Source organism: Macaca mulatta, chromosome 20 (genome assembly GCF_049350105.2).
Source record: "Macaca mulatta isolate MMU2019108-1 chromosome 20, T2T-MMU8v2.0, whole genome shotgun sequence".
NCBI classification, from domain to species: Eukaryota; Metazoa; Chordata; class Mammalia; order Primates; family Cercopithecidae; genus Macaca; species Macaca mulatta.
Genome location: NC_133425.1, coordinates 53745727 through 53815263, shown reverse-complemented (window position 1 = coordinate 53815263; position 69537 = coordinate 53745727). Strand labels below are relative to the sequence as shown.

The 69537-nt window shown below is 43.5% G+C and overlaps 2 protein-coding genes across 5 annotated transcripts in view; both read left to right on the top strand.

Moving 5' to 3' along the window:
* The first annotated feature begins 10027 nt into the window (after positions 1–10027).
* CSNK2A2 (casein kinase 2 alpha 2) lies at positions 10028–51351 on the top strand. Of its 2 annotated transcripts, XM_015126280.3 has the most exons (12): positions 10028–10502; positions 11284–11395; positions 22151–22252; positions 24711–24761; positions 34817–34876; positions 40318–40401; positions 41214–41324; positions 41703–41804; positions 42321–42421; positions 43621–43769; positions 45186–45279; positions 50905–51351. In XM_015126280.3, the coding sequence occupies exons 1-11, from the start codon at positions 10399–10401 to the stop codon at positions 45260–45262; spliced, it is 1053 nt and encodes a 350-aa protein (XP_014981766.1). In that variant the 5' UTR covers positions 10028–10398; the 3' UTR covers positions 45263–45279; positions 50905–51351. The 2 variants fall into 2 exon arrangements, with proteins under 2 accessions (XP_014981766.1, XP_077842471.1); XM_077986345.1 differs by lacking the exon at positions 40318–40401 and having other exon boundaries at positions 10322–10502.
* Positions 51352–66718: 15367 nt separating this feature from the next.
* The window catches only part of CFAP20 (cilia and flagella associated protein 20), a 16180-nt gene continuing 13361 nt past the window's right edge, over positions 66719–69537 (top strand). For 2 of the 3 annotated variants that reach the window (XR_003725285.2, XM_077983758.1), the window contains exon 1: positions 66818–67135. Coding sequence is in view for 2 of the 3 variants with exons in the window: in XM_077983758.1 (XP_077839884.1) it covers positions 67052–67135 (84 nt within the window). In the remaining variant the exon portion in view is untranslated. 3 annotated transcript variants of the gene reach the window in all.

Genomic DNA, 69537 nt, shown 5'->3' with positions numbered 1-69537 from the left:
GCAACTTGAGAGGCTGAGGCAGGAGAATTGCTTGAACCGGGACCCGGGAGGCGGAGGTTGCAGTACCGAGATCGTGCCACTGGACTCCAGCCTGGGCGACAGTGCGAGACGCTGTCTCAAAAACAAAAACAAAAGACATAAAAAGAGTCACTTTACAGTGAAGAAATCTGGTATCCACTACCCTGATAATCAACTGATTGAAGTTAATATCTTCAGTAATGGGACAAAGAAAACTGTATGCCACCTGGTAGGAAGCAATGAGAAGAACACAGCTTTATTTCTGTGATATTTCTGCCAAAGATGCATAATCTGAATCTAATCTTGAAGAAACATCAGATAACCCCATTGGGAATATGTCACAAAATAACTCACCAATAATCTTCAAAAAGACACTAAAAAACTGTCATAAATGGAAAGAGATAGAAAAAAATGACCACTAAATGCTGCACATGGTTACTGAGGGGATCTTTTTGCTCTAAAGCAGTGGTCTCCAACCTTTTTGGCACCAGGGACTGGTTTTTAGAAGACAATTTGGGGGTGGGGGGTGATTTCGGGATGAAACTGTTCCACCTCAGATCATCAGGCATTAGCTAGATTCCCTTAAGCAGGCTGGGCATGGTAACTCACGCCTGTAATCTCAGCACTTTGGGAGGCTAAGGTGGGTGGATCACCTGAGGTCGGGAGTTCAAGACCAGCCTAGTCAACATGGTGAAACCCTGTCTCTACTAATAATACAAAAATTAGCTGAGCATGGTGGTGCATACCTGTCATCCCAGCTACTTGGGAGGCTGAGGCAGAAGAATCACTTGAACCTGGGGGGCGGAGGTTGCAGTAAGCTGAGATTGCGCCATTGTACTCCAGCCTGGACAACAGAGTGAGACTCCACCTCAAAAAAAAAAAAAAATTCCCATAAGGAGCGTGCAACCTAGATCTCTTGCATGTGCAGTTCAAAGTAGGGTTCGAGTTCCTATGAGAATCTAATTCCACCATGATCTGACCGGAGGCTGAACTTAGGTCGTAATGTTTGCTCACCTACCGCTCACCTCCTGCTGTGCAGCCTGGCTCCTAACAGGCCATTGACTGGTACCGGTCCACAGCCCTGGGATTAGAGACCCCTCCTCTGAAGGACATTATTTGGGCAAATGACAAAGTTAGGATAGACCCTAAGGATTAGATGGTCATAATGTGTAGGTGTTGACAGAATGACACAATTCTGCTAATCAGGACAAGCTCCCACTTCACTGAAAGATGAATCTCTCAATGACACTGATGTCCAGTGTGCTTGCAACCAGTGCCGTCTTTTCCTAATTGTCTTTCTCCACTGTCATCTGTGTCTCTTCCACTTTCTCAATGCAGGGACTGATCATACCTTAGGCATGTAGAGTTTTGATCTTCTTGGGATTGATTGTGTTTTCGTATCATCCATGGGAACTTCTGCTATACTCTATGCTCTCGTGGGCATCAGAGCTGACAAAGGGCCCGTCACTAATGTAGCAGGACGAGCCGCAGACAAAACCCCTCAGACACTGGGTTAAAGAAGAAAGTGACTTTTTTCGGCCAAGAGTTTCCTCTCTGGCTTGGGAACAGGCAGGACTAGGATCCAGGGTTTCCATGTCATCCTCTAGTCAAACAGGAAGACTTCTGCAAGCATCCAGAATGGTGTGCTTCCTAAACAAAAAGTAGAGCTTGCATGTGCAATATCATTTAATTTCATTTGGTTTTTCTTCAGGATAGAGAAGCTAGTGTCTGTGGGGGGATGTTAAATGTCACCAAATCCCAGTCTCAGAGTCTTCTGAACAGAAGGCCTAAGGGGAGGAAGAGTAGGGGCTGGAACACAGGAGGAAAAGTCCAAACTCAGGAGGATTCCTCCACATTTTTTTTTTTTTGCCTGCAACAATCAGAGCAGCTAGGTTTTCTGGGAAGCAAATTTTCCTGCTTCAAAATAATAGCAACTGTCACGTGACTAGCACATGTCTGATTTCCACTGGTGACAAACTCACAGGTACTGCTAATACTGCCATGTTTTATTTTGTATTGTATTTTTTTTTTTTTTACTATATCCGTAATGGGAGAGAGGAAATGCTAAATTTTATTTAGAGGTTGGTGAATAATGATGTAATTTTTTGTGTCTGAATTTATGAACCTACTGAATTCTCACTACTGACCTAGGTTGAGGACCTCTGGGTTTGTGTGTGCCAAGTCTAAAAGCCTAGAGATCACTGTGGGAAAGGTCCCTGGGGGAAAATCAAGGGAGCAGCTGGCTTAACTCAGGACAAAGGCTGGGGACACCCAGACAAGAGTGTAAATGGGAGTGGCCAACCGGAGAGGAAGCCAGTTGCACTTGGTTGGGGGTGGGGAGTGGTGGGGGGGATGTGGGAGCTGTTGGTGATTCTGGGAAATTTGGTTGGGCTAAGAGATACTGTGGGCTGGGTGCAGTGGCTCATACCTATAATACCAGCACTTTGGGAGGCCAAAGCAGGAGGATCACTTGAGCCCAGGAGTTTGAGACCAGCCTGGGCAACATGGCAAAACTCTGTCTCTACAAAAATTGGCTGGGCATGATGATATGCACCTGTAGTCTCAGCCAGTGGGGAGGCTGAGGTGGGAGGATCACTTGAGTCTCAGAGCCATGATGGAGCCACTGCACTCCAGCCTGAGTGACAGAGAAAGACCCTGTCTCATAAAAATAGATAGATAAATACATAAATAAAATAAAGAGATACTATGGAAGAGCAGTTTGGCAGGAAAACGATGAGTGTTCTTGAAGTTTGATGGCTTTGCCAGGGTCTATGGGAGACTGTCACTGCAGCATCAGTCCACTCCCCTCCAAATGCCCAGTCCAACCAGGTGGAAGTGGGTGTGTCCACCAGGAAAGTACTGTTTGCCCTTCAAAGTAGCCCCTCCACTTTTGCATCTCTTGAAACTCCAGGATTAAGGCTGCATTCACCAGACTTCTTAGTCCTGTCCCTGTTTAAGATTTAAATCCCTTTGCAATAGCTGTTAGTTAAAATTTAGTCTGAAGAGATTAATCCATCCTTCCCTGAGAATATTAGAAGAGTTTCAGTTCACTGAGCTTCTGGGAATAGGTGGGTGTTTGGGGGGATGGGGGGATGGGCAGGAGTGTTGAAATGTGCCCTTCTCTCCAGCCGGGCAAGACTGAATAAGAGGGGTCCCCCACAGGAGCACCAGCAGAAAATTCCCATTCCTCTGGCTCTCTTGCCCAGGACAGGCTCTGGCACATTCCTGCCATCCCCCTCAGGGGCACTTTCTGGTTGGAGGACAGAGTGGGTCACACGGTAAGGATGACTAGGGCAAAAAAGAATCAGAAAGTGATATTCCTAAGGAATTTATGTGCATATGTACTCAGGTGGATGCAGCCAATTTGGCCTTAATGTATATATTTTATTCACCTGTCTGGGGCCTCAAAGAAACCCAAAGGTAAGAGTCCAGCACTCTGTTAAATTAAACTAAATTTGGCCTGCAGACATCTCCGTACTTGAGTCTAAAAATGAACTGCAACCTACCTTGTAGGCAAACCGACTGAAATCCTAACTTAGGAGTCTACTATTGTAACAAACAGCTGAGTCTCAGCCAATCACAGCAGCTAAGCTTCAGTCAATCATAGGCACCCCACTGATCAGACCACGTTCCAATAAGGCAAGAGCTGAGCTGTAACCAACCCAACTGCCTGTGTACCTCATTGTTGTCCATAAATGTTGCCTGACCATGGTCAGGCCAGAGTTATCCATACCTATTCGGTTCTAAGGGCTCCCTGGTTCTAGAATTGTTCTTTCCTCAGTTAAACTCTGCTAAATTTAATTTGTCTAAAGTTTTTGTCTTAGCAATTCCCCATAAACTCCTTGGATTACAGAGATAACTCAAGACCCTACGTCCCTACCCTCTATCCTTTCCTAGCTGGTGTAAAGCCCCCATTAACCCACAAGTTCTTGAGGGGAGGGTTAGGATTGTCAACAGCCTGAAAACTTTGGTTTGTTTGCCCCCGATTATGAAAGTTAAATCTATGCTTCCAAGACCCCAAAGCATGTAATGCATTTCCTTCCAGTTCTTTTTGTATGTGTTTGTTACATACCTGAACATTTATCTACTAAATGTAGGTATAGGCTGGGCGCGGTGGCTCATGCCTGTAATTCCAGCACTTTGGGAGGCTAAGGCTGGCAGATCACCTGAGGTCAGGAACTCAAGACCAGCCTGGCCAATGTGGTGAAACCCTGTCTCTACTAAAAATACAAAAATTAGCCGCGCATGGTGGCAGGCTCCTGTAGTCCCAGCTACTCAGGAGACTGAGGCAGGAGACTTGCTCGAACCCAGGAGGCGGAGGTTGCAGTGAGCCAAGATTGTGCCATTGCACTCTAGCCTGGGCAACAGAATGAGACTCCGTCTCAAAAAACAAACAAACAAAACAAACAAACAAGCAAAAAAACTGTAAGTATACACTGGTGTCCTGCTTTGAAACAAAGCAAAGCAATACAAAGTAATAAGTTGTATCATCTATTCTTATTGCATAGAAAAAGGCCTGGAAGGATACACACCAAACTGTGGAAATGTGGAAGGCAAAGAAGGACAAGTTTCACTTTTTACCTGACTCTTGAATTTCTTGAAAAATATTAATGTTAAAGAAAAAATTATTCATGGCACTTTTGTTGAAGAGGGTAAGACAGACTTTATCCAAATGAAGGTCATGGCGACAGGTATAGGGACCACTGCAAGGGGTTTTGCAGTGAGTGACAGAGACCATACTCACCTGCTACTCCAACAAGAACATGTGGGCATTTATAACTAAGGAATAGAGTGGGGGTCAGTGTACAGACTGTATATGCATATATATACACAGTGTACAGACTGCATATATATGTAAATATGTATATATATAATATATATTATATATACATATAATTTTATTTTTTTTTGAAACGGAATCTCACTCTGTCGCCCAGGCTGGAGTACAATGGCACAATCTTGGCTCATTACAACCTCCACCTCCCGGGTTCAAGCAGTCCTCCTTCCTCAGTCTCCCAGGTAGCTGGGGGAATACAGGTGCATGCCACCACAGTCAGCAAATTTTTGGATTTTTAGTAGAGACAGGGTTTCACCATGTTGTCCAGGCTGGTCTTGAACTCCTGACCTCAGGTGATCCACCCACCTCAGCTTCCCAAAGTGCTGGGATTACAGGCGTGAACCACCACACCCGGCCACAAATTTTTTAAAACTTATTTATTTATTTATTTATTTATTTTCAGAGACAGGGTCTCGCTCTGTCATTCAAGCTGGAGTGCAATGGCATGACCATAGCTCACTGAAGCCTCAAACTTGTGGGCTCAAATGATCCACCCATTTCAGCCTCCTGAGTAGCTAAGACTATAGGCTTGCACCAACATGTCCAGCTAATTTTAAAAATTTTATTGTAGAGACGGGGTCTCTCAATGTTGCCCAGGCTGGTTTCAAACTCCTGGCCTCAAGAGATCCTCCCACCTTGGCCTCCCAAAGTGCTGGGATTACAGGCATGAACCACCATGCCCAGCTCTCCTATTTAAAAATCTTGTATCATAAAATTTTTTCATTGCTAAAAATTCCTCATAATCACACTTTTTAGTAATGCCTAATATTTCACTGTAGGGAATGTACCACAATTTAGCTGGTCCCCCAGCTTGTGATATTTACGTCATTTTACATTTTCATGATTAAAGATAATGATTATCATGAGGAAAGTCTGTGGGCCTTTGCAGGACATACTGAATCAGAGTTAAGGAAAGTGACTTGGTGGTCAGAAAGATCAGAGTTCAAATTCAGGCTCTGTCTCAGTTTATCATTGTCATTGGAATCTTGGTTTCCTCCTCTGCACAAAGGGGACCCTTACAAGAGCTCTAAACTCATAGATTTCTAAAAACAACTATGTTGAGATAAAATTCACATAACATAAATCCATCCATTTGAAGCCTAAATTCAATGGTTTTTAGCCATGTACGGTTTTGGCAAGATTCAATGATGTGGAATCATCATGTGTGTGATGAACACACCAACTGTCATTACAATTAATAATTCTTTGTTCATAATTTTCATTTTTTTTTTAAGGCTAGGTTCTTGAGAAGCATCAGTGCAGAATAAAAGCCTATAAACTTCTCAAATGTTTTGAAAGTAGGCTTGTGAAGATAGAAGGTGGCCTTCAGAGGGATTTTCAAATGTGCATTTGTTTTTTGGATTTTTGGTGTTTGGATAGAATGTGGGAGCACTGGAGCTGGTATGAAAGTGTTGGGTTATTTGCTTCAAAATATCCTCTTTCATTCCCTTTTATTGCACCACTGAATTATACTCACCCTCAAACTGCACACACAGAGTAATGAGGTGAAGTCACTTCTCATTCACGGACCCTCCCTGCCTGGCGCCTCCCCCACAGAGTCACCAGCCTATCCCTCTTCACATCCAAGTGAGACTCCTTCAGTGAGGGCTGCAGGAGTACCATTTCCAATTGCCCATCTTAACTCAAGCCAAGCCAGTTTCATGGCGGGTGGGCAGAAATGAGAGGCAGGGGTCTCTGCCAATTCCATGGGGTGCCCACCCAACCTCTCAACAAACCACAGAAACATTCCATTTGCCCGTGGGTGGACTGACTGCAGGTTTCAGGGCTGAGTTAGTATATGGTGTCAGCCAAATCCAGGAGTGTGTTGCACCAGAGTGGTGTGTGGGTGAATCCTCAGGCAGGTGTGGGAGCAGGTTACGTGAGATGGGTGTGGGCTACGTGGTAAGGGATGAGAGGATGGTGCACAGAGGGTGGGTGGGGTCAGAGGTGGGTAAGGGTGGAGGTGAGGAATGGGGCCCCAGCAGAGGTTGGACATAGTAGTCAAACCAGTGGTTTGGAATCATTTTTGGGTCATGGCCTCCTTTGAGAATCTGATGTACGCTAAGGAAAGAATGGACACACACACAGCACAGACACATGCGCGCGCGCGCACACACACACACACACACTAACCCACAAATTCTGCACATTGTGTCAGGGGTTCCCAGAACTCAAGAAATTTGACTTGGAATTAAGAATCTCTGGTCTGGACTAGTTCATAGGGACTTGTCAGAAACAAATCCTAAAGCTGCATTAAGAGCTTGAGGATATTTATGTCTTCTCGAGTGAAAGAGATTTAGAAAGGTTTGCAGGTTCAGGATTTAAATTCCAAAGTCCACTTTTTCCATTAATGTTTTTTTTTTCTAGTTTTTATTTTGAAAAATTTCAAATTCTACCAAAAAGTTGCAAGCTCATGTACTCTTGAACTACATTCACTAATTATCAAAAATTTCCCCCAATTCCTCCCCACTCTATGCATGCTTATGCTGTCAGAAACCCGCGTTTTTCTGGAGAACCATTTGAGACTAAATTGCAAATACTGGTTCTTCATCTCTACACACTTGGCATGCAACTCCTAAAATTATGGGATTCTCCTGCATAACTAAATACAATGATCATACTCACAAAATTTAACATTGATACAATATAACATTGTGTAATATACATTAACATTGTGTAATATACATCCTATATTCAAATTTCCCCTGGAGTACCCTTCTATTAGGTTGGTGCAAAAGTAATTGAGGTTTTCGCCATTACTTTCAATTGAATTTCAATAAGTTTTGCACCAACCCAATATGAGCTGTATTCTTTCTCCCTCCCTTCCTCCTTTCCTTTCTACTTAAAAAAAAAAAATCCAGACTCTAATTCAGAATCACACACTTCATCTAGTTATGTCTCTCGGTCTTCAGTAATCAAGAACACTCATCCAAGGTTTCGTTTGGTTTTCTTTCTCCTGACATTGACATTTTTGAAGAATCCAGCTTAGCTCTTTGGCAGAATGTCGCCCAGCTTGGATTTGGCTGATGGCGCCCTTATTATTAGATTCAGGTTAAATGTTTTGGCAGGAGTACCTCATGGGGGAGGTGTCCCTTCTCGTTGCATCACATCAGAGGATTAGTTGGTTCCCTACTGATGAGAAGTTTGGACCACGGATAAGGTGGTGACCTCGTTTCCCCTTGGTAATCCCTAAGTCATTTGTGGGGTAACACTGTATTCACTGAAGGTCTCTGACTGTGGCAAATGCTAGGCGAGCTAGTGGTGAGCACCCACACTCTGTCCTTGTTCTTGTGCTGTTTTTACAAGGGAGGAGACAGACAATAAGGAAACAAATAATGACAAGATATGCAGTTTTATGAAGGATGTGGATAGGGTGCTGAGATAGAGAAGTATCAACTGTAGAGAAAGTCATCTTTAAGGTGAGACTTGAGCTGGGGGCATGCCTGTAGTCCCAACTCCTCAGGAGGCTGAGGTGGGAGGATCGTGTAAGCCCAGGAGTTCTGGGCTGTAGTGCATAATGCCGATCAGGTGTCCACACTAAGTTTGGCATCAACTATCATGACCTCCTGGGGCTGGGGGACCACCAGGTTGCCAGGTGGCAAACAGCAGGTCAAAACTCCCGTGCGGATCAGTAGTGGGATCATTCCTGTGAATAGGCCACTGCACTCCAGCCTGGGCAATATAGTGATACTCTATTTCTAAAAAAAATACTACTAATAAAGAAAAAGGCGAAACTTGAATAGGGAAAAGGAGTCACCCTTGGGAAGGTGGGGTGGAGGGGTTGGTGGTGGCTCCTAGTTAAGCTTGGAGGATGGAAGGAACCAAAAGATGGATGCGTGGTGGTCTCAGGGAGGGAGGCATGATCAGAGAAAGGCCCTGGGTCTGGGAATAATCATATTGTACACATAGTATCTTAATATTGAACACCATCCTACATGTTTCACATGCTTTACCTTGTTTAATTCTCCTTGCAGCCCTGTGAAGTGAGTGCTATTACTGGTTTTGTGCTGTAGAATCTGTGACACAGAGAGGTTGAGTAATTGTCCTAAGGTCACACAGCTTCTAAGTAGCAGTGCTGGATAGATCTGACTCTACAGTCTGTGCTCTTAGCTGTGTCAAGGAGGAAGGCCCAGGATTTCATCTAGAAAACAGACTGTGAAAAGGGATTGGAATGAGAGCAACCTGCACTGGGTGCAGAGGTCCTGTCGATAAAGGATGCAGGATGGGAAAGGAAGACAAAGGAAGGGCCTAGAAGGTCCAAGGAGAAGGGTGTTCAGGGCTGCAAGCAACACTGGAAGCCAGGCCAGTTCAGTTGACCACCTACCCTGGTGCATCCCCAATCCCTGCTGTCCCTTCAGGTCGGATTTGCAATTCTGCTCTCCCTCCTCCTAAACACAAACAGGAGATTTACACACTCAAAGTCTCTCCCCACAAATAACTAACTAATCACAAAGGGAAAAATTGTAACTTTGCAGTGGCACAACCTGGCCGACGCCAGCTTAACCAAGTGACCAAAGTGGATATTCAGGGAAGGCTCTGGAAGGGCATTTGGGGGAAGCGTGGAAAGGTTTTGTGAGGACTCTGAATGACGGGGGTGGGAAGCTTTGGGGACTGAGGAGTCTACCCTAACAGGGCAGGGTCCAGAGGGGGAAGGAGGGGTATGTCTCCGGGAAAAGGAGAAGTATTGAGGTGGGAGAGGTTCTGAGGTTTGAGCGAGGCCCTGGGGAGGGACTTGACAGTTTGGGTGACAGGAGGGTCAGAATAGGGTCAGTATGGGAGGTGTCGGGTGGGTAAAAGCTGGGTGAGTGCAGGGCTAGGGGTAGGGTCTCCAAGGACAGTGAAAGGGTCGGGACTCGCGGGCGAGGGCTCTAGGGCAACGGCCAGTGGAAGGGGGGCTCCTGTGGCGTGAAGTCAGGCCAGCCCGAGGGTGAGGCGATTTGGACCGTCCGACCTGGGGCGACGGGAGGGCGAGGGTGCGGGACGGTGCGGGAGGGCGCGAGGTAGGCGGCGGGGCGTGCCGGGGCGGGGCCGGGGCGGGGCCGGCACCGCCCGGCGGGTCCCCCCGCGCTCCAGGGGGCGCTGTGAGCCTGGGCGGTCCCAGGCCGGGCGGCGGCCGCTCCCAGCGAGCGCGGCCCCTTTTCCGGGTTTCCTCCGCCTCCTCCTTCTCTCCTCCTTCTTCTCCGCTGCCGCGGCCGCTGCCCCTTTCCCGGCCGGTGGCTGCCACTGCCGGTGCCGCCGCCGCCACTGCCGCCGCCTCCTGGGGGCCGCGAGCCGAGCGGAGACCGCCGCGGATCGCGAGCGCCGCCCGCCCCGCCGCCCCGCCGGCCGCTCCAGGGCCGGGCCGGCTCGGCCGGCGCCCCCCGCGCCCCCAGCCCGCCCGCCCCCGCGGGCCCGGCCTGGCGCGGCCGCCCGCCGCCGCGTTCCTCCTCCTCCTCCTCCAGCGCCCGGCGGCCCGCTGCCCCCTCCGCCCGCCGCCCCGCGCCCTCCGCCGCGTCGCCGCCGCCACCCTCTGCGCCCCGCGCCGCCCCCCGGTCCCGCCCGCCATGCCCGGCCCGGCCGCGGGCAGCAGGGCCCGGGTCTACGCCGAGGTGAACAGCCTGAGGAGCCGCGAGTACTGGGACTACGAGGCTCACGTCCCGAGCTGGGGGTAAAGCCGCCGCCGCCCCCCGCCGGGCCCGCTGACCCCTGCCCCCGCCCGGCCACCCCCTGCGAACCGCACTCGGGCCCGGTGGTGTCTCCCGCCGACCCCTCCGCGGGCCCGCAGGGAGGCAGAGGTCCAGCTCTCGCACATGTCCTCGTCTTCCTCTTCCCTCCCCTTGTCCCTTTCTCCCCGCTTTGCGCACCTCTTTCCCCCAAGGAATGCTTTTTTACTCGGGGAGAAGTGTGGGGTCCAGGGATCGACGCCCGGTAAAAGTGAGGGAGTAGCCCTTCCTCACGCTTCTGGGTTTCCACTGGGGTGGGAAGTCAACAGCTGTCCTTTGGAGCTATTAAAATTCCCTGCCTTTTCGGTTTTCTGAGATGAGGTGGTGGGAGGAAATTTCTTAAAGACGTCCAGTTTTTTAAAACAGGCACTGTCTACCCTCAGGGTGTGAAACGGGAAGCAGGTGCTGGGGAGCCGCGGGGCACAGGGGGCACCCTCTAGGCCTTCAGGACGGGTGCTTTGCTCAGCCCTCTGGATTGGCTCAGAGCGTTGCCTTCCTGCCCCATCTTTCCAAGTTAGGAGAGACCAATTAGGTTAGGAGCTCTGCAGAGTGAAGGGAGCCAAGATTACGTCGTGGCTTTCATTTAGGGAATGAGTTGTGACGTGATGTATAGACACTTCCAAGTGTTTGCCTGTTGGAAGCGGCTGAATGACGTATACAGTGAGCATAGGCTTGCTTAGATTAACCCCCAGTCCTGGCATTTATGTGTGTGTCTTCCTTTTACAGTAATCAAGATGATTACCAACTGGTTCGAAAACTTGGTCGGGGAAAATATAGTGAAGTATTTGAGGCCATTAACATCACCAACAATGAGAGAGTGGTTGTAAAAATCCTCAAGGTGAGTGTCCTATGAGTGGTATGTAACATTTTTCCCCCCACAGGGCAGAAGGTTGTAAGCTACCCCAGTCACGTTCTAGAATGGGCAATGCAAGCTTGAATTTAATTTAATTTATTTATTTAGAGTCAGAGTCTCACTCTGTCACCCAGGCTGTAGTGCAGATCATAGTTCACTGCAGCCTTCAACTCCTGAGCTCAAATGATCCTCCCATCTCACCCAAGTAGCTGAGACTACAGGTGCATGCCACCACGCCCAGTTATTTTTAAAATTTTTTTGTAGAGTCAGGGTCTGGTCAAGTTGCCCAGGCTGGTCTTAAACTCCTGAGCTCAAGCAGTCCTCCAAAAGGACTCCTTGCAGGCCTCCTAAAATTGCTGGGTTTACAGGCATAAGCCGCTGTGCCCAGCCCACGCTCAGATTTTATTTATCTGATGTCCCTTCATTACTTCTTTTTCCACCCCATTTTGCTGTGAACTTTCAAGAAAATGTGCAGACTGGTCACAGATCTTAGTTCAAATCTAAGTTCAGGAAGGTGTTTGTTCTAAAAAGTAAATTGCCTAAAGCAAAAATTCCTAAAGGGCTCCATTTGTTAGAAAATAAATAGGTATTCAAAAGACAGGAAAGCCATTCTCAATTTAAGGGCTCCCTGAGCACTGTGTTTGTTAGTCTTGGTGCATGCTCTCCGTTGTTCCAGAAAGAAAGTTGGAAAAAATTGGAGCGACTTCAGAAATGTATGTCAAACCCAAGTGGAAGGAAATTCCTTAGCAGATAATCACTTGCTTTTTTTTTTCCTTTGGCAGTAAAGTTTCAGGTGGGATGGATATAGTGCGCCAGTAGTGCTGAGAAGCCTTGTTGGGAAGCCAGAGAGCCATTGTTGCTTATCAGCTAGTAAAAATGTAGAAGAATTCACGTATTATTACTAAAGCAATAATTGGAACAAAACGATTTTAATATATGGTTTAGCAATCAGTTTGATAATGATATGTCTTTTGTTATCTCTTCCATGAAGATGATTTTAATGAGCATGAAGGGTCGGCTAAATTTTCCTTCTGGTAACAGATTAATTGTATAGCTTTAATAATGTTTTATAGGCTATAGTAAAAAGTAGTTCTTAGAATCTGTGATGGGTCTTCGTTATTGCCAGATCATTTCATGTGGTTACATGTCATTTAGTGAGAGATTGAGAAGACGGAAGAGTGACGTAAGCACTTTGCATACATGTGATTTCCAGTGTGGCCCTTTTGCAGAGGTTCTGTGGACTAAGAATGTGGAATTGAAAAGCTGTTTCTGTGTGTTAGAGCAGCTGTGTAGGTAATCACTGTTTAATGTGAGGGGTCAGGCTTATGCTTCCTGGTAATCTTTCAGAAAAAATGATTAACTCCATCACTCAAAACATCCTAGCCTAGTGATGAAGAAGCAGAATTGCAGTAAAGAGAAATAGACAGTTACTTGTGTTCTCAGACACACTGGGGATGAGAAGTGAGGAATTGATGTTGAAGATACTGAGTGTGACTCCTCTCTTCCCTAAATATGTATTGCATTTATGAAGTCACAAGGTTTTTTTTTTTTTTTAAGTCACAGGGAAATTACCTTAAAAAGCCATACATTAGCTTTATATATATAAGCATAAGTTTTTAATAAGCTGCTTCAAATCTAAGAAATAAGCGAGGCGTAAATTGAAATTAGGAATATCCACATTCCACTGCTGTATATTCAGAAGAATGAATTGCTGACTCTAAAGCAATTCCGGAAAAATGTCTGAACTTTTGTGCTATGGCAGCATTTTTAGAATAAGTGTACGATTTTCTGTGGTGCTTTTTTTTTTGAAAGGAATAGCATTCAGGTGTATGTATAAATCCCAGCATGTTCATTTAGGAGAGCATCACATTGCTGCTTCATCATCTGAAGAGCTTCATAGGCTCTAGCTTTCTCCTACTCTAAAGATTCTCAGCAGATGTTAGGAAACCCAGTATGTAAGCTGCTGCAGGTTATCTTTACAAATGGGAGACCTAGGCACAAAGAAACTTACCTAATGTCATTATGTTGAATGACCATTAGCCAGAACTCCTGTTTCCTATTTCTTCATATTTCTTACTGTTCATTTTAGCATTGGATTGTAGGATCTGAACGTTGAGCACAGAAACAGGTACCAGTGTCCTGGAATCACACTTGGGAGGCCCCTAGTTAATGAAATGTTTCTTGTTTCTTCTTGACATTGTTTGTTTTCACAGTGCAGCCTAAACCACTAGTGAAACTACACTCAATTATTTATGTTTTTTAAAGCCCGGTGGCATTTCTATCCAGATTTTGTTCCTGTCTGAAGGATGGGGTAATACATCACTAATGGCATTATTGTGATTTTGTTGTTTTGTGAATTGAAAGTATTACTTTTTAAAAAGAACAGGATCTTTAGCCAAAGTTGTGTTTCTTTATTCAAATAAGTTGAAGTTATGACTAATAGCTACTATTGTGGTGCTTGGTCATAGGAAATTAGGTCCTTAACGGAGTACCAGTTGCTCTTAACTTGAAAGAATTTAGAACAGCCTTCCTTTTTGTATAAGCCTGCTGTATTTTAGCTGCAGGATTGTATTATGCACATAGTGACCAAGATAGAGGGTGCCTTTCTTGAGGACAAGCGGTCTTACTTTTGTAGTTTCATATCAGTTCTTTCCTATGTGTGAGAATGGGTAAATGATGAGTGACTACAGAGGAATTTTATATCATTTAATTTGCGTTAGTAGATTTCCAGGTATTGATCAAAAATGAGGTACTAAGAAGTTTTAGGAATTTAGAAACTGGTGAGCAAAATTTTACTGTCTATCCCCAAGTGGTATTCTATGGCTAAAATCTTAAAACTTTCCAATCAATGGAGAGGTTGTATCTTTTTTTGACAAATTGTTTTGAGGAGAAGAGAGAAAAAGGAGGAGGAAAATGGTAAGGGTTTATATGGCTGGGCAGAAAGCTACATTAGTGTCAAAAGTTTCATCTTTTGATTTTGAAAAATCAATTCTTCATTTCCTTTGTAGTACCTCTTAGAAAAGTGTACACAGAAGTAAAAGTGGCCACTTTTGACAACTTTTAGAATTTTATGAACACTGCCTGTGTGTGTAGATTTCAGTACTTCCTGGGGTCCTTGGGATCTTTCAAATTAAACTATTTCTTGAATAAAAGTTAAGAGCAACACTGTTTTTAAAAACAGATAGCAGGCCGGGCGCGGTGGCTCAAGCCTGTAATCCCAGCACTTTGGGAGGCCGAGACGGGCGGATCACGAGGTCAGGAGTTCGAGACCATCCTGGCTAACACGGTGAAACCCCGTCTCTACTAAAAAATACAAAAAACTAGCCGGGCGAGGTGGTGGGCGCCTGTAGTCCCAGCTACTCGGGAGGCTGAGGCAGGAGAATGGCGTAAAAACCCGGGAGGCGGAGCTTGCAATGAGCTGAGATCCGGCCACTGCACTCCAGCCTGGGCGACACAGCGAGACTCCGTCTCAAAAAAAAAAAAAAAAAAAAAAAAAAAAACAGATAGCATTTCGAACCAGTGCTAAAATGACTTGGAAATTCCCATATAAGGCTTCCTCTTAGTAGTCTTATTTTATAAACAGATTGACTATCCATTTCCCCCCAGATATTAATTCTTTAGCTTTAAACAAAGGATGGTGGTATTAAATTTTGCTCCTTAAGCATGTTTAGCATATTTGCAGATATTTTTTAAGTTTTGTGTTGTAAGTAGGTAGTGTTAAAAGGATGGGCGTTGGTTATACATCTTTGTTAATAGCTTCATCGTGAGCTGGTGATCTTTATGTTATGTCAGAATGGTGCTTTCTTCTTTATTTCTAGCTTCTCCTGTGGTAGGTTTTTTACCCTTTTGAATTTAGGCATGTGTATGAAGACATCTTCCTGAAACAACACATTAGTGGTATTTATCTAAATTTTTGGTACATTCTAATTTTCACTAATGTCTCATGGTATAAAAGTAGTGAAAACAGTATTACTGAAGTATTGCTAACATTCAAAATAATGTTAAAAATTGTATGTGAACTAGGCTATTTCCAACATTGTGGTGGGGAGTCACAGATTAAGAGTATAGTTAACCGGTGTCAAACAGAATCACAGAATGCGGGTGCTTAGAAACCGTTAGAACCCAGGCCCTTTTTACAAATCAACCAAGACCCAGAGAAAGGATTTATATGCTCAGCGTCATGTAGTCACAGGGTGGAAGCACTCGGTGTAGGACCCGTATACCTGTCCTGAAGTCTCGGCAGGTGCGAGGAGCATAATTAGGACATTTGCTGGATGTTTGACTTTGTGATGTACTGATCTGTACTGGAAGAATTGAGGAACACTCACCAAGAGTCAAATGAAGTTAATTCGTTTCTAATGATTTTTGGAGTAATTTTTCTCAAAGGAAGTATTTGACTTTGGTAAGTTGCTAGTTGAAGTATGGAATCCAAGAGTCCTAGAGGGCTGTAGGGACCCAGGCAGGGGTTCTCTATGATTAGTATCCACAGCAGCATGTTTAATGCTTAAATGAAATGCTGCTTTATTCTCTCGGAGCATCAATAAGTAGTATTTTTATGCTTTTTTTAACCCATAGAGTTCCTCCAAGTCTCAGCATGATCACTTGGCAGATTTGGGGATTATTAGTTTTGTCCCTTTAATACAAGAGTTTATTTGAGAACAAACCACATGTGAAAAGAATATCTTGATATAGTGTGCCCATTTTCATGTATAAAGCAGGGCTCCAGATAGTTTCTAGAGTTTAATTTCAGGATCTGCCATCTCATAATCAGGGTGGTATAGTGTAAGAAGTGCTATAAATGAGAGGGCAGAAGGCTTGAGTTCAAAAACTAGTGTGTTCATTGATACCACTTGACTGTTTTCTCATCTATGAAATAAGCATACATTTCCTGCTTAAGTCACAGGGTTGTCAGGAAAGTCAGATAAACTGTAGACAGATGGGTACAGAGATTGATTATCATGTGTTAGTAATCTACAAAATGCTTCTTTCCTGAGTGAGTATGGCCTAGAAGTGGTCTGCCTCGTGTCAGGTGTTAGTTCCAACTGTAGACGCTCTATAACATCGAACAGTTACTTAAGTTCTCTGTGCCTCAATGTCCTTCCTCAAGTAAAAAATGTTACTAGTGCTCATCTAAGAGGATTAAATGTGCTTAAAACGGTGCCTGGCCTGAGAGATAAATAAAGTGTAGTAATAACAATATTACATTTGGGCAATGCGAATGATTTTTAGAGGCAGAACCAGTAGTAGAAAGGGTTGCAGTGTTCTCTTGATGAGATTCAAAGGGTCTGCTCTATGCCTTGCCTTTAAAAAAAAAAATGCTGGGCGCGGTGACTCACGCCTGTAATCCAGCACTTTGGGAGGCCAAGGCAGGCGGATCACGAGGTCAGGAGATTGAGACCATCCTGGCTAACATGGTGAGACCCCGTCTCTACTAAAAATACAAAAAATTAGCCGGGCGTGTTGGCAGGCGCCTGTAGTCCCAGCTACTCGGGAGGCTGAGGCAGGAGAATGGCATGAACTCGGGAGGCAGAGCTTGCAGTGAGCCAAGATTGCGCCACTGCACTCCAGCCTGGGCGACAGTGCGAGACTCCATCTCAAAAAAATAAATAAATACATAAATAAATAGTGTTAAAATACATGTAACATAGGCTAGGCGCGGTGCCTCACGCCTGTAATCCCAGCACTTTGGGAGGCCGAGGCAGGCGGATCACCTGAGGTCAGGAGTTCAAGACCAGCCTGGCCAACCTGGTGAAACTCTGCCTCTACTAAAAATACAAAAAATTAGCTGGGCATGGTGGCAGGCGCCTGTAATCCCAGCTACTCAGGAGGCTGAGGCAGGAGAATCGCTTTAACCCGGGAGGCAGAGGTTGCAGTAAGCCAAGATTGCACCATTGCACTCCAGCCTGGGCAATAAGAGCGAAACTCGTCTAAAAAATAATAAAATAAAATAACATAATATTTACCATCTTAACCATTCTTAAGTGTACAGTTCAATGGGTAATGTGCAGCCATCACTACCATCCATCTCTATAACTTGTTTAGTCTTGTAAAATGGAAACTCTGTATCCATTAAACAATAACTAGCCATTTTTCCCTCCCCCATTTCCTGGCAACAACCATTTTACTGTTTCTATGAATTTGACTACTCCAAGTACCTCATATAAGTGGAATTGTACAGTATTTATCCTTTTGTGACTGGATTATTTTGCACAGCATTATGTCCTCCAGGTTTATCACTGTTGCATGCGTCAGAATTTCCTTCCATTTTAAGGCTACGTCATTTTCCATTGTATGTATATAGCACATTTTCTTAGCCGTTCACCATCAGTGGATGGGTTGCTTCCATGTTTTAGCTATTGTGAATAATGCTGCTTTGAACATGAGTGTACAGATACCTCCTGAAGACCCTGCTTCACTTCTTTTGGGTATAGACCCAGAAGTGGAATTGCTGGATCACAAGGTAATTAATTCTATATTTAATGTTTTGAGGAACTTTCCAGAGTGGCTGTACCATTTTACATTCTGACTGCAGTGTACAAGTTTGACTGTTTCTCCATATCCTTGCCAACACTTCTTTTCTGGTTTTTTTGATAGCAGCCATCCCGACTTGTGTGAGGTGGTATCTGATTATCATTTTGATTTTATGCCTTGCCTTTTTTAATAATTTTTTTAACTCCTGAGAATAAACAAATACCCTCAAGGAGTAGATCATGTAATTGGGATGATGAAACTTGAAAGATGAGAGGAAAAGTTTTCTGTGATGAGATAACATTGCTCAGATAATGTTTTTATTTAGGTCAGGTGCAGTGGGTTTTAGGGATGCCACCAGGGTAGTTGAACTTTCTTTTTACTCTGTCCTTCTACATTCCTGGCAACCATTGTTCATTGCAGGTGATGAAATTCATATCATAGTGGAGCAGTTGTTAGTTTGGTAGTAGAGTAAAAGTAACCCCAAATTTGAGAGTTAGGAGCTGTTGATAAATTCCTGCCTGTCTTGAATTTGTTAGTTCAGTTGTTCTTTTTTTCACCAATTTGTCTACTAGACTTCGAGTTAAAAAAAAATTTGTTTTATTAGTTTGGACAATAGCTAAACTGATTGAGTTTGAATCTTTTAAACAGATAGTCTCTGAACTGGAATAAATGAACCCCAGATGGAGACTTTCTCTAGCACGCAGAGTGAAATTGTGAGATCGTTGTAGAAATACATGTATTTTCTACATTTTGTGTAACTGGTGGTAAATGGCTACAGGCTCTGGACAGGAGAATCAAAGCATCCTTATTTCTGTAAAACTCGGTTTATTTTCCTTAGGACACCAACAATCCTCCCTCATAAATCCTAACTTTTTATCTCTGATTCACATTAAAAGGATCACTTTCAGCTTCTCAGAGCTCATTGATTTAGTTTTTCAAGCGTCTTTCCAGTCCAGAGGAATAAACTGAGGCTGAAGGGATCTACCTGTAGCTGAGTTTTTGATGGTTTGGAGGGAAGTGTCCTGGACTGTGGGTCGGTCACCTTTCTTTTTTATCATCTCTTGGTCTTTTGTCAGCTTGTGAGGACTCTAGCTGCCTTTGTGACTTGGGACTCCTTTGTGCCACCTTCAGAGTTGCCCTGCTATTCCCAGTCTCTAGTTTGGGAAGTTTAAGTTAGATACCTGGTGGGCAACAAAATATGCTTCAGTTGCTATGCAAGATACCTTTAGATGTATTGATAGATAGGTTCATCTTAACTGGGCTGTCCAGGCCTGACCCGTTGCTTAATAACGGGAGAGCAATGCAAGACTTTACATGGGGCAGTGTCATAAAGGCAACTAATGGGTTGTCCCTGTAAGCGGTTAGGAGTACTGTTAGGAGTAGAAGAGGTTTTTGGTGGATATAGGCTTCTGGTTGCGGGTTTTTTTCTCTCTGTTACCACTCTCACAGATCTATAGCTGCTTTCCAGTATTGGATGACAAATCTAGAATTTTCTTACATTGAAAGGCATTGACTAAACTGGTAGCATTGGCTGAATTTTTAAGTATAAGATAACCAGCTTTGGCCGGGCGCAGTCGCTCACACCTGTAATCCCAGCACTTTGGGAGGCTAAGGCAGGTGGATCACCTGAGGTCAGGAGTTCGAGATCAGCCTGGCCAACATGGTGAAACCCTATCTCTACTAAAAATACAAAAAAATTAGCTGGGCGTGGTGGCGTGCACTTGTAGTACTTGGAAGGCTGAGGCAGGAGAATTGTTTGAACTTGGGAGGCGGAGGTTGCAGTGAGCTGAGATTGTGCCACTGCGCTCCAGCCTGGGCCACGGAGTGAGACCCCGTCTCAAAAAAAAGTCAGTTTTTATTTTTCTTTTAACTTCTTAACATAATTTCGGACTTAAAAAAAGTTGCAGGAATTCCCGTATCTGTTTCACCCAGACTCCTCAAATGTTAACATTTGCTTTATCCTTCTCTTTCTCATATATACACACATATGTACATACATACATACATATATGTACATATATACACCTGTATAATAACATTTATGTTATGTATATTTTCCTGAAGTGCTTGAGAGTAAATCGTAGTCATCCCTAAATACTTCAGTATGCATTTCCTAAAAATAAAGAGTTTCTTACATAACCCTACAATGCCATATTAAAAAATTAGAAGGTAGGCTGGGCGCGGTGGCTCAAGCCTGTAATCCCAGCACTTTGAGAGGCCGAGACGGGCGGATCACAAGGTCAGGAGATCGAGACCATCCTGGCTAACATGGTGAAACCCCGTCTCTACTAAAAAATACAAAAAATTAGCCGGGCGAGCTGGCGGGTGCCTGTAGTCCCAGCTACTCGGGAGGCTGAGGCAGGAGAATGGCGTGAACCCGGGAGGCGGAGCTTGCAGTGAGCTGAGATCCGGCCACTGCACTCCAGCCTGGGCGACAGAGCGAGACTCCGTCCCAAAGAAAAAAAAAAGAACGTAACCATTGATGCAATGCTATTAGCTAATCTACAGCTCTCATTCACATTTGCCAGTTACCTTTATAACGTTCTTTATAGCAAAGGAAAATCCCAGATTATATGATTATATTCAGTTGTAGTCATGTGTTATATTCAGTTGTCAAATTTTAAAAGTCTGGAACAATTGCGCAGTTTGTTTCATGACATTGACATATTTGAATCTTTCAGGCTGGTTATTTTGTAGTGTGTCCTTCCCTGGCTATTTTTTAATCGGATTGTACAGTGCTTTTTTTCCCCAAAGTTTCGAGCTCCCTTGTTAATGAAAAAGGGACTAAGGAGTAAGGTTTCTAAGTGGAGTCAGGGAACATGCACAGCAGCCTCATCTGCTCTCCTGGGAACCCTGGCACAGCGGGCGGAGAGCGGGTATCATCATGGCAGCTAGCTCACAAGGACACAGCAAGAGCCCAGCCTCTCAGTTAAGCCCCTTGTTACAGGTGATGCAAGTGCTCTGAGTTTCATAGTCCTTTCCTTCTCTGTTTTGTTATGTGTTCAAAGCTGTATCTTAGTGACCAACAAAAGATGAAGGTTTTTTTGGCATGTGTGTATGTTATATTTTCCCCCTCCCCTCTCCTTCCCCACCCCACACACAGGCAAAAGAAGTCTTGCTTTATTATTTCTTGGCAAATCCATTGGCCTCTCTTTGCGTCTGCTATTATAACAGTGTCTCAATGATAAAATACTCTTTTTCCTTAGTTACGTTTCTCCCTTTGGCCACACTTGGGAAACAAAAGCACTGTGGCAAGAGTATAGCATGCAGTCAGACTGCCCAGCTTCCAGCTTTGATTCCTGCCCCACTCTGCCATGAGCTGTGTGATCTTGGGCAGATAGCTCAACTCTGCTACTTAGGGACTTTGTGAGGATTCATAATGACTTATTAAATAATAAATTACTAAAAATATGAAAATAACACTATCATTTATTAGGTGCTTACTGTGTTCCAGTCACCATTCTGAGTGCCTTATAAAGCATACTTGATTATGATAGACTTACTTTTTCAGAACCGCTTCTCTTCTTCCTCGAACTCTTTAGCTCATTTAAGACAAGGAGTAATATGTGTAATGAGAGTAATTATTTTTAAAACTTTTAATCTTTCCAGCAGACTGAAAAGTTAGATAGAAGTGTTCAGTCACTGTTGTATCAGATTGATTTCTCCTTTCCTGATTCGACATCTCTTTCTTCAGGAATGGGATCTGTTGGGAAACATTAACTGGCTCTGTGCTGATTTCAGATTCTAGATATTAAGGAAATGGGAGTGGTGACAGGAAATGAGAGCCAGCAGCTGGGAAGCAAGTTTGTAACCTGATGTCAGTGAACTGGTCTTTCACTCCTGAAAGACAAAATTACATGTAACTCATTGGAAGAGCAGGTGTCTCACCATTTTGTTTCGGTTTTTCCATTTGTGAGTGCATGATATACAGCTGTTCAGAGCTATATTTTCCACTTGGCAGCTATCTAGTAAGCAGAAGTTTTATTTTTGAAGTGTGATACGGGTATTCAAAATTTTTAAGTGCCCTCAATATAACTACTTAAAGATCTTGAGACATAAGCTGTATGGGTCTGTAAATTAACCTAATGTTAAAGGTTCTTACAGGCAAGCCCGTTCTATGTCAGTTTTTTCTCTTCGAATTTAGGCACGCTCTTTAACACAACAGAGTGTACAAGATAGCATACTGTCCATCTTATTGGCTAACGTTTTAAAGTTTTATTTACTAACTTCAAAAGGAGTCTCACTTCTGATTACTCTTGTGTATTTAAGCCAGTGAAGAAAAAGAAGATAAAACGAGAGGTTAAGATTCTGGAGAACCTTCGTGGTGGAACAAATATCATTAAGCTGATTGACACTGTAAAGGACCCTGTGGTAGGTGCCAAATGGTTGGGGGAGTATACTAGTAGACCGGGGTGTGGATATGGGGGTTGTTTAACACGCAGAACCTCATGTAATGATACAGTGGGGATGGTGGTGTTTGTCTTAACTACTGACTGGTTTGAAAACCAGAAAAAAATCATGGTGGCCCAGTGATAAAACAGCTACAACCACTGCGATGGAACCTGAAAGTGTACAGAGAAAAATCCCTTTTCTGGGTTTGTACTTCAGTGTTTTGATTCAGCCCACAAATGTTTGTTGAATGTCTCCTTTAAGGCCCAGCCTCTCTCCAGTTTTGAAAGTGCATTACTGCCAATTTGTGTTACTCTACCTCACTTAAGTAAGCATGACATTTGAAAATCTGGGTTTACACAAGGAGAGTGAACATCTCCATGTGGACACCTGGCATAAAGGCCTGAGCAGGTCCCAGCTCCACTGACCCTTTGAAGAAGTCATCGTCTTTCCCTTAATTCAGCATGTGTCATTAGGGCTCACGTCGCATATGTAGATAGACTAAAATATTTTTGTTAATGCTTAGTTTTTAGTCATTTTAAATGTACTGTTTAATTTTGTTTTCTCTCCCTAGGGAGTAACTTAACCTTAGGTGTTTCTGATTAGCTAAGGTTGGAGGCACCTCACCTCCCCACTTTCGTACCCCTTCTTGTCCCATTGCTGTTCTCCACCTGCTCTACCTCAGATATTTCCCTGTTCTCTTCCCATGATAGTTTTGTTTATTAAAGAAATAGGTTTTTTTTCCTGGCTGCTAAAGACATCCTCGTAATAATATAGTAGCTAACATGCATTGAGTGCTTACTATGTGCTGGGCATATTCCAAGTGCCCAACTGTGTCATGTCACTCAGTCCTCACAATAGTCCATTGGGGTGGGTACCATTTATTCACATTGTACAGATGAGAAAATGCAGAGGTTAGAAGATTCACTCAAGATTACACAGTATTGTTGAAGCATAAGGAAAATTTTTCCTTCTGGACCCTGAGAAGACTGAGAAGGGAAGGGATTGTTGTATGCCAGATTGTAACTAATTGGCCTTTAAGATATATCCTGTCCTTTTAGCACAGATTGATTTTATAATGACTAGTTCTGGACTGCCTCCTGTTTGAAAATGGGCTGCATTGGAAATGAGTACCCATTGAAAAATGAGCACCCTGTAAAAATAGGAATTTCAGAATAATTTTTAAAGTGTGAGTTAGTATGTGGTATACCAGGAGCATCTTTGTTTTGCTTTTTCTTTTTCAAGTTAGCGGAACTTAGTGCTACATCTTATTATTTTTGTAATTTGTTAAAGTATGTGTATGTTTTACGTGATAATGTAAGACAAGTAAATTGAAGTTGACAAAAATCAACAGGGACCCCTTGTCTGTTAGAAGGTCAGGCTTACTTCACAGCCTGTAGAGAGATGTGGTAATATTGATGAAACCCTTACAGTTTCGGGCTGGTGAAGAATTTTTAATCATGGCTGCTACTGGGGCTGCTGTTTGGACTCTGAGTTGTCCTCGCAGAGATCTGCATGCTGCCCTGTGGCCTGTTTCCTAGGTAACTTTCACATGGTTCTTGAGCAAAAGATTGCTAGATGATTTTTTTTTCTATAACTCCTTAAGTCCCTACTTTCTCCCAATTTTGAAAGCTTCTTAACTGCCAATTAGCGTTATTTTACTTCAATTAAGGAATCCTGTTATTTGAAAATCTAGATTTATACAAGCTAATATTTAACATTTTTGTACTCATTGGATTAAAGATTATAGTACTTTAAAAATATTCGATTATATATGAGTTTTTAGGAACAGGTCTGCTTGATAAGATGAGACCATCTGTAATGGTCTCTAGCCAAGGCAATAATATTATGGTGTAGCTTACTGATAATATCATGGATGGTTATATTTTCCTTTTGGTCCCGCAAAAGACCTATGATACATTCCCACAACCTGTGATAATTCTGTCAAGTGCAATTCTGGCTTGCTCAACTAAGATGAAAATGTGTCACTTTTTTTGTATATAGTTGGCAAACTGGAACACTCCAGGGTATAAATCCTCACATAACCATTGAAGATTGGTTAAGGCCATTGGTAGGTTATTCAGAGAATACATTCCTCTTAAAACTTTTTATTACGAAATTTTCAACTGTTTTCAAAAGTAAATGCATAATGTAATGAACCTTCCTTCACACATGACCCAACTTTAGCAGTTAATCAGCTGTGGCCAACCTTATTTCATCTATACTCCCACCACTTCCCACCTCCCACTATCCCCAGTTATTTTGAAGCAAATTCCAGACATCATAAAATTTCAAGAGAATACTTTTCTTGACAGGCTGTCCCTGATGAGTGAATCCCTTTGTTATCTGAGTAGGATTTGGGGATGGGCCATTTTGGCAGAAGCAGATTACATTGATTATTGTTTGGGTACTTAAAAAGCATTAATATTCTCTTTTACAGTCAAAGACACCAGCTTTGGTATTTGAATATATCAATAATACAGATTTTAAGGTGCGTATACTTTTCTTTCTGGCATGGGGTTAACGGGGTGAGGGGGAGGTGGTGATAAATATTGTGTACTCCAGAACCCAAGGGGCAGGGCTGTCATTGATGAGAGGAGGAGATAACAAATTGGGTTCCTTAAAGCATGAGCGCAGGATGCAGAAAGTGGCTAGGGTTCTTGCATTAGGTGAAATTACTCATCACCCTTTGCCTTGCTTACTCCAGGAGTAGCTGCTTAGCTGGGTCTAAGCTCGTGCCTCATCTGTAACACTCTTGTTTTAGACAGCATAGCTTTAGTTGTATGTTAACTTTGACTTTTGTACAAAATCTTACTTTGCCGAGAGGAAGGGATAGACTGATACAAGGCTCTTGTGAAAAGAAGCAATGCATTGTATTCAGTGCTGTCAGATAGCGAGTGTGTGTGTGCACGTGACGTACAAATAAATGATTCAGGAAAACCAGACTCAGTGCTTTAGAAGAGCCCTATCTGGGTTTTTTACATTTTCTTATAATGTAAATTATTTTAGACATTGAAGTGTTCTTTTAAAATCATGGTTTTAAACTGGTTTTTCACAAATTTTATAATTTCAAGATTTTGGGGGTTAGGCATACTAGACATGGTGGAAACCCCTTTTTAGCACGTAATTTAAAAACCAATATACAAACAAAATAGTAGCGTTGATTTTCAGGAGCATTTGGAGGACTTGTAGTTGATTGTAACTCTGTCAGTGAGTAAGAGACTTGTGATTTTGTTGTGACAGGAGCTAGAGACAAAACTAAATCATCAGTTGAAAGATGTTGGTATCAGGAGGGATGGTTCTGGGTGAGAGTAAGAGAACCTTATTCTCACACCTAAATTTTTTTTTTTTTTTTTTTGAGACGGAGTTTCACTCTTGTTGCCCAGGCTGGTGCGATCTCGGCTCACTGCAACCTCTGCCTCCCGCGTTCAAGCGATTCTCCTGCCTCAGCCTCCCGAGTAGCTAAGACTGCAAGCATGCACTGCCACCCCCAGCAATTTTTTTTTTTTTTTTTTATTATTAGTAGAGACGGGGTTTCACCGTGTTGGCCAGGCTAGTCTCGAACTCCTGACCTCAGGTGATCCACCCACCTCTGCCTCCCAAAGGGCTGGGATTATAGGTGTGAGCCACTGTCCCGCCCAGCCTAATTTTTCTTAATCACTCTAAAATGACTAAAACAAGGTTAGTGAAAAGTAAGCAAAAGAAGATATTTTGACTTATAAAACAAGGAAGTTTTATGTGTAGTATATAGCACTTCCCACATGTGACAGATTTTCTTGTTAATATGATTCCTTACAGGTGAAATTAGCAGTGAACTCTAAAGAACGGGGTGTAAATTTTTTCATTCAGCAGCATAACAGCGCTTAGCTGGTATGGTACTATGCCGATATGTGTAGCTGATCCTATGAATCACCCACATTTATCCTGGTATATGTGAATGGGAATGTGTGTGCATGTCTTAGAAAACCAGATAGTCTTTAGTGAAACCAAGTATTTTCCTAATGTAAAAATTGAAAGGCTTATGTGAATGGAACTTCATAGTGTAATTCCCAAAGTTTTAAATGCCTGTGCCTCGTTAATGAGTTTTTACCAATTGTCTAGCTACACGTGTAAAATTTCACCTCAGCGTTTTGTGGTTTTTTTGTTGTTGTTTTTTTTTGAGACGGAGCCTTGCTCTGTCACCCAGACTAGAGTGCAGTAGTGCAATCTTGGCTCACTGCAACCTCAGTCTCCCAAGTTCAATCAATTCTCCTGCCTCAGCCTCCTGAGTAGTTGGGACTACAGGCGTGCACCACCACGCCCAGCTAATTTTTTTTTTTTTTTTTTTTTCGTATTTTTAGTAGAGACGGGGTTTCGCCATGTTAGCCAGGATGGTCTCAATCTCCTTACCTCGTGATCCACCCACCTCAGCCTCCCAAAGTGCTGGGATTACAGGCGTGAGCCACCGCGCCCAGCCCATTTTCTGTTTCTTGAAGTGGCATCTGCTCTGTTGATTTAACAACTGCTGAAGATCAGTTAGTGGGAATTCTAATTTCTTAGAGAAATTCTCTCTCGGGTCTTAACCCTCAAAGGGGATGTTTCATACATTCTCTTGTAGCTTTCTTTAAAGAGATTATGGGAAATTAATGTTTTTTTGAGGCTTGCATGTCTGAAATCATTTTTATTTTGTCCTGCCAATTAATGTATTTGCTAGAGTATAGAATTGTAGGTTCTAATTCATAATGTCCTCGATTTGGAAGAGATTGTTCCAGTATTACCACTGAAGCCATTCTGGTTTCATCTTATGTGATGGTTTTGTTTTTGTTGTTTTTCTCTGGAAGCTTTTAGGATTTTCTCATTTCCAGTCTTCTGAAATTTCACGATGACGTGCCTTCATATGGGTCCTTTTTATCTTTTGTTCTGCATACTTGCTGGGCTTTTTCCCCTGTGTTTTGGAAAAAATATTTTTAATGTTCTTTGATTTTTCTCCCCTTTCTTCTTTGTTCTCACTTTCCAGAACTCATTCAAATGTTAGACTTCACATCTTACAGCTCCATTTTGGTCTCGGAACTTTTTAAAATAGTATCCTGTTCTTTTATGTTTTATGTAATACCTTCTATTTTCTCACTAAGAATATTGTATTTTTTCCCTTCATACTTTTTCTCTATTTTTCTTTGTGTGTGAGTTTTTGTTATTTGTCTCTGAAATATCATGGTTTTTGAATGTCTGCTCATTGCTCTAAAGAACCATCAGCCCCTGTCTCAAGGATGCAGGCTTGGCTGCTGGTATCTTAGCCTCAAGTTGAGGAGAACCATGGGGAGTGTTGTGCAGACTTCACCTAAATCTCCAGTTTTCAATGTGGTATCTTAAACTCATTTTCCCATTTCCAGTGCACTCTGTTTGCTCTCTTAGACCAACATCGGAGGTCGCCTGTCCTGAGCCTCTCTGAGGTTGTTCAGTTTGAAGCTGTTTGCCTCTGGCTCCCCTTTCGCTGTTGGCAGAGACATGTTTTCCAGCTTCACAATGTTGTTTCTCCTATCCCTTAGTTCTTACGATTTAATCTCCCTGCCCCTTTTACGGTTATTTTAGAGGAGTTTCAGGTAGAGCAGAGGTGTTTGATCTGCCTTGTTTAAGTGGAGGTCCCCTTTGAATGTTCAAGCCATGACATTTTAGTCAAGAGATCATTAAATATCAGATGGCAGATGTGTATTTTTGAAGAGCAAATCATGGCAGGAAAATTTTATTCTTTTCCAGATAGGCAGGCCACAAATAGAAAATCATTTAGTTCATTGTCGTGATGTCCTTTACTCTTTTTATTTTGTCCTGTGTCCGTCTTATTAGGAAAGTTTGTCTTTTTTATCTTTTTAATTTTAGTGTAAAGTATATTAACAACTGGTTTTAAGGGTATCACCCAGAGAGTTTTTGTCCCTGGTTAATACGAGGGTGAATTAACAGTGATGCAGCCCGCAGCCCATTCTTTTCAGTATTTTATATTGGTGCAATGGATTATAAATTTTGATCTATAATTTTATTTTGTCATAGGGTCCTTCTCTAAATTTGGTATCAAGGTTATACTATACAAGATAGATTGGGTAGCTTTTCCTCTTCCTATTCTCTGAAAGTTTATATGAGATAGGTATTATATGAGTAGATGTCTTTCAGGGGTGGGAGGAAGACTTTGAACCATACTTTCCTTTTTAAAACAGGTTAAAGTTTATCCCGGTTTTCTGTCTCTTCTTGAGTCTATTTGGATAATATATATTTTATTTACTTTCAATTTGATTGACACAAAGAATTCTCTTAGGACTTAAAAACTATTGTTGACTGGTCACAAAAACAAAACAAACAAAAAAAAACCTCTGGCGTATCTGTAGTTATCCTTTCCTTCACATTTTTAAGTAGTATTCGTGCCTTTACTCCTTTTGTTTTTAAATCAGTCTTGCTAGAGATCTCTTATTAATCCTTTAAAAGAACCAGCTTTTTGGTTTTATTGCTCAGTTATTGTTTTTGTTTTTCTCTTTCTGCTTCTATCTTACATTTCTTCTTCCTTCAACTTTGTTGGGCTTTCAGTGGTTTTCTTCTTCATTTCTTGAGTTGAATTAAACTCATTGGATTCTGTTTTTCCTTTTCTTTTTTGTTTTTTTTGAGACGGAATCTCACACTGTTGCCCAGGCTGGAGTGCAGTAGCATAGTCTTGGCTCACTGCAGTCTCCACCTCCCAGGTTCAAGCGATTCTCCTGCCTGAGCCTCCTGAGTAGCTGAGATTACAGGTGTGTGCCACCACGGCCAGCTAATTTTTCTGTTTTTAGTACAGACGGGTTTTACCATGTTGGTCAGGCTGGCCTTGAGCTGCTGACCTCGTGATCCACTTGCCTTGGCCTCCCAAAATGCTGGGTTTACAGGTGTGGGCCACCGTGCCAAGCCTTGATTTTGTTTTTCTTCACAATACATGTGCTTAAGTTTGTACAACCCTAAGCATCATTTTACCTGCATCCCGTGCTTATGGAACTCGCTTCTGGATAGTTTTTAAACTAGAAGTGCAAACTGGAACATTGTGAATTTGCATTTTTCTCCCCAGACTTTTTACTTGGAAAATTGGAAAGAATAGCATAATCAGTATATATCCTTCACCTAGATTTACCAGTTGTTACTGTTTTGCCACATTTGCAGTTATTTCTCTCCCTGTCCCCTAACCCTGGCTTTTTTTTCCTTTTTTTTTTGAGACAGAGTCTCGATCTCTCACCCAGGCTGGAGTGCAAAGTCTCGATCTCTTACCCATGCTGGAGTGCAGTGACCTGATCTTGGCTCACTGTAACCTCCGCCTCCTGGGTTCAAGCGATTCTCCTGCCTCAGCCTCTTGAGTAGCTGGGACTACAGGCATGCCCCACCACACCCAGCTAATTTTTTGTGTTTTTAGTAGAGACAGGGTTCCACCATGTTGACCAGGCTGGTCTTGAACCCCTTACCTCAGGTGATCTGCCCACCTTGGCCTCCCAAAGTGCTGGGATTACAGGCTGAGCCACTATGCCCAGCCTCTCCTTTCTGTCTCTGTTTTATCTTTTTGCTGAGTCATTTTAAAGTAAGTTGCAGACATCATTATGATACGTCACTTGTAAATATGCTAGCACTGAAACTAGGCTGTTTTCCTGTGCAAACACAATACTCTTAGTACACCGAAGAAATTTAGTATTTATACAATAGTGCCATGTAAGATAAGTTCATACTCAAAAGTTTCTCTATAATTATTGTTTCAGTAATATTGTTTATAGCTGTGTGTTTGTGAATGTATGATCCAGGATCCAGTTGAATTTTTTAAAAGTTTGATTGCACTATGTTCAGAGAACATGACCTATATAATGTTAATTATTTGGAATTTGTTGATGGTTGCTTTGTAACTTTAGTACATGATCATTTTTTATGCCAAGTGTGTTAATTTAGTTCAGAATTATGGCCTACTAATTTTTTTTCCTTGTATTTCACTTTATGGTAGAGGTATTGGTTTGGTCAGTTTCTCCTTAAAATCAGCAGTTTTTATGCTTTATATATACCGAAACTGTAATAAAGATATTTTAGAGGCCGGGCGTGGTGGCTGAAGCCTGTAATCCCAGCACTTTGGGAGGCCGAGACGGGCGGATCACGAGGTCAGGAGATCGAGACCATCCTGGCTAACACGGTGAAACCCCGTCTCTACTAAGAAATACAAAAACTAGCCGGGCGAGGTGGCAGGCGCCTGTAGTCCCAGCTACTCGGGAGGCTGAGGCCGGAGAATGGCGTGAACCCGGGAGGCGGAGCTTGCAGTGAGCTGAGATCCGGCCACTGCACTCCAGCCTGGGCTACAGAGCAAGACTCCGTCTCAAAAAAAAAAAAAGATATTTTAGAACAAGACAAAACTTCGAAACAAATGAATGAGAAAAGTTGGTCTCTAAGAGTTGGAATGAATAATTGTAGCAACCTCCCATACTTAAAAGTGTCTCAGGCCAGGTGTGGTGGCTCATGTCTATAATCTCAGCACTTTGGGAGGCTGAAGCAGGCAGATCGCCTGAGGTCAGGAGTTAGAGACCAGCATGGCCAGCATGGTGAAAGCCCGTCTCTACTAAAAATACAATAAAATTAGCTAGGTGTGGTGGTGCACGCCTGTAGTCCCAGCTACTCGGGAGGCTGAGATTGGAGAATCACTTGAACCCGGAGGGGCGGAGGTTGCAGTGCACAGAGATCATGCCATTGCACTCCAACCTGGGCGACAGAATGAGACTCCATCTCAATTTAAAAAAAAAAAAAAAAAAAAGGTGTCTCAAGAGAAGCTAAGGTACTATTTTGAAATATTAAAAAACAAAGGGATTTCAAAAAGACATGCCAAATGGGCTCCATCCTAAGAAGCTGGTAGAATCATATTGATATTTGGAGAATTTCTAAATCATGTAGAGGTAAATCACCACTTAGTAGATAATGTGAGGCCTTGTTAATTCTGTTAGAGGTTGAGTTTACAGACTAAACAGTTATCTTAATTGGGGAAATAAATTGTACTTTTATATTACATCATGTATGTTATTATAGGTCGTTAACATTTTGTCATTTCCTTATAGGGAAATAGGTGACATTTTCAGGGGGATTTGTAATAACTTTGATCTGCTTGATTAAAGATTTACTCTACTTCCTTAAATTTCTAGAAACGTGGACCTCGGTTTTATTCTTTAACTTAAGGGTTACATGTAAACAATTCTTAAACTGGTGACTGCCACAGTAAATACCTCTTTTGCTTGGACTTTATATATCCCACCACTTTTTCTTTTCTCTACACATGACAGGGATTTATGGGCATGGACTGAGCTGTGTATATTAGGGAATGTGCACACACTGTGTGGCTTGAGAGTTTGGTGTGTTGGTGATTCCCACATCTGGCAGGTGACCAGAGCTGCCTGGGAAAGCTTTCTTATAAAGTGTGAATCTTCTGAAGGTCATGGTTGGAAATGGGGTCTTCGAGTCTGGGCTCACGGTGATGCAGCTGAATCGCATTGGAGTCTGAACAGCTGTGTGTATGCTTACGGTAGTAGTGAGGCCCACCTGTGGCCATGCCTTTGTGAGTGTCTGTGGTTTTATACCATGTAGGCCCTGAGTCTGATGACCAAATTACAATTTCTGCCATTCTCCTTCTCAGACTTTTTGGAGCTAATTAAAAGGCCCAGGAAATTTCCACCTTTTAAGTCATTTTTTGAAAATGTAAGCAAAGCTGACTTCCTGCCAGCATTTTGCAGTGGATTGTTTAATAATGTTCTCCCCATAGCTGGCTAAGAAGAAGGGAGGGTAAGTGTGGTTCTTGTGACGTTTCTCTTTCTAATGTGTCATGGACTCTTGGTACTTCTATTTCTTGAAAGACTGCTTCTGTTTTGTTCCATTGACTGTGAACATTGTGAAAACATGTATGCAAGACAGAGCTGCCATACGTGATGTTTGGTGTATGAAGCGCCTGCTCTTCTGCTGTGCGAGGACTTCGTATGTGGTTGGAGTTCAGTGTAGGAAATGGGTGTGGTATTGAGTGAGTTGTTCAGTGGGCCCTTCGCATACTTGGGTGGTGGGGAGAGTTCAGAGATCTTTTATCACCAAATTTGATGACTCTGCCACCAGCCACTGTACCCGTTTCTCCCCGTCATGTGTATGCCACGAAGCACAGGGAATGTTGGCGTGAGACTCTTGGGGTCTGGACAAAGCACACAGCAGAATGAGGAATCACCTTGAGAACCTGAGGTTACCACCAGTCCCTGTGTGAGGAATGTTAACTCTGGGGATGCTGTGTTCTTAATGGCGTCCTGTGCACAGCCACGTTGGAGAGTCAGTGGCATGGAGTTAGAGAAGGGAGGTATCATTGTCAGCTCTGTAGAAAGCAGACAGGTTGGGTTTGGCTTTATAGGCTAAGGTGGAGCAGGGCTAGAGAGGGAAGCAAACATGGGCTTGTTTTGTCAGAGCTGGGGACTTCTAGGGGTGCAGTGAAGAACAGAGCTACAAAAGTCGGAGGAAGCCAGACTGTGGACCCTGCATAGTCTTGAATTCTAGGCCCTGGCAGTTAAATGTTACAGACAGATGTAGTTTGGTCTCCTCCTACCCAGAGATCATGAGAAGTGAGGGTGAATGGCAGTCAGTCACTTGGGACTTTGTAATATCTTAGGCCTAAACACTAGTGTACAACTGGTGTCTTTTGAATTAAATTGTTAATGGTTTTTGTAGCTAGAAATACTGTGTTGACAGTCCAGAGACATTTATTTTTATGGCTTGCACTGTTTATACAGATGCATGGTGTAGGTACCACATGGTGAGGAAAGCCTTCCACAGATAAAAGTCCTAATAAGATAGCCCATGTTAGTTTTTTGGAAATAAAATATTCCAGCCCTCTAAGGGTTAGAAAATTTGATCTTTTCTCTTTCATAGCATATTTATTGACTTGAAGTTCAATTTAGCATAGTCTCTGTGAGGGATTTCCTTAACTCACAGAGGAGGCACTGCTTTGACACCCAAGAGATGGAATCTTAAGCCTCTGTCTTTACATTCAAGCTGTCAGTGTGCAGCCAAGTCCTGGCTAAGAAGCCTTCTTGCAGCAGAGCTGGGAGAAGAACAAAAAACTTGGGTGTGTGTTATGTAGCTGAAGCTCTCCTGAGTAGAGGTGGTGGCTTGTTGGTGCTGTTCTGCCTGAATGGGGGTCAGCTGCAGCCAGGGCCAGCCACCCAACCCCACAACACCATGTACTGGCCTGTGCATTTCATTCCCTGTGCTGCCCTAAGGTTGATGAAATCAAATATTTTTCCTAAGCTGGAAGAGGGAATTACTCTTACCTAAAGGGGGAAACTTGAGAAAGCAAAGACCTGGTATTCTTAGAAAATGTTAAATTTTGTTCTCGGCAAATTTGATGTTTTTATTAAATTTTTTTGAACATTATATGTGGATCAAAAATATAAAATGGTAGACAGTGAAAAGCCTCTTTGATTCCCCTGTATTCCAACTGCCTATTCCTTTACACATATATACATGAAACTAGTTTTTATTACTTTCTTCTATATCATTTTTGCAGATGCAGAAAATGTGGATGTATAGTTTTATTTTCCCCCCATTACACAGACATATTGTATATACACTGTTCTGTGTTCCCTGGAGAGATTCCCTACATTGCTTGTGTCTCTCTCCCAATAGAAGAACAAGAGAAGTTTAATAAAGGTGTGTTTCTTAATTTTATAGAAAGTATGGATTGCGAATTGATGGGAAAACAGATTTACATGGATTTGATTGGGTATCAAAGATAATGAGAGTTCCTGACAAGGGTTTATGATGCTTTTAATGAAGCTTGTAGCATTAATGTATTCTGACTCTTAGAAATTTTTTAAAAACTCCCAGTGAGTGGGTCTTTGGATTATCAATAATGAAAACTTCCATTTGTCTATCAGTTTGGCCGGTGATCGTTTTTGATACCCCTGTCTTTTTTCACTCCTAAAACATCAGTTGTTGCCTGTGAAATGTTCTTTTTTTCCAGCCTGGAATTGGTTTCCAGGGAGCAGAGGGTATAGATTTTTTTGTAAGCTCTTGCCATCTGCAAATGCTATAGCACCTCCTTTTTCCTCATTTCTTTTGAGAACAGCCTGTCTCGCCACTGTTTTACCACAATAGCCCATGAAGTTCTTCAGAGCTCTGCCATCCACTCAGAACCCACTTCTCTAGAATATACTGTGGTGTTAGAGTGGGGTTAGTTTTCTTGATGTTCAGTAAGAATGTGAAGACAGACAACTTAGACTTCACAATGGTGTAATTGTGGTTAATAATTGTAATTGGCAACATCACAGAGCATTAAATAGGAAAGATCTGAGTTGGCTTAAATGTTTTTCTCACTTGGAATTCCTTCCTTTTTTTGTGATTAAAATATAAAACCTTCATCTTTAGTCTTCCCATTTATTTCAGATCAGGTAGTAAAAACGTCATGGGATTCCTTAGTCACATAAATATCAAATAAGCTTAGAGAATGGCCTGCACTTAGGATGACAAGATGCAGTGAGACTAAATTAACTTTCTGTTTTCTGGACTCTGTTTCAGCAACTCTACCAGATCCTGACAGACTTTGATATCCGGTTTTATATGTATGAACTACTTAAAGTAAGTGGTATTCATAAACTGTTAATTTTTTCAGGCCTGTTCATTAAAAGATAAGTTTTTGAGAAAACAAAGAGAACTCAAGCAGAATGTTTCTTGATACCCAGAGGATTTAGTGAAGTTTTTAAACTTATACTGAGGCCTCCATCGAAGAATCTTCACATAGAAACTTTCCAGTGGAACTGACAAAAAAGTGGCCAGTCAGGGGGTACCAGGAGCATTATACCTTAGAACCTCCCATAGTTCTTGTTTGGTCCATGTGTTTTCTCTTTGCTGCTTTATTCTTCCTGTGAATATAACAAATCACCCCAAACTTAATGACTTTTAAAAAATGATTATTGTTTCTTATAATTCTGTGAGTTAGCCAGGTGATTCTTTAGGTCTCAGTTGACTTGACTGGGGTAGGATGGTCCAGGATGGCCTCATTCACAATCTAGGACCACAGCTGGAGCTGCAGGGATAGCTGAGGTCTCATCCTCCAGCCCGTGAAGTCCATGCTGCTTCCCATGGTGGTCCTCCTGGGGTTTCTAGCGGCAGAGAGAGGGAAACCTCAATGTATAGGCACTTTTCAACCCTCTACCTGTGTCATATTTGCTAATACCCTATTCTCCAAAGCAAATCACATGGCCAAGCCTAGCTTCAAAGGGTGGAAAAACCGACTCCACTTCTTGATGGGAAAAGCACTGAAGTCATATTGTAGAGAGACATGCCTACAGGGGTGGCAGGCATTTGCAGCCATCTTTCCTTGCCATGTGTCGTCATCCATTTGCATGAGTCTTCCTACCCCTGTAGCCCTGGCTCGTTAATGCAGGGAGAAGTGATGGGTAGAATGTCTAAGAGACTTACTAACCCCAAGCACAATGAAATTTGAAGAATTACTGGTTGGTGGAGGAATGATCATTTTGTTTGTCTAGATAAACACTTAAAGGAATGCTCAATTTGTAAATTGGAATACACCCATGGGTCCTAGATTTTTGTGTCATGGATCACTAAGAACCTAGAGAAAACTGAACTCCTTCCAGAAATGCTTGTATTAATATGCAGTCTTGCGAAAAGTTTTAGGGTAGTTGTAGATCTTAAGAACAGTTCTATGAAATGAATGTGTTTTTATAAGAACTTGTACAAACCACTTTTTTTTAGAGAAAGCTGAGGTGGTGGGTTTAAGGTTCACTCTTATGACTAATGGGCCTTCCTTTTTGTCAGTAAGATCAGAAAGACAAAAAAAGATCGAGCTTGATTTATCCCACCTTTCTCCATGTCTTCTCCAGACTAAAATTGAAGCATTGGTGTGGATAAAATTTGCAGTGCCAGGATCCTGTGAACTGTCAGGCTAGCTCCTTTCCTGGAGGTGCTTCCCGAGTAATCCTATGCACTCTCACCCCATGAGAGCTACAATTCAGATCTCACAGTTGGTTATTTTTAAGTAAGGTGGTATTGAGATTTTGTGTTATTTAACCATCAGCCAAAGCTAAAGTTGTTTAAGCCAGCTTGCCCTTAGGTCCCATAAAGACATCCAACTAATGCAGGTCTTCCCAAGTGGACATGTGGGTGTTGCTCAATGTCTGATGTCCTTTCTGCTTTCTGGAAGTAGCAGCTAGGCAGTAAGGGCATGTACTTATTTTTGCTAATGAGACATAGAATCCCAGATGAAACTTGAAAAATGTCTTTCATGCTTAATAGTCAGAAACTGTACCAGATTTTAAAACTGAAATAATTCCCCAAAGAATTTCAAAGCATGTCAGTAACTCCATAGGGAGTCCGACTAGGAAACTTGGCAAAAGAATTAATTACCTTACTGTATTTGTTCAGTCTTTGCTTTCATTGAGTATTTTTCCCATGCCAGGTATTGTGGTCTTAATTAGTTTATTCCTTTGGACAGAGTAGGCAATATAGCAGAATCAACACTTGGTAAATTTTCTCTGAAAAGAAAAAATAGGAGTGGGGAAGACTAAATATTTAACTCCTTTGAAAATGTAGAAATAACTGAGGCTGAGGGCTGCAGTGTGATGACTCAGTGACTCAACCAGATCTCCTGATTCAGATTCAGGGAGGTCTGCCCACGACCCCTGGTGTCATAAAGCACTGCCACAAAGGCACTTTGGAATCTTGCTACAGTTATTATAAAACAGAGGAAAAAAATTGAAGTAGAATTTAAGCGAATTAAATAAATCTTAAATGTAAAGTCTTTAGGATGTTTGTGTATGTAAAACTCTCACCCAGATTTACATAGGACGATGATATCCAGTATAGTTAGTAACCACTGCCCATAGGTAAATTAAGTAAAATTTAAAATTTAGTTGCTGGCCAGACTTAGTGACTCACACCTGTAAATCCCAACGCTTCAGGAGGCCAAGGCAGGTGGATTGCTTGAGCTCAGAAGTTCAAGACCAGCCTGGGCAACATGGCAAAGCCCTGTATCTACAAAAAAAAAAAATACATATATATATATATATATGAATATGTATAAATTAGCCAGGTGTGGTGGTGCATGCCTATGATTCCAGCTACTCAGCAGGTGGAGGTGGGAGGATCCACTTGAGCCTGTGAGGCAGAGGTTGCAGTGAGCTGAGATCATGCCACTGCACTTTAGCCTGGGCAACAGAGCAAGGCCCTGTCCCAAAAAATAAAATAATAAAATAAAATTTAGTTCCCTAATCACACTAGGCACATTTCAGGTGCTCGGTGGCCTCATGTAGCTAGTGGCTACTGTATCACAGCATGCAGGAATAGAATATTTCCGTCGTTGCAGAAAGTCCTATTGGACAGGGCTGGTAGAGGATATTGTGAACGTCCTGCAGGGCTCTCTTGTGTTCTTCTGTTCAGTGTCTCCTCTGAAGATTATATCCTTATATGTATCCCCATAGTTTAGTAGTGCCTGTTCTTGATCTTCAAATAACAAGCAATCTTTATTTTTTTATTTTTTTGAGACAGAATCTCTGTCGCCCAGGCTGGAGTGAGGTGGCACGATCTCGGCTCACTGCAGCCTCCACCTCCCAGGTTCAAACAATTCTCCCGCCTCAGCCTCCTGAGTACTTGGGATTACAGGCGCGTACCACCACACTTGGCTAATTTTTTATTTTTAGTAGAAATGGGGTTTCACCGTGTTGGTCAGGCTGGTCTCAAAACTCCTGACCTCATGATCTGCCCGCCTCAGCCTCCCAAACTGCCGGGATTACAAGTGTGAGCCGCTGCGCCTGGCCATAACAAGCATTCTATATTGTATACTCTTGGTTCAAGGAAAAGCACAGATCGGGGGAGCTTATTCCTGGAATGCTAATCCCAGGGCTCATTCTCTGGCTTGTGTACTCCTCCAACATGAAGAAGTCCACTCCAGTGTCCTTGAGAGTCTAGTTTATTGCTTCTCATCCGGGTCAAGCTTGTCCCCCAGGGGACATTTGGCAAAATCTGGAACCATTTTTGGTTGTTACAACTGGTGGGGGCTCTACTGGTAGGTAGAGGATAGGGATTCTGCTTGAGGAGTATTTCGTTGACCTTGTGTAGGATTCAGGTGCTTTTAAGCTTAGCCAAAGGTCCTGAATTTGAAGTTTATGAAGATAGTTATTATTTTAGGCAAGGGAGATTTAGAAGCAAATTTTTATGTTAAAAAAAAATAGAGCTTAACAATCTAATAAATGATTGAAAGATTTGAATCACCATTTCTCCAAAGAAGATTTAGAATGGCCAATAGACACATAAAAAGATGTTCCACTTCATCACTCATTATGGAAATAAAAATCAAAACCACATGGAGATACCACTTTATGCCCACCAGAAAAGCTGTAATCAAGTTGAACAATGACAGGTGTTGATGAGAATGTGGAGAAACTTAAACCTTCAGGTTGCTGGTGGGAGTAAAAGTGATGCAGCCACTTTGGAAGATAATTAGGCAGTTTCTTAAAAGTTTAAACACAAACTTAGCATACAACCCAGCACTTCCACCCCTAGGAATCTACCCAAGGGAAATTAAAGCATGAGTGGAAACAACCCAAATGTCCATCAGTAGTAGTGGAATACCACTCAGCAAGGAAAAACAACTTGGATGAATCTCAGAAATAGTATACTGAGTGAAAGAAGGTAGACGAAGCACTATACGTGTATGATTTCATTTATGAATGTGCAGAAAAGGCAAATCTATACCAGCAAATAGCAGGTCAGTGGTTGTGGGCAGGGCACGGAGGGATTGGGAGAAGTTAGGAGAGGGGATTGACTACAGACAAGCTCAAGAAAAACTTTAGGGGTGGAGATGTTCTAAAACTGGATTGTGGTAATGGTTGCACAGCTCTTTAAATTTGTGAAAAACCATTATATACCTAATATCTGCATATCAATCATCTTATACAAAGCAGTTTTCTCCCTTGGAGTAATAATGTAATGATCATTCCTTTTTTTTTTTTTCTTTGAGACCAGCTCTGTTCCCAGGCGATGGCGCCATCTCGGCTCACTGCAACCTCCGCCTCTTAGGTTCAAGCAATTCTTGTGCTTTAGCCCCACAAGTAGCTGGGACTAGAGGCGCCCACCACCTCGCCTGGCTAATTTTTTGTATTTTTAGTAGAGATGGAGTTTCGCCATGTTGGCCAGGCTGGTCTTGAACTCCTGACCTGAAGTGATCTGCTTGCCTCGGCCTCCAAAAGTGCTGGGATTACAGGCGTGAGCACCATACCTGGCCTCGTAATGATAATTCTTAAAGGCTCGGGGATTGTATTAAGGAAAATACTAATGCTTGGTCATCCAGAAAACCCACGTGGGACCCTTGTGTACAAAATAAGCCATATTGAAAGATGTATTTGAATGTCATTCTTCATGTCCACATAGATGCTGGTCTGTCCTTTGAACCATTATGAGTGGTGACTCCACTGAGGTTCCAAAGTCTGGTTTATCATCCCACACACACACCACCCCCCTCCCCACTGCCTGCCTTTTTTGCCCAGGCTGGAGTGCAGTGGCACCATCTTGGCTCACTGCAGCCTCCACCTCCCGGCTTCAAGCAGTTCTCCTGCCTCAGCCCACTCAAGTAGCTGGATTACAGGCGTGCACCACCACACCCAGCTACCTTTTGTATTTTTAATATAGCCGTGTTGCCTAGGCTAGTCTCGCACTCCTGACCTCAAGTGATCCACCCGCCTCAGCCTCCCAAAGTGTTGATTGCGAGATTGTGCCACTGCACTCCAGCCTGGACAACAGAGCGAGACTCCATCTCAAAAAAAAAAAAATCTTCCTCCTAGCCCTTGCCGTTCCCTTCATACCCTCTCTCTACTGGCTGTAGTATGCCGAGAGAGCAAGGGGTGCCTTCTGAAGCACACTTTTTTAAATCTTTCAATACAGGCAGCAAGCTGCCCCTTGGGGGACTGTATTCAAGTCAAGGTGTCACAAATAATAAGACTGTGCTTGCATTGGGGGATGGTAGTGGGGTTGCTTACTATTATCTGTGCTTTCTTACCTAATAGGCTCTGGATTACTGCCACAGCAAGGGAATCATGCACAGGGATGTGAAACCTCACAATGTCATGATAGATCACCAACAGAAAAAGGTACCATTACAGCCAGGCAGCAACAAGCTTGATTAAAAGGCTTAGAGCAGACCAGAAAGCTGTCCAGTGCCCTGAAGGTTTCTGTAGACCCATGGTGGGTTTTTGGGCAAACTTTTGTTACTGTGATTTTTCCCATCTCCATTGTCGATTTCTACTTTGTAAAGCGTAGTACACAAGGAAAGTAGACGGTTTAAGTATAGTGGCTAACTATAGTCACTTGTTTTATTTTCATAGTTTTCTGAAGGGCCTCAGAAAGAAATTACAGCTGGTGATTTCTGCTTCATTTCTTGATGACCTGCAGACCAATCTGCCTGGCCTTAAAAGAACACTTAGGTCCCCCCTGTTTTTGATATCCATCTCTGTTGGCCCTAATCAGTGAGTAAATGGATCATCTAGTAGTAGACAAATAAATCATTGGAGCAGTGCTTCAGTCCTGGAGTGGGATGTGTCCCCCCAGCCCTTTCACTGACGCCTGGAGCTTATAACAAAAAGCTATGAATAATGGGAGAATGTGTTACCAAATGTAACTGCCTACAGTTTCTGAATGTAGGCAGAAAAAAAGGTTGAGCTCTGTTGATCTAGAGAGAGGAATGAACCAGGATAATTTAAAATTTTTTCAAAAAGCATTTCAAGTGCTCTACTCTAAAAATGACCTCTTGCACAGTTGCTGAAAATGTCATCTTTAAGCCAGTGCACCTGCTCACATTTTTTGTGTGGACAAATGATTGTTACCTAATGTGATGTGGCCTTGTTCTAAGGCATAGGCCCCTAGAAACACTCCTTTCACATGTTTTTTTCTGTCCTGTTTGTAGCTGCGACTGATAGATTGGGGTCTCGCAGAATTCTATCATCCTGCTCAGGAGTACAATGTTCGTGTAGCCTCAAGGTACTTCAAAGGACCGGAGCTCCTCGTGGACTATCAGGTAAACTTGTTTAGCAGAGCTACTCTGGGCTATTTATACTTGCTTAGGGCTTTTTCTGATTTGCTGTTTATCTAGTCAGTTTGGATACACTCAAAACCCAGCCATTATTTCACCCTAAAATGCTAATTTTAGTTTTTTCTTAGCTAGTTTTTTGGGGGACAGAGAAGTTTTTAAATCTAAAATATCTGTAAAGATTAAATGAAGACTAGAAATTCAGATCAGAACATTTCTAGGAGCCAGAAAGTTAAAAAAAAATTTTTTTAAATAATCTACGGCCATACCACCCTGAACATGCCCAATCTCATCTAAAAAAGAAATTTATATCAGAAAAATGGATTTCTACTGCCCTTGGCTGATGGGTTGTCCTTATTGCCTTAGATGTATGATTATAGCTTGGACATGTGGAGTTTGGGCTGTATGTTAGCAAGCATGATCTTTCGAAGGGAACCCTTCTTCCATGGACAGGACAACTATGACCAGGTGAGCAAACACAATCTGGTTCTTACTTATTTGGGGGTGAATGCCAAGAAAATAGCATCCGTAGATAGGAATACTATCCTTGAGCCACTAAATGTCACTCAGTGTCTACATATGAGCTTTTCTTCAAGATAAGGTTGCACGGAATTTTGTGTTTGCCAGGTCGGCAGAAGTAGAGGCAGATAATGCTATCTGTGCCAACCTTCCAAAGTGAATGTGAAGAAGTCAGGCACCTCCTTGTCTAATAAAACTAGATTTTAGCCATTAGATTGTGATGCCCTGTACTTGTCCATCTGTAGAAGATTATTATAAGTTGTGTTATTTTAAAGGCAGTTTGGAAATTTGCATTCATGTAAACTTCTTGTCCTTGGGTCTGTCTGCCTGCCCTGGACTCGTGTTTGTACCTGGTCCCTAGAGGGTTAGTGGTGTGGAAGTCTTCTGATTCTTTGGTAAAGCGTCCTCATGGGCTCACAGTATGTTCTGAGCTCAGTGATTTGGTCAGTTTGTTTTGTGTTTCAGCTTGTTCGCATTGCCAAGGTTCTGGGTACAGAAGAACTGTATGGGTATCTGAAGAAGTATCACATAGACCTAGATCCACACTTCAACGATATCCTGGGACAGTAAGTAAGAGAAAGAGTGCTTTACCTTACCCCGTTTCAGAAGTGGAAAGGTTAGCCAAAATCACTTTCTTTTCCTGTTCTAATTACAGTAAAATGGAAATAGCCGTCTTTTTTCCTATGCATGTTTTCTTTTAACTTATTGAGATATTTGGGCTTTATGTCTTTTAATCATTTTACTTCTCTGAGAGATAACCTATTAGTAGAAAAGATAAAACAAAAATCATAATGTTACAGAAAAAAGTTTTCTGGTATAGCATAAGCTTCTTTTTAATGGCCAAACTTGGAGAGCGATGATTCTTTCAATAAGAGACTTAGTTTTTTTAATTTTATTTTATTTTACTTTATTTTATTTACTTCATACCTCTTCAAGGTGGAGAGACTTACAATTTCTTCTTGTTCTCCGTAATGGTTTTTCTATACAATAGCAAATTTTAAAGTGCATTGAGTTTTCAGGTACAGTGCAATAATGTTGAGAAGTAAACAGTTTGTTAACAGTTTTCAAACGGTATTTTGTGTAACCTCGCTGTTCCTGAGGCTAGCCCTGGGAAATATATCTGCTGACCGAAAAAAATTACCCACTGTTGGCCGGGCGCGGTGGCTCAAGCCTGTAATCCCAGCACTTTGGGAGGCCGAGACGGGCGGATTACGAGGTCAGGAGATCGAGACCATCCTGGCTAACACGGTGAAACCCTGTCTCTATTAAGAAATACAAAAAACTAGCCGGGCGAGGTGGCGGGCGCCTGTAGTCCCAGCTACTCGGGAGGCTGAGGCCGGAGAATGGCGTAAACCCAGGAGGCGGAGCTTGCAGTGAGCTGAGATCCGGCCACTGCACTCCAGCCTGGGTGACAGAGCAAGACTCCGTCTCAAAAAAAAAAAAAAAATTACCCACTGTCCTGCATGCCACCCAGAATTGACTAAAAGCCTACCGCATAAAAAATAATCTAGAAAGGTTCCACATATTCTAAATCAGATATTCAGATATAGAAGTTTTACCTAGTTGTGTTTATCTAATCACAGAGCACCATTGTGTTTCAGGATGCTATGCTGTAACTATGGGGCAGTAAGGCAGGCACCAGTTAGAGATTTAACAAGCTTGTAATCAGTACATTGTTCTAAGATTTTGTTGGCTTTAGCCCTAGTAGATAAGGATTCTTGTTGAATTTAGTCTCTGATTACTGATGTTTCATTTTTCTTCTCAGACATTCACGGAAACGCTGGGAAAACTTTATCCATAGTGAGAACAGACACCTTGTCAGCCCTGAGGCCCTAGATCTTCTGGACAAACTTCTGCGATATGACCATCAACAGAGACTGACTGCCAAAGAGGCCATGGAGCACCCATACTTCTGTGAGTCTCCAGGCACTGTGTTCAGGGAGTCATTCGTTCAAGAGAACAAATCTTCCACTCTTTATCTTTGAGACCAGTCAGGAGAATTCTAGGGTATTTGGATTGGATTATTCCAGAATATGACCTCATTTATTGTAGATGATTGAAACAACTTTGTAGATCCGTTTCTTGATCACCAAAGGTGTTTGCTTATTCTCTGAATGTATCTCCCTTGAATTCAGGCTGTTTGACTACTCCCTGTTACCCTGAGTTAATGGATCACAAGTTTCTAAAATTTGTTTTCAAACGTATATATATTTGTGTGGAAACCTAATTGAAGATTATTTCTCCCTTCAGAAAACTAGTAATTAGTTAAAAGTAGTAAGATAACCATTGTATATTTTGAAAGAAGGAGATGAACAGATGGATGGATGAAAGGAATTTGAGGAAAGGTAAATAGGTATGGAGAGACCTCACTGAAATCCTGACTGAACTGCTCACTTAGAAGTGTGTGCGCATTCACTTTGTGTGGTTGCTTATTGTTCTGCATGTGTATGGTTCTTTCCACTGATAATATGTGTTTCAAATAAACTTCCTGTTGTTATCAGTCTCCTTCCTGGGGAGCATGGCGGCTGAGAGACTTACCTCAGTTCGCTTTCTGAATCAAGATGGAAACATTCAACACTTAAAGTCGTTGTCTCTGGCTTAACCAATATGCTGTCTTTCCCTCTCCTTTGATTTCCTCTGGAGATGAACTAAATTCTTGCCTGAAGAATGTGTCGCTGTGGTCTTGAGCCTGTGGCCCGTATGCATAAGGGAGACCACAAATGGAAAAGCCTTCAGCCTTCTAGACCTCAGCCCCAGGGAACTCAGATGTCCCCACTCCAGTGTCTGGGACAGAAAGCTGGTTTTACCCGAGTTAGATCAAATTAGGAATACTGATGTTTATGACATGTCATTAATGATCTTTCTGCTTTTCTGAATATATGTCATACTTCAATTTAAAAAATTTCAAACTACGGTTGCTTAAAATGGATAGGTCTTCTAATGGCTCTTTTTACTCGCCTTTCCTTTGAAGTGCTTATTATTCTACATGCTTTGAAGAAATTAGGGATTAGAGATGATATTAGTATTGAAAGAAAATAAAAAAGTAGAAATTTTGAACAGTGGGAAATTAGGGTTTCTATGCCTCTTAGCAGTTGAGTCTGTACTCTGAGAAAGTATAAGAGTTGACTGCAATAACGATTCCCCTGATCATTTCTCAGTGTTTGGTTTTTATGTGGCTGGAATTCCGTGATTTCCGTCTCCCCTGTTGCCCCCCTGACCCTGGCTTGCCCATCAGTCTGTCTCTCTCTCAGTTGAAAGGGTGGGTTTGCCATGGGCTTCTCTCAGCATTCACTACCCCGATTGCCTGACTTTCCTCCTGCTTTCTTGCAGACCCTGTGGTGAAGGAGCAGTCCCAGCCTTGTGCAGACAATGCTGTGCTTTCCAGTGGTCTCACGGCAGCACGATGAAGACTGGAAAGCGACGGGTAATGCGGCATTGATGCTTGCCAATAAAACCAACCAACCAAACACAAACCTTGAAGGAAAACTACAGTGTGATAAAAAGAAATTCTTATCATTCCTTCTAAATGCAAAGAAGAGTAAAGACCTAAAAGTCTGTCAAAAAGCAAGAAAGAAACTCCCCAGTGCTAGTCTCCAGGGAGCTGTCACTGTGGCAGCATGGGGATGTACCTAGTTCAGGATCTGAAGGAGCTCTGCCTTTGGAATGCATGGGAGATAGAGACTCGGAGTTGTTGTACATTTACCTTTGTTTAACAGGGCACCACTGTTGAATTAACCCATTCAGTCAACAAGCTCTGAATGTCTGACTTCCTATCTATTCCATGGTGGTCTGGGTTTCCTTTGGTGAAATTCAGGCTCAAGTCTTAGCGAAATGTCAGCAGTCTATACTGACACACCAGCCTCATTTACAAAAAGGAGATATTAAAACAGTGACAGTATTTTTTTTAAGCTCTTTACAAATCCATGTTTTATGTATTTTTTTATGACATGAGCTCTCCAGGAAATGTACCTCATCCCTGCAGTTTTCCTCCAAGTGGATTCATTTGGGAGCAAACTGCAGTCACTTTCACAAGAGCCCTCTTTGATGTCAGGAGGGATCACGAAACCTTACAATGCCATGAACTGGTCCGTGGGTATCATCAAAAGTTCCATGCTAAGTGCATAACTTGGAGCTCACTATAACCTTTGTTGATTTGCCTTACCATAAAATCTTGTTGCTATTTTTTTGTTGCTTTTTCTGTTTTTTTTTTTTTTTTTTTTTTTTTTGGCAGCCTTGTAAGAGAATGTCACCATTTCCCAGCACATCCCTATGTGTGCGCCTATTTTAATACACCTCTCTGAAACAGAGACCTTTTTGTTCACAACCATAACTAAAGCTGGAAAGTCAGTCTTCAGGCAAGGCGAGGGAGGAAAACATCCCATTAGAATTTTTTCAGGAAAGACCGAAAAAGATATCCCTCTCCCACCTCCTTTTATCCCCATGAGGTACAGTTTCCCACTGTAATATGCATTTGTGAGTTCTGATATGTGATTCATTTATGTGATGGCAAAGATAAGTCTGTCTTGCATGCAGGTACTAGAGTTGTCTGGGCAGGGTCATCTGAAACTCAAGCAACTAAGAGGAATATACAAGGGGCTTGGGGAAGAAAACGGTGCTCCCGGAGCAAGTGTTGGATCCATTGTGCAAACCTTCATGTTAGCAGAGAAAGCTAGAGTTTGTTTAAACAAAAATAGGGCTGATTTCATTTGGGGGACTCAGCAGCAACATGGTTTGTAGGCAGTCCCCTCATCCCAGCTGCAGGGCCATGCCACAGCTCTGGGGACTTCACACACCTAGGCTAGAACTAGAGGTGTCTACCACATCACCCTTTAGGATTTCTTTATTAACTATTTAATAATGCCATACATTTTTATAAGGTTAGATTGTTTGTTTGAAACATTTGTTTACATTCCATATTCCAATAAAATCTTATTGGTATTGGTAGCAGGTCCTATCTCTAAATGTAGATTCTATTTTTGTCGTTTGGTCTGTGGGAACTTAAAATACAAATGAATCTCTTCTCTTATTATAGAGTTGAGTTTATAGAGTAAAAAATAAAAAATAAGATCCCAAAGCCAAGAAATGCATTCAGTTAAGGTTCTCATACCAATGCTGCCTGCTTGCATTGCACATGCTGTATACTAATGTAAACATTTGTTCTACCTGAAAATCAAAAGCAAGATGTGAGCTCTCGGCTAAACCTATATTGATATGTCAGGCAGCAAAACTCAGTGTTTTGGATTATCAAAAGCCTTCTAATGTGCCCTTGTAGGCAATCCTGAAGCATTGGTTATCATCAGGGAGATGTGCCACTGCGTGTCTTTCCTGCTCCCCCTCCAATCTCCTTTATCACCCACTCCTCAGCCCCCCCCCTTTTTTTTTAAGTTGCCTGTCTGGACCAGGCAAGTGGAGCCTGCTGGAGGGTCTTGGTGAAGCGGTAACCCCATTCCTTTCCCGTGGGTCCCCCAAAGGTAATAAAAAAGTACCTGGAGGAGAAGAGTCAGGTGATTGACCTCTGCCTGTCTCTCTGACGGTGATGTAGGTGCAGACACCACCTGCCTGCCTTGTCCTAGGGTTTTGTAACTGCAACTTTGACACAGGCATTCTTCTTTTAAGCACACAGCTTGCTTTTGCAGCACCTGGACTTTTACCTCTCTTCATGCCTTAGACTTAGACCATAACTGGGCTTGAAATGCTCACCCCTTCCTGGGTCTGGTCTTGGCACCTACGCCATTCTTTTCCAAACTGAAGTGAGTCCAGTTTCAGACCGTCTCTTTTCCTGTCTCCAAAAACCATTTTTGTTTCCAAACCTAGCTTCCCCAAAAATTTAAGACTATTTACCTAGATTCGGAGATGGTCTTGGAGAGTTCCAGAAGGGGTGTGTGTGTGTCTGTGTGTGTGTCTGTGTGTCTAATATTTAGACTAAACCATGGTAAATGTACGCACCCAGTATCTTTTTCAGTTAGCATATTCTTTCTTAAACTCATCTCAGTACTTTTCATTTGTTTGCTTCATTATCTTAAACAGGTTAAAAGTGCCTATGATAAGGACTTAATTATTTCCTAAAGAAAAGCAAAAAATGTGGGGAACAGGGTAGTGTTATACTATCATCTCAGGTACTGCCTATGTTCAAGAACATAGACCTGGTATGGTGAGAACAAAAGGTTCCTATGCCAAATCCAGATGGCTATATCATTTGTTGGCTACAAGTGAGCCTAACTAACTGCAAGGTTTGCTTCTGCTGAGAAATCCCATGGTGAGAGTAGAACTCATGAAGTGCTGAGTCACATTTGCACCTCTGGTGTGGTGGCAGTTCACTCTCCCCTGGATGCTGTCAGCTGGCCTTGCTTTCGTCCTATCCCTGTAGGCAGGGTAGGTGGCTGGGTAGGAGAAGCTATTGAGTGTATGATGCAGACCAAGCTTTCCCGGGCCTTCTCGTCAACTAGAGAAGTGCTGATGTCATTCATTGAGGCACTTAAACACCAGTCACTCAGCCGGGCCTCCTCCCAGCCATTCTGTAACATGTCAGCACTCACAAGGTTTAAAGCAAATGTGTTCCCTTGCAGAGAGGAAGGTGCTCTCAGACTGACAGGTTAGAGGAGACAGACAAACTCGTAATCGTTGGGGACTTGAAGAGAGTGGCTAGGGGAGGGGCTGTTAAAAGGGACCAATAAGAAAAACCATCTAAAGGTAGCTCTTGAGGAGGAAATGTACTTCTTGAGGGGATAAATCAGAGGGTACCAAGTTTATGTTCTGGAATGCACCCTGGGGAGGGCGCTGCCCGCTGGATTGGTCCCAGTGGACTGAAAGGTGGTGCTCTCGAGTCAGGTGCTGAGTCCTGGAGAGAGCTGAGTGCTGCGGGGCTCATGGTCTGTGCCTACTCAGGGAAATGACTTAGGTTCTCCCAGGTGCTCTGTTGATAAGGATGGAAGCAGAACTACTTTGAGACACACGCAACAATTGGAAGAGTTTTTTATATGAACTGAAGCAGATCTAAGAGAGCCCAGTTAACAGTTTCCTTTAATGCCAGTTCAGATTAAATGATTACTTTAGGAACCTGTGTTACTGTGTGAGCACCCACAGGAACAAGCAAACTTATTTCCTACAAATAAACGAGGGGATAATAACTGATCAGAGTCACAGTCGTTTCAATATAAACCCTTCCAAAAGCAAAAGCAGGGACCACATGAGCACACAAGAAGCCAAAGTTTGTCAGTGACCTTAATAAATTAAGACTGAGTAACATCCTGCCTTTAGAAAAAAATAACCCCACAGTGGAGACCAGGGCAGGGGAGGTGGCAGAGAAGCATCGGGCCAGATCAACCGCTAATAACATGCTTCTAAGCTATGTGGATGTGTAAATGGAAACACCCCCAACTAGGTATTGTAGAGGCTGGAAAAAGATGTGATGGGATTATACAGGTGTTGCATATTTTTGTGTTGAGACTCAACAATGTGCTACAAATGTGATACTTAACCCTGAACTGCATGTATTGGGGATTGTTTTTTAAAAAGAAAAAGAAACTTTGAATCAATAAATTAACAGTTTTTCACTTGCTGGCTCTTCTTGCTGTAAATGGTGACTAAGAGGTTGGGACAGAAATCTTGACAACTAGTGGAAAACTTGGATAATCTTCAAGGACCATGGAGCCTTCTGTTTCCTTCTGTTTGCAGAAAAGCAACACTGCCTGGGTTATGATCCTTTACAAGTGACTACTTCAGACACAATTGGCCACCTCTTTGTATCACTGGATGACTGATGTATGATTTATGTGCTGCTGCCCTTAGAGGGAAGAAAAATGCCATGTTAAATCCTGTTTTCTTAAATAAAAATGTTGACAATAACCAGCTTTCCCAAGTGGGAGACAAACTATTGCTATGAGGACCTTAACTTGTATTTCCTGTCTCTTTGGGGAGTGGGGAGGCATAAACGTTGAACTCCAAAGATGTGTGTTACACTTTGATGTGAAAACTTTCCTTTGGCAGAAATGGGGCTAGAGTGGTGTCCTGGTGGGAGTGCTCCGTTTTTATGTACTTGCTTCTGAGACGCGCCACTCAGACACCTGCTTCTTGGGATTGACTGTTTTAGTGCATGACTTTAACCTTGTGGCCCGGTGTTCTGCCTTTGTGAAACACTCTCCCTAGCCCCATTCCTTGCAGCACAACGCTATTATTTGGCAGGTGGTGGTGTCTTTAATTAGTGTAGTTTCTTCTCACTGATCCTCTGAAGTGGAGTGCTTGGAATCAGCTGAAGTGTTTAAAGGCAAATATAGTCATTTCTTTCTTAACCTTATGCACCACGCAGCCCTTCTCAAATACTACGCAGTGGAACCCTTCCTTTACCCAAACAAAGTTTTCATGAAATAATTTTGTGTGTGTGACAGCTTCCCCGGTGTACAGTCCTTTCTCAGTACTGTAGTGCTGTTCTGGGAGGCACTGCTTCTAGAATTCCGCTGCCGGCATCTCACCACCCACTTGCTCTGCTGGACCTGGAAGGAGAAATGAGGTTTTCAGGCCATGCCAGGCAGCTAGCTGTTTCCAGGGGAGAGTTAAAAATATTTGAGCTCACTTACTGCTCTTTGTTTATTAGTGGATTCAGCCCTTTTTCTGAGTAAATACAGACCCCATCTTAGTCCTAAGACACCTCAGATAATCAGGTCAGGTCTGAGGGGGACCTAGAGCTGACTGCTGAATTTGTAGCTTGACTGGCACAGGATGGTCAAGAGTCTCTGAGCCTTCTCCATCAGCGCCCGGGACCCGAGGGATGGGGTAGGGTAGAAGAGTGGGTCACAACACACATGGTGCCCAGAGCACCCTTCCTGTGACAGAAGGCCATGCTAGAGACCATCTCTGTCATGATAATCAGAAGAGGAAGGCAGAGGGTACTGTTGGAAACCTGAACTCAGCGAGTTCTCGCAGGGTTCTCCACCAAGTGGCATGGGAAGGCCGAGCTTGCATTCTAGCGCAGGCCCTCCCGCACATGGAGGCCTCCCCTCGCCCGCTCAGGTTGATTAATGACGTCTTTCCCTCCTCCCGTCTCTTTCCCCAGGTCTGTTGCGGTTCTCCCACTTTTCCATAAGCAGAACAAGAACCAAATCAAACGTCTTAACGCGTATAGAGAGATCACGTTCCGTGAGCAGACACAAAACGGTGGCAGGTTTGGCGAGCACGAACTAGACCAAGCGAAGGGCAGCCCACCACCGTATATCAAACCTCACTTCCGAATGTAAAAGGCTCACTTGCCTTTGGCTTCCTGTTGACTTCTTCCCGACCCAGAAAGCATGGGGAATGTGAAGGGTATGCAGAATGTTGTTGGTTACTGTTGCTCCCAGAGCCCCTCAGCTCGTCCCGTGGCCGCCTGTTTTTCCAGCAAACCACGCTAACTAGCTGACCACAGACTCCACAGTGGGGGGACGGGGGCAGTATGTGGCATGGCGGCAGTTACATATTATTATTTTAAAAGTATATATTATTGAATAAAAGGTTTTAAAAGAAACGTATGGAGAGTTTTCAGTATGGAAAGGGTCATGAACTGAGACTTGTGACTCAGGACGAGACAAAAGTGCATTTGTGCCAGGTTCTAACCAGATGAAGCAGGGGAGGTCCCTGGGGCAAGGCGGGCCAGGTTTCATTTTTGTTCTTAGACAGGGTCTTGCTCTGTCACGAGGCTGGAGTGCAGTGGTGCAACAATAGCTCGAGCACTACAGCCTCGGCCTCCTGGCCTCAAGTGATCCTCCTGCTTCAGCCTCCTGAGCAGCTGGGATTACAGGTGGATGCCACCACACCTGACAAGTTTTAAGTTTTTTTGTAGAAACAGGGTCTCGCTATGTGGCCCAGGCTGGTCTCAAACTCTTGACTCAAGTGATCCTCTCTCCTCGTCCCCCTAAAGTGCTGGGGCTACATAGAGGTGTGAGCAACCACACTCAGCCAAGGAGGGCCCGTTTGTAAGGACTCTCTTCCAGAGGTGAGTGGTAAGAGGTACACAGTGAACCCGTCTTAGGAATGGGGACAACATGGATGGCCGAAGTAGACTCAGCCAGGAAAGCGGGGCCTTGCCTTGGACACATTCCCACTGACCAGCATTCTCCCTGGCCTCTCCTTCAAAGAAGAGTCGCCTCCTGAGAATGCAGGAAGATGCCTTGGCCCTTTCTTGGTTGCCCCTTTGCTCCCGTCTCCACATTTCATCCCATCTCAATCCTGTCCCCCGAGCACCCGCTACTGAAGAAAGGCCCCATCTCGGAGGCTTGTTGAGTCTGCTGTCCTGAGGCAGGAGAGGGGTCAGGGTCTCTGATCTGAGGGCTGCTTCTGACCACACGTTCTGAAGCATCCATGAGCTGGAAGGAAAAGCGGATACTCGGGGAGCTAGAACGGAAGCACTGGTTGTATTTGTTAAACGGGAGAAACTCAGTGCTACAAATGAGACTTCACTGGCTCCCATGGTCCTCAGCTCGAGACAGCGGTGTCAGGGCAGGTGAAAGCAGTGGCCATGACCTTGTCCTGGCTGCTGGTTTGTGTCCTCCCACTGCCTGGGGGACAGCAGAAGCTATGGGCAGATCTAGACACCCAAGCCACTGGATGGCGCACCAGCTAGGTCTCCACAAAAGCAACTTGGTCCACACAACATTCTCTCTCCTCTGCAGCTAGTTCTGGCCCACGGTGGGCACCCGAGTGTGGATGTTCACAGTTTTTTAAGTGACTGTGGAGGAAAGCAAAGAGGCCCCTTTCAGGGCCACCACAGCATCATGGTGTCCTTTGGACCAGCTTCTGTGGCATCTAAGCTGTTGCTCAGGTGTGGGAGCTTGAGACTGCATCCCCTCTGGACACCAGCAGGTGAGGACCCATAGACCACCACCCGTGGGACACCAAGCAGATAGACTTAGTGCTTTCCAGCCCCATCACTGGCCTAATTTTCTCAAGCTGGCTGTCTCGTGGGGACCTTTGTGACTCAAGACTGTGCAAATTTCTGTGAGTCTCCCAGATCTCTGGGACGGCATCACAATACTTTTATTTTGTTGTACCTTGTACCTTGTTGTACCTAGGAACATGCTTTGTGCGTGCATGTTTATCTCCACAGCACGTATCTGTGCTACTTAGCATGACTTTTTTTTTTTTTTTTGAGACGGAGTCTCGCTCTGTCGCCCAGGCTGGAGTGCAGTGGCCGGATCTCAGCTCACTGCAAGCTCCGCCTCCCGGGTTCACGCCATTCTCCTGCCTCAGCCTCCCGAGTAGCTGGGACTACAGGCGCCCACAACCGCACCCGTATTTTTAGTAGAGACGGGGTTTCACCGTGGTCTCGATCTCCTGACCTTGTGATCCGCCCGCCTCGGCCTCCCAAAGTGCTGGGATTACAGGCGTGAGCCACCGCGCCCGGCCGCTACTTAGCATGACTTACTGCCATTTGAGGTCTTTTCCGGACATGGAGGGTCTTATTCGAATAGAATCATTTGATTGGCTTGCATCTTGAGATGTCATGTAGAACTTGGAACCATAGCTCCCTCCTCCAATTTCCCCCCTCAACCAAGGCTCTCTTTAACTGCTCCATGTGGAAATCATGTTTGACATATAATTTTCAGTTTTGTGGGTGATTATGGTGGAGTTGAGAAAGTATGTGGTTGTAGAAAAAAGGGAAAGGAGGTGATTTTTGAGTAGGTTGTTTTGACTTTTGAAAGCAGGGGACATGTCCTAACACTTAATAACACGAAAACCGTCTTCAGCTCCTCCTCAATGTGCTTGGAGATTGAGAACATCACCTCTCATCTCCCAGTGGTCCTGGTTGTGTTCTAAACAATATTGATTGCATTTTCCTGATTACCAAAGTAATATATGTTTGTGGTAAGAAACAACAACAACAAAAAAATTCAAATGCTTACAGAGAAGTAAATAACGAAAGCCCCCGCCCCCAGCCACACACACACACACACACACACACACACACACACACACACACACCCCATGCTCACACGAAAGCCTCTTCCTCCCTTAGAGGTAATCACCATTAAATTTTTTGTTTATCTTCCCATTTTTTTCCAATGCACTATTTTAAAATTATAATTTTCATTTTTACATAAATTATAATCAGACTATGCATTCTTATTCTGCAACTTGTATTTCCACTTAGTGCATTCCACCTTACTGCATTAGCATGTATAAATCTACCTCATCCCTTTTCATGGCTGCATGGTTTACCATTGCGTGATACACCACAGTTGAATCAATCTGTTATTCATACACTTTGGATTGTTCCTCATTTTTCAGTATTACCAATATTGCTGCAATAAACAAATTTGCATATACATTTTTGGACAGTATGTATGTGGAATGAAATCTTTAAAAATAATTATGCTATATGATGTTTTTTAGAAAGGGTATTCTTATGATTCTAGAAAGCAGCCTCCCGTCCCTTCCCTCACTGGTGCAGGCTGGAGCTGTGATGACTTTGGCCATGGAATTCTTGCAGGCCTCTATCAAGCTCGTGGAGCACAGTGTCCGCAGCCTCTCAGCTTTCTAGGGGACTATAGAAATGTTTGAGACCTGAAGAAAGAAAACGTGTTGGCTCTAACCTAAGAAAGTTGAAAGTAAATATTAATAAGTGGAATTAAATGTCTTAATGTACAGCCTTGTGAGTGTCACTCATTAAATTCAATATTTGCTTTTAAAAATATTTTTCTCATGATAAATTAGTGAAGAGTCACAGAATTGTCAGATAATTTCAAAAGCAAATTCTAAGGACTCTTCTCAAAAATCACAGAAGAAAAAACATAAATATGAAAAATTGTTGCATTTTAATGTATTTGAAATGCCATGGGAAAGATTTCATAAGTAAGCACAACGGCAGGGCACGGTGGCTCATGCCTGTAGTCCCAGTACTTTGGGAGGCCGAGGTGGGAGGATCGCCTAAGGCCGGGAGTTTGAGGTTGCAGTGAGCTATGATCACGCCACTGCACTCCAGCCTGGGTGACAGAGTGATTTCCTGCTTTAAAAAAAAAAAAAAAAAAAAAAGCATGCTGAGGACCAGCATGTTTTAAAATAGCTCTGGCTATAAGGGGCCGGGTGGCAGAATGGATGAACAATCTTTTTCAGAATATTATTCTACAGGCTGTTAAAATAATGTGCATCTTAAATGCATTGTGCTAAGCGAAGAAGCCAGATCCATGTAGAACAGATTGGTGGTTGCCAAGGGTTAGGGATGACTACAAAACATAAGTATGAGGTCATTTCGGGGATGATGGAATTGTTCTGTGTCCTAAATGTGGTGGTGGTGATTTGACTTGGTGCCCTTGTCAAAACTTTACACCTAAAAAAGAGTACATTTGATTGTATGTACAGTTAAAAGTTCATTTTGAGACAGGGTCTTGCTCTGTTGCCCAGGCTGGAGTGCAGTGGTGTAATCGTAGCTCACTGCAGTTCAACCTCCTGGGCTTAAATGATCCTCCCACCTCAGAGTCCTGAGTAGCTGGGACTACAAGCGCACACCACCACGCCTAGCTAATTTTTTTGAAGTTTTTAATAGAGACAAGGGCTTGCTATGTTTCCCAGGCTAGTCTCAAACTCCTGGGCTCAAGCGATCTTCCCGCCTCACCCTCCCAAAATGTTGGGATTACAGGTGTGAGTCGCTGGGTCCAGCCTAAAATTAATTTTTTTTTAATAATAGTAACGTGCAGGGCCTCACAGGCTCCCATTTAGACTCCCCTCTCAGATGAGCAGGAACCTCATCTGCCCACTATGACTCTTCCTGATAGGCTCAATGGCTATCACTGGCTGGGATACAGTTGTCCTTTGCCAGCTAGACACTCCAGTCATTCAGGGCACCCTTCCATCTTTGCTCCCAGCTAAGGGCTACAGCTCCTCACCTCACTGCTATACCTCCGCATCCCCATCCCCATCGCCATCAGAAAAGAGACACGGGGAGTCAACTCTGCCTTCCAGTGTGTGGCAAGCCCGTCGTGTCTCCAGGGCAGATGCTCTGAATTTCTGGGCTTGGACTAACATGAACAGACACTGTCCACTGGGTGTTGGCATCTGACTAGGGCTTTTGTGCACTGAAAGGGATGCTTACGGTTACTGGTGTTTTAAACAATAGTTATTAAAGCTGTACATTTAAATATCTAATTTGCCTCATGTCTTTAAGATCAGTTTATAAATCTTGTTATAGCTACAAACAAGTTGATTTTGTATATAGATAGAAATGCTTAATCTTTAACGTTCAATTAGTTCAAAACTTAATGAATTACAATGAAAAAATTGCTTGCACACTTAATCTAGTTTCCTTGGCCATTTTAAACTGTTTAAATTACACATTTAAACTGTTTGATTTGCACACACTTCCAGTAATATGAAAGGCCTAAAATCTGATGAAATCTTCCTAAGCATTCAAATACTAACCTAAATCTACACTCATAAATTTAATACATTAAGGTCTTGAGGCTAAGGTGGGTGGATCACGAGATCGGGAGATCGAGACCATCCTGGCTAATATGGTGAAACCCCGCCTCTACTAAAAATACAAAAAATTAGCCAGGTGTGGTAGCAGGTGCCTGTAATCCCAGCACTTTGGAGGCTGAGGCAGGTGGATTACTTGAGGTCAGCAGTTCGAGACCAGCCTGGCCAATACGGTGAAACCCCGCCTCTACTACAAATACAAAAAAATTAGTCAGTGTGGTGGCACGTGCCTGTAATCCCAGCTACTCAGGAGGCTGAGGCAGGAGAATCACTTGAACCTGGTGGGTGGAGGTTGCAGTGAGCCAAGACTGCACCACTGAACTCCAGGTTGGGCAACACAGTGAGACTCTGTCTCAAAAAAACAAAACAAAACAAAACAAAACTGAGGGTCCTGAGAATTTAACCATGCCAATGTAGTCTTGCTTGCTTGATTTATTCATTTATCTAGAGACAGAGTCTCCCTCCGTTGCCCAGGCTGGAGTGCACTGGCATGATTTTGGCTCACTGCAACCTCTGCCACCCAAGTTCAAGTGATTCTCTTGCCTCAGCCTCCCAAGCACTGGGATTACAGATGCGTGCCACCATGCCTGGCTAATTTTTATATTTTTAGTAGAGACGGGGTTTCGCCATGTTGGCCAGGCTGGTCTTGAACTCCTGACCTCAGATGATCCACCCGCCTTGGCCTCCCAAAATGCTAAGATTACAGGCATGAGCCACCGTGTCCAGCCTCATTATTAACTGAAGAAAAATGGGTGCCCTTTAAAGAGTTTGTCAGATTAGGAAACAAAAAGAAGTCAAAAGGAGCTAAATCAGGACTGTACGATGGATGCCTAATGATTTCTTGTTGAAACTCTTGCAAAATTACCCTCGTTTTTCATGAGGAGTGAGCAGGAGCATTGTGGTGGAGAAGGAGTCTCTGGTGAAGTTTTCCCAGGCATTTTTCTGCTAAAGCTCTGGGTAACCTACTCAAAACACTCTCATAGGAAGCAAATGTTATCATTCTTTGGCCCTCCAGAAAGATAACAGCAAAATACCTTCAGCATCCCAAAAAACTGTTGCCATGACCTTCGACTGGTCTACTTTTGCTTTGGCCAGATCACTTCCACCTCTTGGTAGCCACTGCTTTGTGCTTTGTCTTCAGGATCATTCTGGTGAACCCATGTGTCATCTCCTGTTGCAGTTTTTTTTTTTTTTTTGGAAGAAATGCTTCAGATTCTTGCTCCCACTTATTTAAAATTGCCATTGAAAGCTCTGTTCTTCTCTATAGTTGATCTGGGCACAGCAGTTTTAGCACCCATCAAATGGAAAGTTTGCTTAACTTTATTTTTCGTGATTTCTTTATTTTTCAAAATTGTGTAAGCCGAACCAATTGAGATATCTGTGCTGTTGGCTTTTTCTTTCTCTTTCTTTCTTTCTTTCGTTCTTTCTTTCTTTCTTTCTTTCTTTCTTTCTTTCTTTCTTTCTTTCCTTCTTTCTTTCTCTTTTCTTTTCTTTTCTTTTTTATTTTCTTTCTTTTTTTTTTTTTCGGAGTCTTGCTCTGTCACCCAGGCTAGAGTGCAGCATGTGATCTCAGTTCATTGCAACTCTGCTTCCCAGGTTCAAGCAATTCTCCTGCCTCAGCCTCCTGAGTAGCTAGGATTACAGGCACCCACCACCGCGCCTGACTGATTTTTGTATTTTTAGTAGAGACAGGGCTCCACCATCTTGGCCAGGCTGGTCTCGAACTCCTGACCTTGTGATCCACCTGCCTTGGCCTCCCAAAGTGCTGGGATTACAGGCATGAGCCAACGTGCCCAGCCTCTTTTTTTCTTTTTTGAGACAGTCTCACTCTGTCACCCAGGCTGGAGTAGCTCACTACAGCCTCCACCTCCCAGGCTCAGGTGATCTTCCCTCCTTAGTCTCCTGAGTAGCTGGGACTACAGGAGGCGTGCATCACCATGCCAGGCTAATTTTTTATTTTTGTGTAGATACAAGGTCTCATTACATTGACTAGGCTGGTCTTGAACTCCTGGGCTCAAGCAATCCTCCTGTTTTGGTCTCCCAAAGTGCTGGGATTATAGGTGTGAGCCACTGTGTCCAGAAAATGCATAGTTACTGAGAGAAAGTTGCAAGAACAACACAACCCAATAAGAGACCATGGAGCTTTTGTGGGTAGGCAAATGGGCTCAGTGAGCCTGGATTCCAAGCTGAGGAGGGGCTCTATGGACTGTGTGGGTCTGGAGCTGCAGAGACCGGGAGACACAGAGCTTGTGCTGCACCTTCAGTGGCCAAGAGCCCCAAGCCTGTGAGTCTGATTCACTGATTCAACACATACTGCATACCCACTTAAAAATGCAAGCAATAGGCTCAAGCACTGGGAATACATCTATAAGCCAGACAGACCAAATTCTTTCTCCCAGAAGCTCAGAACTGAGTGATGGGCAAGACAGACAATAAGCAAATAACTATTTAGACTGTCAAGTGGTAATAAGTGCAATGAAAAAGAATCAGCCAGAGCAGTGGGAGAACAAGCATCGGTAGGGTGTGGAGGGGGTGCTGTTTTTAAGACTGGGTTGTCAAAGACATCCTCTCCAGTAAAGTAGTATTGTGGGCTGAGTAATATCCCCCCAAAATTCATGTCCACCCAGAACCTCAGAATGTGACCTTATTTGGAAAGGATTTTGCAGATGTAATTAGTCAAAGATCTCAAGATGAGGTCATGCTGGATTCAGGATGTGCCCTAAATCCAATGCTGAGTATCCTTATAATGAGAGGAGAGGGCACAGAGACAAGGTGGCCATGTGGAGATGGAGGCAGAAATTGGAATGACGCTCCCACAAGCCAACCAGATTGGAATGCCTGGTGGCCACCAGAAGCCAGGAAGAAGCAAAGAAGGACGCTGCCCAAGCCTTCAGAGGGAGCATGGCCCAATCAACACCTCGATTTTGGACTTCTTAGCTTCCTGCACTGTGAGAGATTACATAGTTGTCATTTTACATTTACATTTTATTTTGAATTAATTTTACTTTAATTTTATTTTGTTCAGTTGCCACCATACTCAGGTTGTGGTCATTTGTTGTGGCATCCCTAGGGAGCTAACACAGACACTGCCTGAGTGGAGCTCTGAGTGAGGAAAGGAGTGAGCCGGCGGAGCAGGACCAGCCGGGGCAGGGGCAGAGGCAGAGGGAAGCCCAGTGAGAGAGGGGTACAGGGTGCAGGCAACACTGAGGGAGGAGTGTGTGAGGAGAAGGATGTGGGAGAGAAGGCCAAAGTAGCTTCAGGGAACAAGATGGAGGAGACCAGAGTAAGGATTTTTTTTTTTAATATGTGTATATATGTATGTGTGTGTGTGTATATATGTATGTATGTATATATACACTCATATATTTTTTATATGTACATACTTTTAAAAAATATTTTTTATATTTTATATACACACATTTATATATAATTATATCTAATATATATTTAATATATATAATTATATCTAATATATATTATATTTAATATATTAGATATAATTATATCTAATATATATTATATTTAATATAGAATTATATCTAATATATAATATAGAATTATATCTAATATCTAATATATTATATATAATATAGAATTATATCTAATATATAATATATTATATATAATATAGAATTATATCTAATATATTAGATATATTATATAAAACTATTATGTTATAATATAATATATAATTGTATTATATACATTATAATACATATTATATATTATATATAATAATATTATATACATATATATTTCTCACTCCATCACCCAGGCTGGAGTGCAGTGGCACAATCTTGACTCACTGCAACCTCCGCCTCCTGGGTTCAAGTGACTCTTGTGCCTCAGCCTGAGTAGCTGGGATTACAGGTGTGCACCTCCATGCCCGGCTAATTTTTGCATTTTTTTTGTAGAGACGGAGTCTCACCATGTTGCCTAGGCTGGTCTCAAACTCCTGGGCTCAAACAATCTGCTCACCTTGGCCTCCCAAAGTGCTGGGATTATAGGTGTGAGCCTGAGTTTTATTCTTAGCAAAATGAGTAGCTATTAGAGCAAAGAGCTACTAAGGGGATCCTTCTGGCTGCCATGTGGAGAGTGGACTACAGGATGGCAAGAGTGGCTGTGAGCCATCAGGAGGAGACTGTCTCAGGTGTACAGGGGAGGGGGGCTGCATTAGCCCTTCTTGCGATGCTATAAAGAAATGCCTGGGCCGGGTGCAGTGGCTCACGCCTGTAATCCCAGCAGTTTGGGAGGCCGAGGTGGGTGGATCACGAGGTCAGGAGGTCGAGAACATCCTGGCTAACATGGTGAAACCCTGTCTCTACTAAACTTATAAAAAAAATTAGCCGGGCGAGGTGGCAGGAGCCTGTAGTCCCAGCTACTCGGGAGGCTGAGGCAGGAGAATGGCATGAACTCGGGAGGTGGAGCTTGCAGTGCACTCCACTGCACTCCAGCCTGGGCAACTGGGCAAGACTCCATCTCAGAAAAATAAAAATAAAAATAAAAAATAAAGGTAGGGATGTGATTAGATTGGGAAGATATTTTGAAGGTAGAGCTGTAGAATTTGCTGATGTGGGCTGTGAGGAAAAAGTGGAGCTTGAACTGACTCCAAGGTGTTGGGCCTCAGCAAGGAATCAAGTTGTCATTTACCAAAATGAGCAAGACTTGGGGTGGCGCAGGCTTGGGTAAGGGCTGTGTGGGATGTGTGTGAGGGGAGAGGGTGGAGAAGTGTAAAGCTCTGTATGGGCCATGTTAAGATCCAAATGCCCATGATACCTCCCAGGGGAGAAGTCAAGTAGATGGTTGGATATAGGCAAACAGAGCCCAGTGGGGCAGTGGGAATGGAGATAGACTTTGGGAATAGGGGTGGAAAGAATCAGCTTATATATAGGGAGCTATTAAAGCCATGAGACTAGCTGATATTGGAGGGAGTGGATTTGGGGAAGAGTGGAGTTTGCAAATGGCACCTGGAGCCCTGTGAAGCTTAGACACGGAGGAGATGAGGATGGACTAGCAAAGAAGACAAAGAAGGAATGACTGGTGAAAAGATAAAAGGGGGTAACTAGAAGAGTATGGTGCCTGGAAGTCAGGGAAAGAATGTATTTCAAGAAGAAGGAAGCAATGGTTGCTGAAAAATCAAGTCATATGAGGTGTCAGAATTGGCCGCTGGGTTTGCGAACATGGCGGTCACTTGTGAGCATGAGAACTGAGCTTGAAGAGTGGTGTGGCAGAAATGGGATTGGAATGGACTGAGGTAGGGACAGGAGAAAAGAAGAAGTGGGGAGTATAAGACAACTCTTTTGAGAAGCTTTGCTATAAAAGGCAGCAGAGAAATTGAGCTGTAGGGGGAAAGAGGTAGGGCCAAGGGAAGGGATTTATTTTTAGATGGGAATATTACAGCTGTTCATAGACTTATGGAAATGATCCTCTGCAGAGGGAAAATTGATGGTGTGGGAGCACAAGGGCATTGTTGCAGGAATAACATCTGTGATGAGTCAATGGCTTTGGGACCTGGTGCCCAGGTACAAGGGCTGGCCTTAAATAGCACAGGTGGTTCTCCTGTGCAATGGGAGGGAAAGCACCATACCTGGACGTGTACACATCTGGGTTGTGTGTTTTGCAGAAGGGTCCTATGGAAGCCCTGTTCTGATTGCTTCAGTTTTCTCAGTGAAATAGAAGCAAGATCATACTTCCTTAATGAGTACAGAGTTCCTGTTTGAAATAATTTAAAAGGTTTGAAAATAGATAATAGTGATGGGGAAGAAGGAGAAGAAGAAGAGGAGGAGGAAGATGGCATTTATTGGAAAGGCACTGGGGGAAACGTTGAAAGTTGAGGAGAAGAGGGGAAGGTGATAAAGGAGAGTGTTATGGTTTGTCTGTGTCCCCACCCAAATCTCATCTTGAATTGTAGCTCCCATAATTTCTATGTGTTGTGGGAGGGACCCAGTGGGAGATAATTGGATCATGGGGGGTGATTTCCCCGATACTGTTCTCATGGTAGTGAATAAGTCTCACAAGATCTGATGGTTTTATAAGGGGAAACCCCTTTCACTTGGCTCTCATTTCTCTCTTGTCTGCTGCTATGTAAAACGTGCTTTTCACCTTCCACTATGATTGTGAGGCCGCCTCAGCCACATGGAACTGTGAGTCCATTAAACGTCTTTTTCTTTATAAATTACCCAGGTATGTCTCAGGTAGGTCTTTATCAGCAGCGTGAGAACAAACTAATACCGGAGAGCAAGTGCCCAGGAAATGTCAGAGAATTGCTGAGCTGCACTAAGTGTCCACTGGAGGTCCATGGTTATGAATTTGATGCAAGATGAGTCCTCAGGGCTGTGAACCTTTCTCCAGGCATGTCTAACTGCCTGGGGATAAACAGACTAGACCCAACCACATTTAACCTGGCTTAGGTTTTGCCACATGAATCCATGTGCACACCAGGAGGAGAGGATGAAAATGTTGTGGAGGATGTACTCAAACCAATGAGTTAATAAGGGGCTGTGAAATCTAAGCCAGGACAAAGGAAAGTGAGGATGTGACAGAGGTGAGGGAGTGTCCAACATAGGAGAGTAGTATGTTCAAAGTCCCAGTGATGTTGCGTAACTTGAGGCCTCAAGGACTCAGAACATGAGAAGGGAGCCTGAATAATAATAGGAAGGGGTAGTGGAGTGGGATGCTTGAGGGAGAGGTCTTTCCACAAGAGCAGGTAGCTGGGGTGGAGTGAAGTCCTGGGTCATCAAAAACAATGATAGGAGCTGGCGATGATGTGGAGAAATTGTAACTGTCATACATTGCTAGTGGAACTGGAAAATGATGCAGTCACTTTGGAAAACAATTTGGTAGTTTCTCAAAATGTTAAACATAGAATTGCCATAGGACCCAGTAATTTCACTCTTAGATATATCATATGTCATGATAAAGACTTATATGTGAATGTTCATAGCCACCTTATTTATTTATTGAGACAGAGTTTTGCTCTTGTCACCCAGGCTGGAGTGCAGCAGCACGATCTCAGCTCACTGCAACCTCTGCCTCCCGAGTTCAAGTGATTCTCCTGCCTCAGCCTTCTGAGTAGTTGGGATTACAGGCACATGCCACCATACCCAGCTAATTTTTGTATTTTTAGTAGAAACAGGGTTTCACCATGTTGGCCAGGCCAGTCTCAAACTCCTGGCCTCAAGTGATCCACCTGCCTCGGCCTCCCAAAGTGCTTGGATTACAGGCATGAGCCACTGCGCTCAGCCTCATAAGAGCCTTATTCTTTACAGTCAAAAAGTAGAAATGAGCCATATGTTTGTCAACTGATGAATGGATAAACAAAAATGTGGTACAGCCATACAGTGGAATGTCCTTTAGCAACAAAAGTGAATAGAGTCCTGATTGCTGCAGTGTGGATGAACCTTCCAAACATTATGCTAAGTGAAAGAAGACAGACACAAAAGACCACATTTTGTATAATTCTATTTAGATAAAATGTTCAGAAAAGGCAAATCTATCGGGACAGAAACTAGATGAGAGAGTCTTTTTCAAATGATGAAAGTTATGGAAAATTTGTGATGGTGTTTGCAGAATTCAATAAATATACGAAAAATCATTTTGCACTTAAAATGGGTGAGTTTTCTAGTAAGTAAATTACATCTCAATGAAGCTGTTGCACACATATCAGAAATAGTTGTTCATGAGAGCCATGGAGAGAGACAATGGGCCAGGCATTAAATATTCAAGAGATGACCCAGGGATCTGAGATGGCTGCAATGAGGGAGGGGTGGTGGGTAGTGGAGCCTGATGGTATGAGTTTAAAAGGAGCTGGGGGGTTTTGGAATGAGAGAGAGGCAATGGTCTGGGAGGAGATACGAAGAAAAAGGAGGACCTACATCCCACCTCTAGATCCAGTGGTTGAGGGGTACAAAGGAGAGCCTACCTCATTCTGTTTTTTGTTTTGTTTTGTTTTTGAGACGGAGTTTTGCTCTTGTTGCCCATGTTGGAGTGCAATGGCACGATCTCGCCTCACCGAAACCTCCGCCTCCTGGGTTGAAGCGATTCTCCGGCCTCAGCCTCCCGAGTATCTGGGATTACAGACATGTGCCATTACGCCCAGCTAATTTTGTATTTTTAGTCAAGATGGGGTTCCTCCATGTTGGTCAGGCTGGTCTTGAACTCCTGACCTCAGGTGATCCGCCTGCCTCAGCCTCCCAAAGTGCGGGGATTACAGGCGTGAGCCACCGCGCCCCGCCGCCTACCTCACTTTAAGAGGGTTGAAGGGAAAGCCCTGCCTTCTGGGAATAAGCAGACAAAATGGAGGAGGGAATGGTATGGGCAGGAAATTAGGTGGGAAAATGCTTACTTATGGGAAATGGCAAAGACCAACCTGACTGAATAGAGTATCAGTAAAGGAATGATATGACAGAAGCGGAGACATATTCATCCAGAGGAAACTCAAACTTCAGGCACCCTCACTTGCTTGGCCCTTCCAAGCACTTGGGAGGTGACTTAGCGATGTATTTAAGTGGTCCACATGGTTTTGTAAAATTTGTAAAGGTAAGCAGAGAATTTGGGTCTCATCAAAGCTGAGTCGGTGAATCTCTTCATAGGATATATTTTAAAAAGCTGAGTCAAAATGGAACTTCCCTCCCATCAGAAATAAAGGCAATAGTGCAGAGTATATAGTGATAGCTGAGCGTGGTGACTCACGCCTGTAATCCCAGCACTTTGGGAGACCAAGGCAGGTGGATTGCTTGAGCCGAGGAGTTCGAGACCAGCCCAGGCAACATAGCAAAACCCTCTATCTACAAAAAATACAAAAATTAGCTGGGTGTGGTGTGTGCACCTGTAGCCCCATCTACTGGGGAGGCTGAGGTGGGAGGATCGCTTGAGTCCAGGAGGGGAAAAAAAAAGGACTTTTCTTTTCCCTCTTTTATTATTTATTTGTTTGTTTGTTTGTTTGTTTGTTTAATTCTGAGACTGAGTCTCGCTCTGTCACCCAGGCTGGAGTGCAGTGGCCCGATTTCGGCTCACTGCAAGCTCCGCCTTCCAGGTTCACACCATTCTCCTGCCTCAGCCTCCCGAGTAGCTGGGACTACAGGCGCCAGCCACCACGCCCAGCTAAATTTTTTTGTATTTTTTAGAAGAGATGAGGTTTCACCGTGTTAGCCAGGATGGTCTCAATCTCCTGACCTTGTGATCTGCCCGCCTCGGCCTCCCAAAGTGCTGAGATTACAGGCGTGAGCCACCGCGCCCGGCCGTATTAATTTATTTTTATTTTTGTTCTTCAGAGACTGTGTTGCCCAGGCTGGAGTGCAGACCAGCCTGAGTTTGAGACCAGCCTGAGCAACATAGTGCAACCCTGTCTCTACAAAAAAAAAACTTAGGGAGGCATGGTGCCCTACACTTGTAGTCAGCTACTCTGGAGGCTGGGGTGGGAGGATTGGCTGAGCAGGAGAGGTCGAGGCTGCAGTGAGCCATGATTGCACCACTGCACTCCAGCCTAGGTGACAGAGCAAGATCCTGTCTCAAATATAAATAAATAAATAATAAAAATCAGTTGTTGGTTCAACTCAACTTTCTTAATTTTGTTTATTAATTTCTGCCTTTATCTTAATGTTCAGGATTATTTATTTATTTATTTGAGACTGGGTCTCGCTCTGTCGCCCAGACTGGAGTGCAGTGGCGTGGTCTCGGCTCACTGCAGCCTCTGCCTCCCGGGCTCAAGGGATCCTCCCACCTCAGACCCCCAAGTAGCTGGAATTACAGGCGCGCGCCACCATGCCCGGCTAATTTTTGTATTTTTTTGTAGAGGAAGGGTCTCGTTTTTTTGCCCAGGCTGGTCTTGAACTCCTGGACTCAAGCGATCCCCCTGCCCCGGCCTCCCAAAGCTCTGGGATTTCGGGCGTGAGCCACCGCGCCCGGCCTGGGCTTTCTTATTTTCTAATCAATGTATTTAAGGCGATACATTTTCCTCAGAGTGTCGCTTTGACTGCATGCCACAATGTGAATAATGACAGGCAGGAATGTATATTAGGCTCTCATTACAGTTAGTGCTCAATATTGGTTAGCTCCCTTTAACCTTATCCTGTACTTGGCGGACAAGCATTCGTTGGGCGTCCGTCCGACGCCAAGAAGCTCTTCAAAGCCACTTTCCCTGCCCAGCCTCTTTTCTCCCGCGCGGGCAACTCCAACCGGCCGGGCCGTCACGCCCCCTCACGTCACTCACCGCCCCGCCACGTTCCCATGACACCACGCAGGCGCCACCAACAAAGGCCCGAACCCTCCGTGCCCTTCCGCTTTTCCAAAGGCCTCTCTGCGACGACGGCAAGAAAAATAGTTCCTTGACAACTGAGCTCTTTCTCAGGAGAAGGCGGGACCAGGCGGGGCTTACAAGCGCAACGAAACGGAAGTCCGTGGTTCTTGTAACGGGATTGGACCCCGCGCTCCCAGGGGCGGGCTCAGATGGGCGGAGGGATTCGTTTTAAGCAACGGGCGGCCCTCCGCCTCCATTGAAGGCGGGGAAATACCGCGGCGCGGGCGGTAGTTGTTGTGGTTTCCGTTCTGAGCTCGCAGCTTAGGAGCTGAAGATCGCGGACTTAGCGTTCCCGCGTCCGAGTCCGGCCATCAGTGACTGCAGATCCGGAGGCCGGGAGCTCAACCACCCTTCTTCGGAACAGGGCCGGCCTGCTGCTGTGCCTTCGCCGCTCGGTGCCTGTATCTACTCCTGGGCCTAGCTCGGCTCCGGGGCGGCTTAGGAGAAGGCCGCCGGCGAGATGTTCAAAAATACGTTCCAGAGCGGCTTCCTCTCCATCCTCTACAGCATCGGCAGCAAGCCCCTGCAAATCTGGGACAAAAAGGTCGGGCTGGGGGCGGCGGCGGTGCGGGGTGGAGGGGCTACAACCCCTCCTCGTCTGGGGACTGGGGACGGGGAATGGTTGTGTCGAATTGGGGCCTGGGAGAGGCGGAGAGGACGCTGTGCCTTGTCCTCAGCCTGGCGGGACTGGGGCGCGAGGTGGGGGCGTCGTGTAAGCGGCGGAGGAGGTGAGGTGGTGCATGTGGGTGGGCGTGGCTGGGATCTAAGCGTCCTGCAGCTGTGGTGTGGTTAGGGCCACGACCCTTGCTGCTGACTTGACTTGGTCGGTCAGTCCCTTCTTTTGAGCCACTGTTTCCCCACCAATATAATGGGGTTGATGGTGCCCATCTCCTAGCATGAAATGCACGAACTTACTTGAGGGAGCTTCGTGGATGTACAGATGAAAGTACCTGCTATTCACGGATTCCAAATATTTACTGATATCCTGTTTTGTGCCAGGCACGGTACTGGGCGCTAGACACAGAGCCTTTGTTCAGGCACCCTTACAGAGGCGCCGACAGAAAAGCTCCGGCCAAGCCAGTGATGTTTAAATTTCATTCGTTTGCTCCCTTCCTCCCACTGATCCCAAATAAGTCAGAATTCAGTGGCCCTTGGCACCTGCTCCACACTCACTGTGACTTGCCTGTACTATGCCCTCGGTGCCTGATTTCTCCATCAGGAAAACTGCAGAATGCTGACAGTCAAAGTCTTGTTTGGATTAATAAACTCAGAGCCAAGTACAGGCCTCATCTTTATTCCGGCATCCACTAGATGATACTGTGTTTGGCCCCACGAGATGATGAGTCTATTTTTTGCAGATGTGAAGAAAGATCTAGCTGTCTATGAATTGGTCTGCATTTTATTACTTTGGTATTTCGTTCTTCATGCAAATTCCCAGGCAATCAGCTGTACTATTTCTTGAATATAAGTTACGGGAGGCACTCCAGTGTGGAATTTCAGTCATATTCTTAGTACTTCTCTCTGGGAGAATGTCGAGTGTGGGTATGATGAATGCTGCTTTTTATAGAGATGCATGTGGAATAATCTCAGCAGGGTTTATTGGTAATGAAGCCAAGAATTTTGGATTTTATCTCGGAACAAGCCTCTGTATTCCCTTATCCACAGATGAGAGCTATGGGCCACATAAAGTTGGGAGAGAACATGGGCAGCTTTCTGCCTGTCACCACCAACTCTGCGTTCTGAGGGCAGCTTTGAGGATGGTGTGTTCATAGTGTTACTTTCATAAGATAGTTGAAAAATCTGAATATAATGAAGTTGGGCCTTCGTGTATGTAAAATCTGCCCATCTCTTCTCTTTCAGATGATTCTATCCACAAGCTAGAGCTAGTGCCGGAGTACAGGACAGCAGTTCCTTAATGTTGCTGCCTTACTGAGGTTTTTGGTTTCATGGTTTTTTTCACAATGGAATAAAGCATCGTAAACTGTAAATTGCGTCTGTACAAAGAGAGCCCGGGGTGCCTGGGAACTTTGTAAGGAGATTGGTTTCCCAGCTGTCGCTTGACTCAGTTATGGGCTGTCAGAAGGCATCAAGAGAGGGGAGCCCTCTGTGCCAGTGGAATTTGGAAACTGAATTGTAACAAAGTGTCAGTATAAGGCAATTGAAATCGGGAATGGGACTTGACCTAGGAGGAGAGGTTTTCAGAGCAGATCAGAGAACTTACTAAAGCTCAAAGAATTCCTGTAGTAGGGAGGCCTCAGAATTTCTGTTAGGAAACTTGTATCAGTTTTCCATTTTAACCCTTCTGGGCTTGATCTTGTGTGCTGTGTTTTAGTTTTCAAATGTGGCTTTTTGACTGGTCAACATGTTTACCCAAGAATATAAAAGCAAAGTAACCACGGTGCACTGTGTCCCTTAACAACGCCACTAGAGGTTGGATGGTACCCTGATGACATAAACACGTGTGAAAACATTGTTAAATCCATTGGCAGGGTTACTTGGAGTAAATTAAAGAGACATTTTGGCAAAACCTTTAGAACATTCATTTCAAGCAAAATCTTCACAATGGTAAAAGTTAATTTTGTGTTTCTAACTCTTATTTAGACTCAATTGAAAAATGTTTAGGACTGAGGTTTTGTTCGCCTCTTGGGGCAAGGGAAGGAAAGAGAAGAAAAAAAGTTTGGGGCCATATCCCTCAGCTTTGTCGTGTGTGCTTTTTCTCAGCTATAAGTCCTCAGAAAGTGCTGGAAATTCAATCCAGTAAGGGGAATGCTGGGAATTGATGTACTTATTAAAGATTTATTGAGCGACAGCTGAGTGACAGGCTTTGTGTAGACTTGGGAAGATAGAGAAAACATTTTTCCTGCTCCCAGGGACTAAGGCAAAGTTGTAATAAGGACAGAGTTTGTGGGGAGTTGAGGACTGTCTACATTTAGCTAGACATGGCCT

Coding starts and splice junctions, on each gene's coding strand:
- CSNK2A2 (XM_015126280.3), top strand. CDS start 10,399: ATGCCCGGCCCGGCCGCGGGCAGCAGGGCCCGGGTCTACGCCGAGGTG. Junction 22,253..24,710: donor ACACTGTAAAGGACCCTGTG/GTAGGTGCCAAA, acceptor TCTCTTTTACAG/TCAAAGACACCAGCTTTGGT. Junction 40,402..41,213: donor TAGATCACCAACAGAAAAAG/GTACCATTACAG, acceptor TCCTGTTTGTAG/CTGCGACTGATAGATTGGGG.